Consider the following 60948-nt stretch of genomic DNA (forward strand, 5'->3'; position numbering starts at 1 on the left):
TTGCCATTTGAGTTAATCTGTTTTTTAAGGTGTTGTTTTCTTCAGTGTATTTTTCAGTATTTTTTTGGGTCTCCTTTAGCAAGTCATTGACTTGTTTTTCATGGTTTTCTTGCATCCTTCTCATTTCTCTTCCCAATTTTTCCTCTACTTCTCTAACTTGCTTTTCCAACTCCTTTTTGAGCTCTTCCATGGCCTGGGACCAGTTCATGTTTTTCTTGGAGGTATCTGTTGTAGGCTCTTTGACTTTATTAATTTCTTCTGTCTGTATGTTTTGGTCTTCTTTGTCAGCAAAGAAAGAATGCAGAGTCTGAGACTGAATCTCGGTGCGTTTTCGCTGCCTGGCCATAATCCCAGCCCATTAACTTGACCTTTGAGTTTTTCAGTGGGGTATGACTGCTTGTAGACTACAGAGTTGTATGTTCCACGTTTGGGGGGGAGGTGCCAGCTCTGCCGCACCAGCACTGCTCCTTCCCCAAAGACCCCCAACCCGAACTGGGCTCAGATCTTCGGCAGGCTGTGCACCCCTGCCCTGATCCGCCACTTAATTCCTCCCACCAGGTGGGCCTGGAGCCGGAAGCAGCAGCAGCTGTAGCTGCCCCACCTCCGCTGCCCCCGGGGCTGGAAGCCGAACCGCGAACTCCTTCCACTCCTGCAGCTTTTCCCACTAACCTTCTCAGCAGTCTTTGGTGTTTGTGGGTTGAGAAGTCTCGTAACTGCCGCAGCTCACTGAATCAGGGCGCTAGGGCCCCCTCCCCCCGGCTTCTGGTCTGGATGGTCCACGCCGCTCAGGCTGGGTTCTGCTCCACTCCGTTCCCAGCTCCCAGCTCCCAGCTCCGTGTGGATAGAGCTCACCCAGAGACCATCCGGGCTGTCCTGGGCTGGAGCCCTGCTTCCCTCTGCTGTTCTGTGGGTTCTGCCATTCTAGAATTGGTTCAGAGCCATTTTTTATAAGTTTCTGGAGGGGCTCGGCAGGGAGCTCAGGCTGGTCCCTGCTTTCCAGCCGCCATCTTGGCTCCACCCCTTGCCCACAATACTCTTAACTCTTAACTATTACCAGAACCAGAAATATTTAACAACATAAGTAAAACAAAAAACAATAGAACATAGAAAATGTTACATTTAAGTGTATGTATATGTGCATGAAGATACATGAAAGTAGGTGAATATAAACATATAGACCTATAGACATGCAGACATGTATTTGCATCATCTGTAACCTATAATAATCATAATTATTATGATTCTAATAATGATAATAATTGTGTGTTAAAAGGACATTAAGATTGCTAAGTGCTTTCCAAGAATTATTATATCCACACATCAAACCTGGCAGGTGTTATTAACCAGATTTTATAGATGAAGAAATTAAAGTAATTAAAGGTTAAATAATGTACAGTCATATCATTAGTTAGTATCTGATTAGAACTCATTTTCTTCACTCTAGGTACAGTGTTCACACAGGCATTGTTGCAAATCATGCAAATGGACAATAGAGCGAACCTAAAATTTTATCAGAGAAGGAAAGCATCAACAATTACAGATACACTGAATTATCGTAGTGTAGTTATAGATTAATAATTCAACTTTGAATATATGTCATATCCAAGGCCTAGGTTTTAAAGTGAATCAATTGATAAACATTTATTAAGTTCCTACTTAATTTACCTATTTACCAGGCATTATGCTAGGTACCAGGGATACAAAAAAAGATAAAAGCCATTCCCTGCCCTCAAGAAGCTTACAATCTAATTGTGGAGAAAACTTGCAAGGAAACATACACACACACACACACACGCACACACATACACACATACATACATATACATATATATATATATATATACAGATATATACAAACATACACATATACATATCTCTATCTATATATATATATACATATAAACACATACATACATATAAGTGTGTGTGTGTGTGTGTGTGTGTGTGCATGTGTGTATGTCAGATTGGAGATCAGTAGAAACTGGGGCAGGATAAGTAAATCTAAGAATGATCAACAAAGAGATGGTAGTTAAATCTGTAGGAGCTGATAAAAACACCAAATGATGAAGCATGTCAAAGATAACTGCCCCAGTTTGGCCATGAAGGAGATCCAATTGAGAATCCAAGTTAAAATGGATGATGAGGTCCTAGAGATGGTTTTTTTTTGTTGATGTCACCAAACTTTGGAATACTGAAAAATATTCTAGCTGAGACACTTGGCCACCCCTATCTTAGAGCATTAAAATGATATTTTACTTTCAACTCTGGATTAAATGATCAACTTATTTACTTAAACCAGTCATTTAGATACACATATTAATGATGACCTTGAAGTATTCTAGTTTTCTTCCCTGAAATGTCTACTTATTTCTAACAAAAGGCAAAAAAAAGGTGTCCAGTAAGGGATGGAAAACAGGAAATGACTTCCAAGGAAGAACAGTGAAGTGACGATGTTACAGAGACAAGGGAACAAAAGGATCTTCAATATCTTCATCTGACTGTCCCCAAATGAAGGTGGTCCCAGAATAGTCTCCATATTATTATGAAGATAAGACCTTTTTAATTAACAAAATGAAAGGTTCGTTTTTTACTTTCTTGGGAATGAGCAATCCCTTATCATGTTGTTTTCATTCAGTAACAGTTAAATAAGGACTCCTTTGTCACATAATTTGTCCATGATTCTAGGATATATATCCAGAATACGTGTTAGGTGATCCAAAGATCTACATGGATGAGAGGTTAAAATTATTTTTATATGGTACACATTTTTTAAAGTTAAAAGATGACATTTGTTATATCAATAAAGCTGAATAAGTCATGCATTCTTAAATAATTTCACCTACTCCATACTTTATCCCTGAGTTCTATTTACCCAACTAACTACAGTACAATGAAATTGAAATATTTTATGGACACAATTACATGAAATGAAAATGTACTTGAGATATTAATTGTTGAAGCCACTAAAATAACTGTTGTGATTCTCTTACTTACCAGGCCATAGCATTATATAACTAACCAATAAAAATCAGGTCTCCTTTCCATTTTGCAACCAAATACCAATACCCTTCAGGAAACAGTTAGTGAGCTTCAAATTAAGGGATTTATATTCTAGTAATAAAAAGTAATAATTTTATATAGCATATTCTAGTAATAAAATCAAATATTAGAATTGCTTGCAAATTGTTGAACCATTATAAAACAAAAGCATAGGTTTTCCTCTCTGTTTTCTATCAAACTATTATATCCTTTAATCTCTTTATGCAGGTCAGAATTGGATTATTGACCACATTTTTTTCTTTTGCAGCTTATTTTTATTATGTTCGAGTAGAAACTAAATTCAGTAAGTGCTTCCACATGCAAAACACCACAGCTGTCCCGGCAGCCAGTCTTGTTATGGCTCTGAGAACCTCAACCTCAGAAATAGAGGTCATAGCCAGGCTCTGGGAAACCTTGAATTTAAGAACTAGCCAGATTTTTAGAAATAACGTTTAAAATGCTCTAATTTTGCAGATGAGCAAACTAAGCGCCAGTTAGTGAAATGATTCTTCTCAAGGTAAATTTCAGAACAAGGAAGAGAAATAACATCTCGGTATTCCCTATTGAGCGCCTTTCATCATGACACACTGACATCCAGTAAAACCATGTCTAAGATTCATTGAGGAACTTTATGAATTCATTTCAGGTGCTGAATTTAAACTTACACAATTGCTGGGTATATAAGATGAAATGGTAGATTAAGGCAATTATTCAGATGATTCAAGAAAGCAATCCCCTATTTCATCTCCACTTTCATCTTTCAATACTTTTATGTATAAAATCACAGACAACAAACACAAGGCCATAGGATTACATGAGACTACTAATACTCCAGAAAGCCTATGAACCAGATTAAAATATAATTAGAAAAGATTTTGGAAAATATATACAGAAAATATAATTATATATATATATATATATATGTGTGTATATATATATATGTATATACACGCATATATATGAGGCTACTTAAAAGAGGATAGGAATTATGAGAGTAAAAGATAAGAAAGGAATCCATTCTGGGAATGAGGAAAAGCCTGTGCAAAGTCATGGAGAAGGGATATGGAATATTTTTTAAGGGGAACAATAAATTGCTAAATTTGACAGTAACTCAGAGTCCAAGAGGGGAAGTAATGTGGGAAAATTCCTGTAAAGGTTGAATGGAGTAAGATTGTGAAAGTTTCAAATGAAAAACAGGAATTTGTATTTAATCTTAGAAGTTACAGGGGTGCATTGAAGCTTCTCAAGATGTACAATTACATGGTAAGTCAGTCAACAAGCAGAAGTATGCATTCAGGTAATGTTTGAACATTACATTGGAAACACATTGGAAATTGGAAATACAATTACAAAGAGAAAGGTTCACCCTGCCCTCATGTAGCTTACATTCCAATTGGGGAAACAACACGTTCAATAAGTTTGAAAAGGAGTGGTTCAGAGTCAAGGTAGATAAAGTCTTGAATACAATCTAGAAATCTAGGTGACCTGGACACACTCCTTAAAAAGAGACTCTGGGAAGAGCCACCCAAATCCATATGCACAGGACACTTCTAACACATAAACTATAGGGCATAAATAAAAGCTTCCATGATTAAGAAGTTTCTGGGGCATGGTAGAGAAAGTCTACAATGCACCCTAGAGATGACTGAAAATGGTCAGATGAGTACATTTGGTAATCAGTTTGCAAACTGTTTGGAGGACAGATCAGAGAGGGTGAAATAACAGAGAAGGCCAACAGAGAGGGTATGGCAACAGTCAATGCAAGAGATGGCAAAGCCTGAGTTAAGGGGTTTGTGGTACCAGTGGAGAGAAAGGAGATAGGTGAAAACAATATCATCTTAGAATCTCATAAACTTAACAGGAATTTGAATTGAGAGGAAAGAGGAAAAGTCAAGAGCCAAGAATGACTCAAAGTGTGTGAATGTGAATGATTGAAAGGATAGCAATATTAAATGAAAAAGCTTTTAATGAAATACAGAAGTTAGGAAAGGATCTGATTTTTGCATAAAAGATATTAAGTTCTATTTGGACAACATTAGTTTGAAATGCCTGATCAAAATCCAGTTGGCAATGTCCAATAGGCAATTTGATATATGGGGATGGGACATAGGTTTTTATATCCAGGATTCATCCTCATAAGATGATAACTGAATTCATAGAAGCTGAAATGCTCAGATATTGAAGATGCCAAGGTCATCCAATGCATCTTGGGCCATCTCCAGTCATCCTAACTATTTTCTTGTCACTGGATTTTTATGACTTTGGAAGAGAGTGAGGCTACAACTTTGTGCCACTCTGGTTCACTTAAATCCATTTCATGTACAAGTCAAGACCCTGTGATGTCATTGATCCTCTTTGGAAACAAAGGACCAATAATAACAGCAACTAAGCTGACCAGATAATTGAGAGAAATTATCTAGATACCAAATAAGAAGGCCTCATTCAAAGCCTTGAGCAATACCTAAAGATAAGAGGGAGGAGGAAAGAGATGATGGTCCAGCAGAGGAGACCGCAAGGTCAGAACCAGACATGTAGGAGGAGAACTGAGAAAGTGACCCAGAAATCTAGGAAGGAGAGCAGATTACAAAGAGATGATTAACAAGGGCCATAAAAATGAGAACTGAGAAATCATCGATTTTGACAATTAAAAGCCTTTAAGAGAGGACAATTTCAGTTGTGTGATGAATTGAGAAGTCAGTCTGTGAGGGAAGGTAATGAGAGAATAGTAAAGGGAATGAGTAGAGACTACTTTTATGGCAGTTTGGCTAAGAAAGGGAAAAACAAGCATATGAGGCTTGGTTGTAAAATGTAGCATCAACTTCCCATTCCTGCACCTTTGACAGCGGATTGTTTGAATCTCACAGGTTCATAGTTTAGTCTAGTCCATCTTCCTTTAAGTCAGAAGAGAATAGATAAAACAGACAGAAGCAAAAGCAATCTCATATCCTTCTGCCTTCATTTCCACCTGGGTAGGGAGAGTAGGCTAATGGCACAGCAACTGTAGGCCCATTCACTGAGGGCTTCATGCTTACTCCAGGTGAGAAAGAGTATCGGGCCCTCTACCATCCATAGCCCCAGAGTATCTTGTCCTTTTCAATGGACACCAGGTACAGAAATAGAGCCTAGTGGCTCCAAGAGAATCTTTCAAGTTCACTCCTATCCACACAGCAACCAATAAAAAGTCTGATTTTTAGCTTCTGGCCAGTGGGCGAGAAAGAATCTTATCTGCTTATAGTCTGAAGTGGAGAGCAGGGCTTTCTATCATACATTATCTTGCAATTCCAGATAGATGCAGGGTCAATAAGCTTCCTCATATTCTTTGGCGGCAGGCAGAGTACATGAGTCTGAGCATCAGACTCCCATTTCCCATTGAACAATCTCTATATTACACACTCAAATCTCACGCCAAAGAAATCACAGGTCATTGATATAGTGAGTTTATTAAGGGACATCTCACCATGTTTTTAGTATTTATATAACTAAGGACTATGATAATCAGTATTATTTGTATAAATGAATTTGTTTTCCCCTGTGGAATTGTTTTACAAACATAAATTCAAGGAGAGAACTTTTAAGAGGGACAGGTTTTCAATAAGTTTTCATTTTTCATCTGCTTTAGCCTGAAAGCATAAAAAAAAAACCATTCTAGCCGCTTTCCACAAAGATCACTATCTAAAATTCAACTGCATTACATTTCATAAATGTGGAACACCATCATTTCATGTCTAGGTGTTATCAGTCTAATTAAGAAGCATCATCTCAATTGAATCTTTGGTTGATAGCATTCCCATAAATGTATTTTGTACCATATCACTCAGACACAAGAGATGGTTAAAATATGAATTTTATAAAATTAAAATCCAGGCCTTTGCCTTGCTTTCTATAGCCTGACCTTTATCCCGTTGTTGGTAGAAACAGTATTACATTGTATCTGCTTCCTATAATGTGTTTGGAAATTGATTACTACATATTCTTTGACCTTTTATTTTCCAGCTTGTATAAAAGATCTGTTGGCCCTGTTTCCTTCCTTATTTTTTTTCCTGATGACAAAGACACAAGTTCTTCTTCTTGTCTCAGTGCTGATGTTCCCCTGTCCAGAATGGCCCTGCTGGGCTCAATTAGACTGCCTATGACTCATAGAGAATTCTGTCACCTGCTCAATCTGGAGGTGAGGAAATACAGGTTTTAAGCACCTGGGCTGATAAAAAAAATGACCCCCCCTTCTCCCTACAGGAAGCATGCTCACCAAAGACAGAACCAGCTACAAACTGTTGTAGGTGGCAGACAGCAAAGAGGTTTTGTAAAATTAATTTTTAAAAGTTGAGAGAAAAGAGGGCATTTTGCCACTTTTAATTAACATTCCCATGTACCTAAAAGTAGATCACCAAAGTTCAAACTAAATTCATGGCAGGAGACTAAATTTATAGTGACTTAAAGGGAGACTGACAAGCAGCTGAGCTTTTAGCTGAGAACCAGCAGGCATATGGAGCACTTTGGGGCAAGGAGCCAGCTTATACACTGCTTGAGTCAAAGCCAAAAGACACTTTATACTTGACTAGAAGTCATAGAATTTTAGAGCAAAAAGGACCTTTGGGATCACCTACTCCAAACACATTTATTTTGCAGTTGAGAAAAGTGAGATACAAAGGTGAATATACGTACCTAAGAATAGTTAGAATCAGAACCCAGGTCACTTGGCTCCTAGACAATTGTTTTATCCACTATGCACAGGACTCATTTTCAGAGCATATATATTATATTATACTTGCTCCTTCCTTAGATTAAAAAGAAGTTACATAAAGAATGAAATCTCCAGCTGAGACCATAAGTAAGAAGTTACTGAAGGGACACATAGCAGACATATGAAAAGTCATCATTTATGCCATAAGTGACTTGCTTTGACCTCAGAAATCATTCCACTTTCAGATTCAGTTCTGAGAAAACTTATTATCTTCAACTGACTTTTCCAACTGAACTGAATTCCAAGAAGCCTGACTGGGCAGAAGAAAGCAAAAAAAAAAATAGATTTCTTATGTGTGTACATGCAGAATTAGAAAAGAACTAAGAAGCTATTCTGTTCGACCCCCTCCTTCTAAAGATGGGGGAATTGAGAGTAAAGTATTTGTGCAAATTTGTGTAGGGAACAAGTGTTCACGGTATGTAAGGAGGATTTTGTTTTCCTTTTTAGAGTTCAGTTTCTCAGGACCCATGACCATGGCAATGTCTAGTTTCTAAGGGCTAGATAATAACTGCCAGAATAGCCCCAAGGATCCTAGAGAGCAATTCTTAGACTCACAGTGACAGACGGTCCTATTGTAACTGTACCATGAGATATGGGAGTGCATAATCGATATTCACTTTGCTTGCACAGCATGATGATATTGCTGAAGTTAACCTGTGAGCTTAATGTTGGCAGGATGCCTTCTTCGTCTGTTGCCCTATAAAGCAAGTGGGCACTGGTCAGTGAGTGGGGAATCCATAGGGAACCCATGACGGAAGCCATGGGGAACCCATAGTGGAATCTATGTGTGCCTTGACCAGCACCCATCAAGGCTTGAGGGGATTTAGAGGAGTGCACAAGCTGTGCCTGTCTCGACTGACCCCAATGAAGAGCAGGGGTAGTTTCTCCCGTTTCTTGCTTGTCCCTGTGAGAAGGCTGATTAAGGAATGCTATAGGAGCTGGTTCTCCCATTATCATCAAACTTCTGAGAGACTAGACTAGAGTAGAGCTGATGATTAACTCCTCCGAAGGTGTCCACTTGTCTGACCAGATCAAGAGTGAACCTGTTAGAGGCTGTAGTCTGAAAACTCCAGTGCCTCCTTGTGTTATCCGGGAAACAGTCACTTATAGCTATAATCTACATTGCTAACATTTTTTCCTCTAGACAATAAACAAAACAATCAATCAGGCCCTGATTTGGAGCATTTACCAATTTCCAAGGTGTAATATTCAAACTGAAAAATTAACAGTGAACTCTTCCAAGTCTGTATGGGCACATCATTGATTTGAACACAGGGCCTCTAATGGCAGTGAATGCTTTTTTTTCCACATGATAATGCCACTTAAGTTTCAATAAAACAAACACAAAACTATATCCTCATCACCAGCAAGCCTTTCATCTTCTTTCTCCTGAAAGCATTCCATCTTCAAGGAAGTTCTTTTTAATCTTTTTGTTTCTTTCTCCAGTATCCAGCATTGGTTTTTATTTTTTATCTATTTCTTCATAGCTTGGGGCCTCTTCAGCCTCCTCTACCACCTCATGGAACTGAATATCCCACTATTATTTCTGTTTTTCTTAAATATACCTTTCCTGCTCCAATCTCTCTGCTGATTTTTTTTAGAGTTGAAAGCAGCCTTGGGTATCATTTATTACAATCTGTTTTGCAGGTGAGAACACTGAGGCCCATAGCAGTGAAGAAGGTTGTCCAGGGTCATAGAGTCAGCAGAAGGGAGATACGGGTGCTGAGCTGGATATTTGGACACCAAGCCTGGTAGTTATGTTTCAGCTGTTCTTCCCATCAAACTCACTGGCTTGCAGTTTGAGATATTTAGAACTAGATAATTATTAAAGGTATAATTGGTGAACACTATCCTGTCACCTCCAGGATCAAATCTAGAATCCCCTATTTGGTGTCCTAGTCTTCTTAGACCTTCTACATACCCTCTCCTCTCCCATTGGCCTCTGGGCTGTTTCTCAGATAAGAGACTCAACCTCTTAGCTCTGGGTGTTTTCACGATCTGGCCTTCATGCCTGGAATCCCCTTCTTTATCTCACCTTCTTAGATTCGCTGAATTCCTCCATGTCCCAGATAACATCTCACCTTCTACAGGAAACTTTTCCAATCTCTCTCAGTTCTGGTATCTACCTTCTATTAATTATTTCCTGTTTCTTACTGTGGGGTCCCAATTGGTGAAAGCCATACAAGGCTACAGTGAACACTACACGACCTTGCGTGTCTGGAAGTCTACCCAACAGCACTGGCCTTGATGCCTGGGTTCTGGACTCAAGACCAGTACTAAGCAGTAAGTGAAAACATTAGCTAAGCCTCACTGACATGTGTAATGATGATCCGTAGCTGCTCTCCCCTTCGCCTTAATTCTATAATTACCACGGGGCTTTTTCAGGGTCTTTGCAAGGATCCAGTGAATCATCTGGCTACTGCCCCAGACTCCTTGTTAAATTCTTGGCAGGGATTCATCATTCTGCTCCAGTGTAAGGAACCCATTATGGTTACTAAACTACTCTTTTTAAGGGGGTTCCCAGTGACTGTACCCCATCAGGTTCAAGGGGGTTCTCAGAGATTGTAACCCATCAAAATCTGAGCATGTTCTACTTTTTCTTGATTATTTATTTACTTAGTTAATATTTTTAGATTTCAAAGTTGATTTTCACAAGAGTTTGAATTACAAATTTTCTCCCCATTTCTACCCTCCCCCCCACTCCAAGATGGCATATATTCTGGTTGCCCTGTTCCCCAGTCAGCCCTCCCTTCTATCATCCCACTCCGCCCCCCATGCCCTTTCTCCTTACTTTCTTTGTAGGGCAAGACAGATTTTTATGCCCCATTGCCTGTATATCTTATTTCCTAGTTACAAAGAAAAACATTTTTTTTTATTGAACATCTGTTTTTAAAACTTGGATTTCTAAATTCTCTACCCTCTTCCCTCCCAACCCACCCTCCATAAGAAGGCAAGCAATTCCACATAGGCCACATGCATATCATTGTGTAAAACCCTTCCACAATACTCATGTTGTGAAAGACTAACTATATTTTGCTCCTTCCTATCCTATCCACCTTTATTCAGTTTTCTCCCTTGACCCTGTCCCTTTTAGAAAGTTTTTGTTTTTGATTACCTACTCCCCCATCTGCCCTCCCATCTATCATCCCCCCTTTTTATCTTCTTCATCTTTCTCTCCTGTGGGGTAAGATACCCCAATTGAATGTGTATGTTATTCCCTCCTCAGGTCAATTCCAATGAGAGCAAGATTCACTCATTCCCCCTCACCTGCCCCTTCTTCCCTTCCTGCAGAACTGCTTTTCCTTGCCACTTTTACACAAGATAATTTACCCCATTCTATCCCTTTCTCCCTCTCTCAATATAGTCCTCTCTCATCCCTTAATTTGATTTTATTTTTTTAGATATAATCCCTTCATATTCAACTTACCCTGTTCCCTCTGTCTACATATATATATATATATTTATAATGTATTATACATATCATCTTTCCAGGTAGGAATGTAAACAAAACAGTTCAACTTTAATAAGCCCGTTATGATTTCTCTTTCTTGTTTGCCTTTTCATGCTTCTCTTGATTCATGTGTTTGAAAGTCAAATTTTCTATTCAGTTCTGGTCTTTTCACTAAGAAAGCTTGAAAGTCCTCTATTTTATGGAAAGTCCATATTTTGCCTTGGAGCATGATAATAAGTTTTTCTGGGTAGATGATTCTTGGTTTTAATCCTAGTTCCATTGACCTCCAGAATATCATATTCCAAGCCCTTTGCTCCCTTAATAGAGAAGCTGCTAGATCTTGTGTTATCCTGATTGTGTTTGCACAATACTCAAATTGTTTCTTTTTGGCTGCTTATAGTATTTTCTCCTTGATCTGGGAGCTCTGAAATTTGGCGACAATATTCCTAGGAGTTTTTTTTTCAGGATCTTTTTCAAGAGGTGATCAGTGGATTCTTTCAATTTCTATTTTACCTCCTGCCTCTAGAATATCAAGGCAATTCTCCTTGATAATTTCTTGAAAGATGATATCTAGGCTCTTTTCTTCCTCATGGCTTTCAGGTAGTCCAATAATTTTTAAATTATCTCTCCTGTTTTCCAGGTCAGTGGTTTTTTTTCCAATGAGATGTTTCAAATTATCTTCCATTTTTTCATTCCTTTGGTTTTATTTTATAATATCTTTATTTCTCATAAAGCCACTAGCTTCTACTTGCTGCAATCTAATTTTTAAATTAGTATTTTCTTCAGTGGTCTTTTGGACCTCCTTTCAAATTTGGCTAATTCTGCCTTTCAAGGCATTCTTCTCCTCATTGGCTTTTTGGAGCTCTTTTCCCATTTGAGTTAGTCTATTTTTAAGGTGCTATTTTCTTCAGTATTTTTTGGGTCTCCTTTAGCCAGTCATTGACTTGTTTTTCCTAGTTTTCTTGCATCACTCTCCCTTGTCTTCCCAATTTTTCCTCTACTTCTTTAGCTTACTTTTCCAAATCCTTTTTGAGCCCTTCCATGGCCTGAGAGGAGTTCATGATTTTCTTGGAGGCTTTTGTTGTAGGCTCTTTGACTTTGGTGACTTCTTCTGGCTGTTTGTTTTGATCTGCTTTGTCACCAAAGAAAGATTTCAATGTCTGAGTCTGAATTTGAGTCCGTTTTCGCTGCCTGTCCATGTTCACAGACAACTTGCTTGACCCTTGAGTTTTTCATTGGGGTATGACTGCTTGTAGATTATAGAGTACTTTGTCCGAAACTTGAGAGGCTGAGCTGTTGTTTTGAAAGCTACACAGCAAGCTCTGCCACAGCATTACTCCTCCTCCCCTGAGAACAGCCAACCTGGACTGGACTCAGATCTAAGCTGGCTCTGCACTCCCACTCAGATCTGCCACTTAATTCCTCTTGCCAGCCATGCCTGTTGCCGAAAGCAACTGCAGCTGTAGTTCTGTAGCTACACCACCTCCACTGCCCCCAGGGTGGTGGCTGAACTGCGAACTCCTTTCACTCTGTCCTGGCAGCTTTTCCCACTAACTCTCTCTGTTGTCTTTGGTGTTTGTGGGTTGAGAAGTCTGGTAATTGCAACAGCTCACTGATTCAGGGCACTATGGCCTGTTCCACCCAGCTCCTGGTCTGGTTGGTCTGTGTGGCCCATTCTGGGTTCTGCTCCACTCCGCTCCCAGCTCCATGGGTGATAAACCTTACCCTGCAACCATCCAGGCTGTCCTGGGCTGGAGCCCTGCTTCCCTCTGCTATTTTGTGGGTTCTGCAGTTCTAGAATTTGTTCAGAGCCATTTTTTACAGGTGTTTGGAGGCACCTGTGTCTGAGATCATGCAAGTTCCTGCTTTCCAGGTGCCATCTTGGCTCTGCCCCCTTCTCTGCTGATTTTTAACCTTGCGTCTCCAACTTCCTTTCAAATATATCAAACTGGATGTCAAGTAGACATCTTAAACTCAATATATCCAAAACATAACTCATTATCTTTTCCCCTAAATGCTTCCTGTCTCCTACTTTCCCTATTATTTTTGAGGGCAACACCATCCTCCCAATCCTTCAATTTTGCAAAGTAGGAGTGATCCTAGATTCCTGAATATTTCTCGCATCCATATACAAACTATTTCCAAGCTCAGCTGATTTCACCTTCACAATATCTGTGGAATACACCCCTTTTTATCTTCTTGACACTACCTCCACACTAGTAACATAGGACCTCATCACCTCACACCTTGATTATTGCAACAGCCCAGATGGGTACACCTGCCTCTAGTCTCTTTCCACTCTAATCCATTCTCCATTCATCTGTTATAGAAATTCTCCTACAAGGGAAGTCTGGTCATCACACAGACACACAGAGACACACAGACACGGACACACACACACACACACACACACACACACACACACACACACTAAACTCCAATGCCTTGCAATTGTCTCCAACATCAAGTACAAAATGTTCTGTTTCGTGATCTAGCTACCTCTTACCTTTCCACTCTTCTAACACCTTATTCTTGAACACATACCTTTCCATCCAGTGACTTGCCTCTCTTAGCCTGAAGCATCTCTCTTCCTTTCTCTTGTCACTGTAATGTTCTTTCCCATCCACTGTGACCACAGATCTTACTGGCTTCCTTTAAATCCCAACTAAAATCCTACTTCCCAACTAAAATCCTACTTCCTACAGGAATCTTAGCCAATTTCTCTTAATTTCAGTGATACACACACCCAACCAAATACACACTCACACATGTCTGTGTATGTATGCGCATATTTGTGTATATGTGTATATATGTGTGCATACATATCTATATGTCTATCTCTATCTAATTATCTATCTATCTATCCATCTATCATGTCTTCTTCCCCCATTACTGAACCATTAGTTTATAAGCTCCATGATGGCAAGGACTATGTTTTGCCTCTTTTGTATCTCAACAATTTAACACAGTGTCTGACACATAGTAGACACTTAAATGTTTATTGAATTCAATTGATTCAATTGACCAGAATTTTACCTTATCTTTCCTAATGTCAGACCTAGCCCCACCCCCATCCATTTCCATATCCTAGCAATATCTTTACCATCCTGCTGAGTCTGTTCCCCCTCCTCACATCTCCTCCCTAAATTCAACTTTATCTCTCAAAACTGTAGTAAAATAAACACTATGACTCTTAGTAAAAACCAATTGTACTATTAATTCAATTGTCATACTATTCCAATCAGCGGTATCTCTGACCTGAACTTTGCATGCAGACACTCTTTCTAGGGTAATATTTCCTTATACTATACATATATGCATATACATAAATGTATATACACATGTACTTTTGTTTTCCCATATATATACATATATTTTCCCCTATTAGAAGATAAGGTTCTTGAGGAAAGGGCTTATCTGACTTGTTAATATTTACAGGGGACAGGAGGGAAGGGAATAAACATTTATGTAGTACCATTTTGTCAGGCACTGTACAAAGTGTTTTACAAATCTTGTCTCATTTAGCACAGTATCTGGCATGGTAAATGACTAATAAATCCTTTTTTCAATTCATTCATTCTTGGGAAAGTTCCTTTGAATGCTTACATTTTACCTTGTATCTCACCTTTTTGTATATGCTTGATTTCTTTCAGGAGATGTTTATGTAATACCAGACCATCTGCACGATTTGATAAATTCATTGGAAAATTCATCAGAATGAATTGCTTAGAATTATTTAATCAGATAATTGGCAGGATTTTCACTGTTTAAATACATTTGAACGCAAGGGTGAGCCAGCCTATGGCCCTTTACCTTTAACAAATGCCACCGTCTATGTGAAGTTTTTCCTGATTCCCCTCATCTGCGGGCACACTTCTTCCAAAATAAATGTGTTAATTGCATGTATTTTCTTCATAGACTTCTATGCATAAATGAGGTGTCCTCTGTTAGAATGTAACTTCCTGAGGTAAAGGATTGTTTGACTTTAGTGGTTTTAGTCCCAGAATTTGCCTCATTTCCAAACACATAGTAAGCACTTTAACAAATGCTTGTTAACTGACTGGTTAATGTATCTCTCATACAACTATCACTGAAATTTCTAGGTATAAGTGTATGCTTACAAAACTCATCAAAGAAAGATGAATTAGTAGAAGATATTATGTCTGTTTTAATCAAACAGAAAAGTCTTAACAAGAATTCATAACTTATATATTTATGTCTTATGTTTTACTGAAAGTCAATATATCTCTAGCTCAGCTTATTTTCTCCAAGTATCCTTTCTTTTTTGAACCAGAACCATGACCACAAAGGTTTAGAGAATTCCTAGTGAAGGACCCTCAACTAATGAAAGCCAGCAGTCCCTCCACAATTTACAGTTTCATAGAGCTACCAAAGGACATCAAAAAGTTAAGTGACCTACCCAGGTTCATGCAGTCAGTGTGTGTTTTAGGGGGATTTGCACCCAGTACTTTGACTGTGAGATTAGCCATCTATCCATTATGCCACAATACTATTTTCTTAGATATTTAAAGGACCTATAATTTTTTATTTAGTTTTCAATTCCTTGGTTGTGAATGATTAAGAATTCATCTTTCTCAATTTGTCCTACAATTACCAATTGATCCGTGTGTCTTCAAACACTTTATTACTGTGTCCTCCATTCTTCAGGATACACATATGATGTGAGGCATGGGTACAAGAGAAAGACTACTGGCTTTAGAGATTGATGACTTTTGTTTAAATCCTGTCTTTGATGCTTTTTATGTGACCTTACTCCCAACAAGTCACTTAACATTTCCGATTTTAATCTCCTCATCTATAAAATGAGAAGGTTGGTCCAGATGGCTACTGAGGTCCCTTCCATCAATGACCCCACATGTTTATATAACACTTTTAAGCTTTGTCAAGCAATACACAAATATTATATCACCTTGACCTACCCTTGAGGAAGATACTATTATTATCCCCATTTTACAGATGAGAAAACTGAGGCACCAGAGATTAAATGGACTATGATCTGGAGTTATGTGTAGACAATGCAACAGAATACTAAACCTAGTCCCAGCAAAGAGACCTCTGTAATTGTGGTAACAAAAAAGGCTTTGTTATTGAAATGAACACATCAAAAGTTATCTGTTTTAGAAGTAATTTATTTTTAAAGAAATATCCTAATGTATTATGTTCTTTCTGTACAAGAACACATGATAAAATTACCTCACTTGCATCTTTTAAGGAGGGATCATTGGGACAGTACAGAACATCATTAGATGTGTACAAAAATCACGAATATGTGTACAAAAATATGTGTACAAAATATTTGTACAAAAACCACAAAAAAGGTCAAATTCAAGAGAATGGGTTCTCAAAATTAGCAAGAATGAACAAAGTGCCTTAATACATTGGTTATCCAGACTGTGCTAGTAATGTATTTGTATCCATATGCGCATACACACACACATATGTATGATCATATTGTGCTGCCAGAGTAATTCAAAGTGATACAAGTAAAGGAGTCAAGGGACCTCTTCTTGAGCTGCTGAAGTGCTAATATAATGTTCCATGTCTGATTATAGCAGTGTAATCTCTTGCCTTCCTTCTGCCACATCCCCTGAGATTTGCTGTGCTTTTACATTATTAAATGTCAGCTCTCTATACCCACTGTCCAAGACATTGAAGAAGAGAAAAGGCATAGTCATACTTTTTTATTCTCAAATATTTATATTTTGTTACCAAAGCAAACAAAAAAGTACATACTCACATATACACATACCCTTTAATGGCCTACACTTTTTGGATATAGTTTGATATAATGAAGAATGAATATGTAATGATTGCCAAGTTGCTAAGAAGGTTCAATAGCCATCGTTAATTTCTTCTGACATATTGAAATTTAAATAAACATTTACCAACTTTCTTTGTAAATGTGTTATTGGCTAGAAATCCTCAATACTACCACTTACATTATTATAAGAACATTTAAATCTAAGTGTGTCAAGTTTTCTTCTGTTCTGATTCCTATAACTGCTAAGCAACTTTCTTTAATATCTTCCAATGGATATTTTTTCAGCCAATTTATATTAAAAACATATTTTCAAGGTAAAAGCTTTGCTAATCTTTCTTTTTAACTCTATACCTTATATTTATTGTCTGTTTTATCAGCTCCTTCCTACTGTGTATTTGTAGGAAATAAGCAATTCACATACATAACACATGTGTGTGTATGCATGTGTGCATGTGTGTGCAAGTAGAGTGGAAAGAGTACTGGATCTGGAGTTGGAGGACCTAGGGTCAGATGACTCAACTCCCATTAAATCTCTGGAATGGAGAAAAAATATTTAATTTTCTTGGACTTTATTGTCCTTGTTCCTAAAATGAAAAAGAGGAGGGGAAGGGGATGAGAATAAGCATTAATGTATGGCCTATTTGTCAGGAATTGTGCTAAATAAGTTTTATGAATTTTTAAATAAATTTTTATATCATTTGATCCCCACAATGACCCTGTGAGGGAGGTGCTATTACAATTTCCATTTTACAAGCTATCTTACTGATTAATGTTAAAGTCATTTTTAAGCTCTAAAAATGGTGGGCACTTATTTTATAGCAACTTTTCAGCATTCTTGATGATATTGATTTCACATTTATACATATTTCCTTTGATATTACATAAATGCCTAGATCAAAGGTTCCCAAATTTATTTGGCCTACCTACCCCTTTTTCAAAAAATTACTCAGTGCTCCCTGGAAATCTACTTTCTTTAACCCTTTAACTTTTTAAAATTTGTGTCATTTCAAAAATATTTTTTTAATTGGTACATCTTAAGTTTAGTAATTTATTGTAAATTTTTGATGTTTTTTTCCTGTATTGAAATTTTGATGATTCAATATTGGGTCATGTAACCATATAGTATCATATTGTAAACAAGTCATTACATGCACATATTCCTGCTGCTGCATGCTGGAGTTCCTGACAATGCATGACAGGCTTACCTGCAAACACTTGCTTCTTAAGACCTGTGGACAAACTTGGTCACTAATCAGTTACAACTTTCATTTTGTGTATTTATTTGGAAAACAGTGTAATCACTATAATGTTAACTATGTTACACAATAGATTAAATGTGTATGAACAGGTTTTCACAGTTTTATTTTCTCTTCTTTCTTTATGCTCTTACCCTCCCTTATTTTTTATAGTGTTTTGAGATTTGAGATTTGTCAAAGCACTTTACAAAGTATTTTATTCCATGCTAACAACAACCCTAAAAAGTAGGCACTATTTTTGTCCCTATTTTAAAGACAAGGGAAACTGAGACAGGCAGAGGTCAAATGATTAGCCCAGAGTCATATAACCAGTAAATACCTGAAGCACTATTTGAACTCAGGCCTTCAAGACTCCAATTGCAGCCCTCTATCTACTGTACCGCTTACTAGCTTCCAGTTTTTATTTCCTTTTGTTTTGTTTCATTACCAAAAAATGTTTATTCCATTTTAAAAAAAAATTCTCAATATGTTATAGCAGTCTCTGGAAGATGATTCCACTATGAGAACCATGTTCTTTCTATTTGATTAAATCCATTATGCAAAGAGAAAGTATAGTATCATGGTTAGAGGGCTAGCTGTGGAGCCAGAAAGGCCTGGTTCAAGACCAGCTTCTGATGCATGCTGGCTCTGTGACCTGGGCAGGTTTCAACCTTTTAATAGCCTAGACAACTCTCTAAAACTATGTTTCAGTGAAAGCACAGATATAAATTTGGAAAGGGAAGTTCCTCATCCAGAAATTGCCCCTATCAAAGAAATCAGGTCCATCTCCTCTCCCCACACTGAAATGGAAGCCTAGCCCTTGTTATGTATTCAGAGAAGTCAATAGATGTTCATTGCTCTGCCTTCAGTCTAGCATGCCAATTACTCTTGTCTGTTTGACATGCTATCCCTCTCAAATAAGTGGTTTAACTGGCTAATGAGCAGCTAGACAGTGCAGTGGATAGAGTGCCCACACGCAGTTAGGAAGACTTGGCTTCATGAGTTCAAATCTGGCCCCAGGTACTTACTAAGCCTATGACCCTGCACAAGCCACTAGACCCTGTTTGCTGCCTCAATTTCTTTATCTATAAAATCAGCTGGATAAGGTTAAAGACAAAGCACCTTTATGTCTTTGCCAAGAAAATCCCACATTGGAAGCCCATGACTCACTGCAATGAAGACAGGTGGAGACATTCAGAGTATGAGAACTAGAGTTTTTGGATTAGATCTAGTAAAATCTTCCATTCTATAGATGAGGTTTAGTTTTGTTGCAATATATGCAGTACTTTTGTTTAGTGAGCCTATCTTCTCTTTTGATTTGCTTTGGGTTCCTAAAGTCAAAGGGGTTACTTTTAGCATCTTTCTAAAATGATCTCTTATATATGTGTCAACCTAGCCAAGTTTTCTAAGTAAACCACCTATTTTCCTCTATAAGGAATGATAGAGGTTCTATTTTACGCAATAGATTTCTGCTGGGAATATTATCTTAGTATACGTTCGTTCAGATAGTCCCTTGTTTGGTAGATGAATGTGTAATGACTGAATATTCACTACTTTTATGCACATAAAAATGACAAATTCATCTTTTAATGCTTTTGATCTATTCTTTTTCAGCCACCCAAATGCACCCTTATCACAACATTTCTCCTAAGACAACATTTAAAACTACTGGTGCCTTAGTGCTTAAATGGTAAATAAACCTTTGGGTGACAGAATTTATAGAGAAGAGTTACTAGGGATGAGGAATAAGACAGTTTAAACCTGAAAAAGGAATGAGAGACTTGGGGCAAGTGTCACTTTTCAAGTGGGTTTGTGGATAAATAGGAGTAATCTTGAATTATGATAAGACAGAGTTTAAAATGAAGCTTGATAAAGGTAGGCTGTTACTATCTGCTAAATATTTTGAGGCCCTGCTTCTCAGGAGAAAAATCCAGAAAGAGTTTGTACCTCAAATCCTCACTTCATTTTTAAATTTTAACCTTATGTCAAAGTAAAGACATCAGAATATTTGGTTGGAGGATGGAGGTGGAGGATATAGGGTATGACTTCCAAAACCTATTATCTTTTTATTACAACTTCTGATAAAAGGCCTCAAAGCTCATGACCAAAATTTGACTAATGTGTTTTTTTTCCTTTTTGCAGTCATAACAACTTTCAGTCACAAAAGAGTTGCTGATCTGTTTTAGCAAAGATAAAACACACCATTGAAATTAGTCTTGAACTATAGTGCAAATTGGATAGAGAAATTTTGAGTTTCTATTGACTAGTGAAATCATCATTGTTTGTGAGAGAAAAATATTTCATAGAGGAGCTGAGTTGTGATATGGATTCCAAAGGAGATGATGAAAATATTAAACAAAGAAAGCAGCACAGGATATCCCACAAAGGGGGAACAGCAAATCAAGAGCCAAAAGTAAATCAGGGAGTAGCACATAGCAAAGAGATTTAAGTTGAAATGGAGATAATAAAGTATAACAAAATGAAATTGGAAAGATGAATAGTGGAAAGAAAATGAAACAGGAGGCTGTGGAGGCTGCATGCTACAATGGAAAGAATACTAGATAGGGACTAAAAGGGCAAGGTTCAAATTCTGATTCTTTCAACTTATGGACTAGGTGACTGGGTGACTGGGTGACTTGGCTTATCATTTCTCTGACCCAAGTTTTTCTCATTTCTAAAAGGAGAAAAGATTAAAGTAGATGATCTATAAGGTCTCTTCCATCTCTAAATTTGTAATTCTTTGACTCATGGTGGATGTCTTGCGTTTGAAGTCATAACAATGAAGATGTGAATTCAGATTTGATACCATCATTTGTTTTCCTTTAAGCTAAAAGAAGTAAATGTTTAACTGCATGTCTATTTGAAAGAAAGAGGAAAGGAAAAGGTCTGTATAGAACTTAATAAGTGCCAAGCACAGTAGCACTCCTTTGTTTCTCACAACACTCCTGTGAAAAAGGTGATATCATCCCCATTTTAGAGTTGATGAAACTGAGACAGAGGTTAAGTGACTTGCTCTGGGTCACAATTAGTAAATGTCTGAGACTATATTTGAATTCAGATTTTTGAGCTCCTGGTACAATAACTGTTATCTGACATTTTTATTTCTTAATTATTTACTTATTTTTATTTTGAATAGGATTTCTTTATTGTTTCCTCCTGTGTTTTGTTATTGCTGTAAAGCAAAGGTAACACTTTTTGTAGATTTTTTAAAAATATGCTATTTTGCCTATATTATTAATTTTCTCTATTTCTTTGATAATTTTAATGGATTTTCTAAGTAATTCATAGAGATAATTTTGTTTCTTATTTGCTGATTTTTAAAAAATCTTTGAGAATATTTTGTTTAGCAGAGGTTTTAATTGTTCTTTTCATATTAGATAATGTTTACTTGTACATTTTTCCTGGGCTGACTCTCACCCCATCCAAATTTTTGTAGTTCACTTATCAATTTTTCAATTTCTTTTTTCTGTTCTTGTGTTACTTGAGATATCTATTTCAAATTCTATTAATCCAAATGAATTATCTATAAGTAATCATTATTCCTTTTATTTTCTCAGTTTGTTTGGGGGGTAGTTGCACAGAGTAAATAATTTATCTTTTTTTCCCCTTTAATTCAATAATATAAGCCTTCAAACATAAATATGTAGATACAGAAATAGTTGTAGACTTCGATAATTTCTCCCCTTCCCCAAGGACTGCTTTAGCTGCATCCCAAAAATTTTGGTATGTTGCTTCATCATTATCACTCTTTTTAAAAATTATTTTGAATTTGATTTTTTATTTTTCGTTTACAACACTTAGTGCTACATGTTCTTGAATTTCAAATTTTCTTCCCTTACCCCCCCCTTCCCCCCAAAATGGCATGCAGTCTGATACAAATTCTACATAAATCTTTGCATTAAACTTATTTACACAATAGTCAAGTTGCAAAGAAGAATTATGGCCAATGGAATGAATCATGAGAGAGAAGAAACAAAACCAAAAAAGAAGAGGAAAAAAAGAGAGCAAATAGTTTGCCCCAGTCTGCATTCAGACTCCCTAGTTCTTTCTCTGGATGTAGTTAACTCTCTCCATCATGAGTCCTTTGGAGCTGTCTTTGAGCCTTGTATTGCTGAGGCAAGCCATGTCTATCAAAGTTAGTCATCACAGAATCAATATGTCTGTGGTTGTGGACAATGTTCTCCTGGTTCTGCTCTTCTCACTCAGCATCATATCATGTAGGTCTTTCCAGGTTGTTATGAAGTCTGTATATTCCCCATTTCTTATAGCACAATAGTATTCTATCACTCCCTTTTACATAGGTATTTTTCCTATGATTCTTTCTTTGTTCATCCCTTTAGTTAAGATGCTTTTACTGAGTCTAAAGTCCACCTGTTAGGTGCACTATAGAGAAGACACAACACGAGCTAATGAATACAGAGTTGGCACTGGAGTCAGAAGGACTTGGGTTCATTTCATGCCTCCCACAAATAGCAGCTTTTTGACCATGGCCAAGTCATTTAACCAATATGTCCTATACTTAACATTTAGTTTATCAATTGGTTCTGGAAGGCTCAAGTTACAGTTGACTTTTAGATCTTCACAAATAGAGACAATTTTTACAGGGATCCAAGCAGTTTTATTTCTCATCATTCCGTGGTGGTGTACAAAAATGCCAGCAGAGCAAGGAAATAAGTGGGTTAGGGAACATAATTTATGTCTGACAGTATTTTACCACAGTTTCTCCATGATAACTTCTGGATAACTTTCACTTCTAAAGAAGGGCTCTGGATCCACAGGAGGGAATTGCAGCCTCAGGTCTCCCTACTGACACTTGACCAACACTTTCAGATCTTCCAAAAAGTTGAAATACTCCTGGTTTCTAAGGCCATGGAGAGCTTGATCAGTTCATCTGCAAATGTATTATCCATTCCTACATCAGCCAGGAAGTCCATCAAGTGGTCGTATAGGAATTAATCCAGGGAATCCATGTTGAATGTGTAGTTTGTTGTCTTCCAGTCTGATTCACTGGTGGGCTGAAAGCTAACTTCCCAGATGGAGAAAATGTCACTCTCATCCTCTATCTCCTGTCCAACATCATTTCCTGTACAGTGGCAGTCCAACACAGGGACCTTCTTGGTATTGTTCCTTACAACTTCCACCATGAAGTTTGGGGTTGACATAAGTTCAGACTCTTGCTGTTCTTGAGCTTTCTGTCCCTCTTGTGGGTCATAGTCAAATGTTGGTGTGATACTATTGTTAATATTGAAGGTGACTGTGATCCTCTCACCAACTGGACTAACTTGGTTTCTGTCCCTTGCACACCCAGTCCCCAATCCTTGGACATCCCGAGGTGGGATTTGTGTTTCTGGATTTTCTTCTCTTTAATTTCATCTGTCAGGAATTTGGCAAAGGCTTTGCCCCAACTCTGTGGGAAGCACCCCACAGGTGCAGGAACACAGGCCACTTGAGCCGGAGAAGCTGCAGTTGGGGTTGGGGAGGGAGCACACTGGCCCAGGCCCTCTGGGATTCCTCCTCTCTGGAGGTTTCCTAAGGCCTTTGTGGTGACAGCCACTGCAGGGCCACAGGGCCAAAGCCAAGCCCCAGGGAGCTGCATCAGGGGCAGCAGCAGCTAAGCCATGACAGAAACACTCAGAGGCAGAGGGGGAACCACAATGGAGATCTTAAGGACAATGAGGTAATTCTAATATAAAGAAACCAAGAAAATAATAGGAAAACAATCCTACAGAAAGCAGAGCCACAGATTTTTAGACTATTAGATATATAATCATGCCCACAGTTCCCTATTCAGTAATTTACAGCATACATAAGTGACAAAGCTCTCAAATATTGAGAACGACTATTTTGAAGGACTGTATAGAGTAGTAGTGATTTTACCAGTGTCAATGAACATATAACATAATGGAAACATTGTTTGCTTGAGAAGTCATGACATAGCTATCACTTTCAAAAGGTACTCTTTTTCTTCTTAAATTAATTTATTTTTAGTTTTCAACATTCATTTCTACAAGATTTTGAGTTACAAATATTTTCCTCATCTCTACCAGACCCTCACTCCAAGATTGCCCCTTTCCCCAGACTGCTCTCCCTTTATCACCCCACTCCACCCCCTTTTATCCCCTTCCCCCTTACTTTCCTGTATGGCTGGGTAGATTTTGATACCCCACTGCCTGTTTATCTTATTTCCCAGTTGCACTGAAAAACAATTTTCAACATTTGATTTTAGGACTTTGAGTTCCAAAATCTCTCCCTTCTTCCCTCCCCACCCAACCTCCTTGAGAAGGCAAACAATTCAATATAGGTTATACACATATCATTATGCAAAACATAATAGTCATGTTGTCAAAGACTAATTATATTCCCCTTCTTTGTATCCCATTCCCCATTTATTCAATTTTCTCCTTTGACCCTGTCCCTTTTCAAAAGTGTTTGCTTTCAACTACCCTTTCCACCAATTTACCCTCCTTTTTTTGAAGGGGAGAAGGCAGGGCAATTGGGGTTAAGTGACTTGCCCAAGGTCACACAGCTAGTACATGTATCAAGTGTGTGATCCTGGTTTTGAACTCAGGTTCTCCTGACTCCAGGGCTGGTGCTCTACTCTCTGCACCACCTAGCTTTCCCTCCCTTCTATCCTCCCCTTCTCCTTTATACCCTTTCCCCCTACTTTCTTATAGGGTAAGATACCCAACTGAATGTGTGTATTATTCCCTGAAAATCCATTTTTTTGCCCTGAAATATTATAATCAAGTTTGCTGGGTAGATGATTCTTGGTTTTAATGCTATCTCCTTTGACCTCTGGAATATCATATTCCAAGCCTTTTGATCCCTTAATGTAGAAGCTGCTAGATTTTGTATTATCCTGATTTTGTTTCCACAATATTCAAATAGTTTCTTTCTGGATACTTGCAATATTTTCTCCTTCACCTGGGAATTCTGGAGTTTGGCTACAATATTCTTGGGAGTTTTGCTTTTGGGATCTTTTTTCAAGAGGTGATCAGTGTGGGTGGAGCCAAGATAGCAGAATGAAAACAGTGACTGATGAGCTTGCTCATAAACTCTGTCAGATACCTCTAAAAAAAGTGAATCTGAGCAGATTTGAGAGAAGTAGAAGACACTAGGAGACTGAGTGAGGCAGACTTCAAGCCCAGGAGAGTCCCCAGGGAATACTGGATGGATGTGTGGGACAAGAGAGCACCAGCCATGGGGAAGTGTACCCAACCACACCAGAAAAGGAGCAGCAGCTGAACTCAGCCATGAAACTAGGCAAGGAGAGGGCAGAATGAAACCATACCAGAGCAAGAGCCAGAGCAGGCCCAGGGCTGAACTGCCAGCTGTGGTGGGGATCCCCAGGCCTCTCATTCCAGGACAGGAGTCTGTCAGAACTGCATGAGGCAACAGAACAGACCCTGTGGCTACAGCAGAAGCTACTCCTAGGGCATTCAGCCCACAGTATAAAGGTATGAAAATTGCCTTCTTGAACTTCCGGGACCCATGATGGCCAGGTAAAACAACTCTCATCCTTCCCTTGAATAAACCCAGTGTATACTGCCAAAGGGGAAACCCTAGAATAGAGGAGACAGAACTGGAGGTTCAGTAATCTTATACTTCACAAGGCTGGGGAAACAGCATCTCTTGTGCTGGCAGAAGGAGACCAGTACAGGAAGGGAGGAATCCTAGCAGAACCCATCTTGGCAGGCCAGTGGGTGTTTCTGAGCCCCAGGGGAAGGAAATGGCAAGCACCAACACCAGGAGCCCAAGTGTGCCTTTGAACAGCCAGGGGAATTGGCAGACACCGGCACAGACAATGGCTGAGACCACCCACACTATAGTGCAGCCCTAGGGGGCAAAGAGACTTCCAGCAGCCAGAGCACTGGTCCCCCACACCTCACACACTTACCCCCCAGGAAAACTCAGAAAGAACTCACTGGGCCCCTGTCATTAGCACACACCAGCCAACTCTAGCTCAGCACTGGGTGAGCAGCAGCACTACATAGCCTCTCACCTGACAAAATCAGAGACCACAGCACACAAAGCCAGTAAACAAGCCCCCAGTCCCTAGCACAAGAAGATTGGGCCAGAGCCCCCTGTTTCAACAATCTGCCTAGCAGCTTCTGTGGGGGTATAAGATCCACCAACAACCAGCACCCAGAAAGCTGCCAACACACTGCAAAAGCACAGGTTCTTTTGATCTGCTTTAGTAAGGAAAGCAATGTTAAGGGGTTGACAAGCTTACTTTAATTCAGCATACAAATAACATTCACTTAGTTCCAGGGAAAAAACCACCACCCTGAACTTCAGAGCAAAATACGAACAAAGTACAAACACGGACAGACAGACCTTGTCTGATTCAAATCCCAATACATAGTTACCAGAGTTTAACAAAGTCTCAGCATCCGGGTTAATAAGCTGGAGGGCCCTTAGCTGCACCTGCCTGGAGTCTCTGCATCAGCACACCAGCACGAGTGAGAGCCCTAAACAAATTACAAACATCGGCAGACAGACCAAATACAAATTCATAGTTACCAACATCTAGGTTCAGCCCGGGAGCTCAGAACAAGGGCTGGCCCAGAGTCACTTGTGCCACCACTGCTGTGGGTAAGAGCTCCAAAGAAGAGAAAGCCAACCCCTGGTTTTATATCTTTTTCAGAGTCAGGGGTCACACATGTGACTCACCCACGTGGTCTAAGAGCCTCTGATGTCCCAAACCTATCACTCAAACTCATATGTAAACCAGGCCCTGCCTTACTTAGCCCCACCTGGGATCTCACCTTGGTTACCAAGTCACACCCACATAGGTTTAGCACCTAATTGGGGTTTGGGCCTAGGGCTTAGCACCTAGTAAGACTCAAAGGCACCTAATCATTTTGAAACAGCAAGAAAATCCCTAATCAATTGATTTTACACCCACTGAGCCCCAGAAGCAGAGATTCACTTTAAAGGCCAGGAAAAAGGCAATGAAGAAGGAATCTAGAAAAGTTTAAAAAAAGATGATTGAATCTTATTATGGGGACAGATAAGATCAAAATACAAATACGGAAGAGGACAGCATGGACACTATACCCACATCTGAAAAATTCAAAAGAAAATGTGAACTGGTCTCAAGCCCAAAAAGCATTCTTGGATGAGCTTGAGGAAGATTTTTTAAATCAAATTAGAGAGGTAAAAGAAAAAATGGAAAAAAAAAATCACTGGTGAGAACAAATTTTTAAAAAGTAAAACTAGTGAAATGGTTAAGGAGGTTCAGAATCTAATTGGAGAAAATGACTTCTTAAAAAGTAAAATTAGCCAGATGGAAAAGGATGTACAGAAGCTAAATTAAGAAAACAATTTGTTAAAAATTAGAATTGGGCAAGTAGAAGCTAATGACTCTATGAGCTATCAAGAATCAGTCAAACAAAATCTAAAGAATGAAAAAATGGAATAAAATATAAAATATCTCATTGGAAAAAAAAACTGATCTAGAAAAATAGATCCAGGAGAGACAGTCTAAGAATTATTTGTCTACCAGAAAGCCATGATGAAAAAGAGCCTGGACGTTATCTTCCAAGAAATCATTAAGGATAACTTCTCTGAGGTCCTAGAATTAGAGGGCAAAATAGTCATCAAAAGACTCCACAGATCACCACCTGAAAGAGATCCCAAACTGAAAATTCCAAGGAATATTGTAACGAAATTCCAGAATTAACAGGTCAAGGAGAAAATACTGAAAGCAGCCAGAAAAAAAAAAAAAAAACAATTTAAATGTGGTGGAACTACAGTCAGGTTCACATAGGACCTGGCAGCTTCTACATTAAAGACAGGAAGGACTGGATTGTGATATTCCATAAGGCAAAGGAGCTTGGACTACAACTAAGGATCAATTACCCAGCAAAACTGAGCATAATTTCTCAGGCAAGGAGATGGACATTCAATGAAATGATGGAATTCCAGACCTTCCTGATGAAAAGGCCAGAGTTCAAAGGAAAATTTGATCTTCAAATACAAATACAAAGCAATTGGGCATGTAATGGAAAAAAGCTAAAAAAAGAACAAATTGAAAATCCCCAACTAAATATCAAATTAGAAATATTGAAAACAAAAGGAGAGATTAATAAAATTGAAATCAAGAAAACTATTGAACTAATAAATAAAAATAAGAGCTGGTTTTATGAAAAAACCCCCAAAAATATTGATAAAACTTTGGTCAATTTGATTAAAAGAAAGAAAGGTGAAAACCAAATTAGCAGTATTAAAAATGAAAAGGTGAATTCACCTCCAATGAAGAGGAAATTACAACACTAATTAGGAATTATTTTGCCCAATTATATGCCAATAAATATGACAACCTTAGGGAAAGAGATGAATATTTACAAAAACATAAATTGCCCAGGTTAACAGAAGAGGAAGCAAAATGCCCAAATAACCACATCTCAGAAAAAGAAATTGAGCAAGCCATCAATGAACTCCACAGGAAAAAAAATTTCCTGGGCCAGATGGTTTTACATGTGAATTCTATCAAACATTTAAAGAACAATTAATTCCTGTACTTTATGGACTATTTGGGAAAATAGGCAGAGAGGGAGCCCTACCAAATTCTTTTTATGACACAAATATGGTACTAATACCTAAACTAGGAAGAGTCAAAACAGAGAATGAAAATTAGAGACCAATTTCCCTAATGAATATTGAGGCAAAAATTTTAAATAAAATATTAGCAAAAGGACTGCAGCAACTTATCACTAGAATAGTACACTATAACCAGATAGGATTTATTACAGGAATGCAAGGCTGTTTCAATATTAGGAAAAGTATCAGCATAATTGATCATATCAACAACAAAACTAGCAGAAATCTCATGATTATCTCAATAGATGCAGAAAAAGCTTTTGACAAAATACAACTCCCATTCCCATTAAAAGAAACACTACAAAGCATAGAAATAAGTGGAGTCTTCCTTAAAATTATAAGTAGCATCTATCTAAAGCCATTTGCAAGCATCATATGTAATAGGCATAAGCTAGATGAATTCCCAATAGGATTAGTTTCAACAATAATAGAAGAAAAAAGAAATTGAAGGAATTAGAATAGGCAAAGAAGAAACCAAGTTATCACTCTTTGCCGATGATATGATGATTTACTTAGAGAATCTAGAGAATCAAGTAGAAAAGTACTTGAAATAATAAATAACTTTAGCAAAATTACAGGATATATAATAAACCCACTTAAATCCTTGGCATTCCTATATATTACAAATAAAGCCCAACAGCAAGAGATAGAAAGAGAAATTCCATTTAAAGTTACTGTAGACACTTTAAAATGTTTGGAAGTCTATGTGCCAAGAAAAACCCAGGACCTATATGAGCACAACTACAAAATAATTGGCATAGAAATAAAATCAGATCTAAATAAATGGAAAAATATCAATTGCTTGTGGTTAGGCTGAGCTAATATTAAAAAAAAAATCACAATTTTACCTAAATCAATTTACTTATTCAATGCCATACCAATCAAACTACCAAAAAATTATTTTACAGAGCTGGATAAAATGATAACAAAATTCACTTGAAAAATGAAAAGGTCCAGAATACCAAAGGAATTAATGAAAAGAAATGCTAGAGAAGGTGACCTAGCTATACCAGATATTAAACTGTATTATAAAGTAGCAGTCATCAAAACTACTAAAAAACTGGGAAAGAAACAGAATGGTCCTAGGGAGCATAGTGAGTAGAGAACCAGCCCTTAAGTCAGGAGGACCTGAGTTGAAATCCAGACTCAGACACTTGACACACTTATTAGCTGTGTGACTTTGGGCAAGTCACTTAACCCCAATTGCCCTGCATTCCCCCCCTGAAAAAAAAAATACAAACAAACAAAAACAAGAAACAGAATGGTAGATCAGTGGAATCAGTTAGGTACATAAGACACAGTAGTGAATGACTATAGCAATCTACACTTTGATAAACACAAATAATTTAACCTCTGTGTTCAGAATTCACTATTTCACAAAAACTGCTGGGAACAATGGAAAAAATATGGTAGAAACTGGGCAAGAATCAATATCTTACACCATATATCAAAATAAAGTCAAACCTTGTTCATGATTTAGGAATAAAGGCTGATACTATAAGCGATTTGGGAGAGCAAGGAATAGTTTGCCAGTCAGATTTATGGAGAAGGCAAGAATTCATGACTGAATAAGAGATTGAGAGTGTTACAAAATGCAAAATGGACAATTTTGACTATGCTAAATTGAAGTTTCTGTACAAACAAAGACAATGCAACAAAGATTAGGAGGGAAGCAGAAAATTGGGAAAGAATCTTTACAAACACTGTCTCTGATAAAGGCCTCATATCTAAAATATACAGGGAACTGAGCCAAATTTATAAGAATACCATTCATTGCTCAATTGATAAATGGTCAAAGGATATGAACAGGCAGTTTTCAGAGGAAGCAATTAAAGATATTTATAGTCATATGAAAAAATGCTCTAAATCCCTATTGATCAGAGAAATGCAAATCAAAACAACTCTTAGGAACCACATCTCTTCTGTCAGATTGGATAACATGACAAAGCAGGAAAATGATAAATGCAGGAGAGGATGTGGGATAATTGGAACATGGCTACATTTTTGGTGGGGTTGTGCACTGATCCAGTCATTGTGGAGAGCAATTTGGAACTATGCCCAAAACACTATAAAAATGTGCATGCCCTTTGACCCAGCAATACCACTTCTAAGCCTGTATGCCAAAGAGATAACACAAGTGGGAAATGGACCAGTATGTACACAAATATTTATACAATTCTTTTTGTGGTGGCAAAGATTTGGAAATCAAGGTGATGTCCATCAATTGGGGAATGGCTAAATAAGTTGTAGTATATAAATATAATGGAATACTATCGTGCTACAAGAAATTTGGAACAGACAGACTTCATTATAACCTGCAAAGACCTACATGATCTGGTACTGAGTGAGGGGAGCAGAACCAGGAGATCATTATACACAATGGCCAACACATGGTATCAGTAAGGACTAACTTTGTTAGTCTTGGCTCTTCTAGTCAATGTGAAGTTCAAAGACAAATCCAAAAGACTCATGATGGAAAAACCTAGGCACATCCACAGAAAGAATTATGGAATCTGAATGCAGATTGAGGCATAATATTTGATCTCTTTTTTTCCTTCTTTTTTGGTTTCATTTCTTTTCTCAAGATTCATTCCATTGGTTATAATTCTTCTTTACAACTGGATTATTATGTAAATAAGCTCAATGTGAAGGTATATGTAGAACCTGCATTGGATAACATGTCATCTTGTGGGGAAAGGAGGCAGAGAGAGGGGAGGAAAATTTGGAACCCAAAAACTTGAACTGAGTCTTGTACACTAAAAACAAAAAATTAATTTAATTTTAAAAAACAGGCAGTCAGTGGATCCCTTCAATTTCTTTTTTAACCTCTTGTTCTAGAATATCAGGGCAGTTTTCCTTGATAATTTCTTGAAAGATGATGTCTATGCTCTTTTTTTGATCATGGCTTTCAGGTGGTCCAAGAATTTTTAAATTATCTCTCCTGGATCTATTTTCTAGGTCAATAGTTTTCCAAATCAGATATTTAATATTGTCTTCCATTTTTTCCTTCTTTTGGTTCCATTTTATAATTTCTTCATTCCTCATAAAGTCATTAACTTCCATTTGCTCCATTCCAATTTTTAAGGAATTATTTTCTTCAGTGAGCTTTTGGACCTCCTTTTCTATTTGGCCAATTCTGCTTTTTAAGGCATTCTTCTCCTCATTGGCTTTTTGGACCTCTTTTGCCATTTGGGTTAGTCTATTTTTAAGGTGTCATTTTTTTCAGTGTTTTTTTTGGGAGTGGTGTTCTTTAGCAAGCTGTTGACTTGTTTTTCATGATTTTCTTGCATCACTCTCATGTCTCTTCCCAAGTTTTTCCTCTATTTCTCTTACTTGATTTTCCAATTCCCTTTTGAGCTCTTGCGCAGCCTGAGACCAATACATATTTTTCTTGGAGTCTTTTGAAGTAGGATTTTTGACTTTTTTTTCTTCTTCTGGCTCTATGTTTTGGTCTTCTTTTTCACCAAAGTAAGATTCTATACTCTGAGGTTTTTTATGCTCCCTGCTCATTTTCACAGCTAAATTACTTGGCTTTTTAGCTCTTTGCCAAGGTAGAACTCTGCTTCCAGAGTGGACAGTGCTCTGTCCCAAGCTTCTGGAGTTTTGTGCTACTGTTTTCAGAGCTACTTATGGGCACCTATAAAATTTCACTTCTTCTGAAGTGGTGTAATCCAATGAGAGGTGTTTAGTAATCTACTGACCTGTGCTCTGGTCTGTGAGTGATCTTAAGCATTCTTTTCTGTCATATAACTACCAGGAGGATTCCCTCTCCACAGCCATGACAACTCTGCCACACCAGAGCTCTTCCTCACCTCTAGTCCACCAACCAGGACTACAACCCAGATCCAAGCAAAGCAAAGCAAGAGAATCCTGCCTCAGTGCCAGCAAAGAGATACTTACACTCCTGCTCTGATAAGCCACTTGATTCACCACCAAAGTAAGATTCTATAGTCTGAGGTTTTTTATTCTCTCTGCTCATTTTTCCAGCCTATTACTTGGCTTTTTAGCTCTTTGCCAAGGTAGAACTCTGCTTCCAGAGTGAACAGTGCTCTGTAGCAAGCTTCAGGAGTTTTGTGCTGCTATTTTCAGAGCTACGTCTAGGTACCTGTAAATGTTCAGTTCTGAGGTGGTATGATCCAGTGAGAGATGTTTAGTCCTCTCCTGGACAGTTCTCTGGTCTATGAGTGATCTTAGGCTCTATTTTCTGCGTTGTAACTACCAGGAGGACTCCCTCTCCACCACCACCCCAAACTCTGCCACACCAGTGCTCTTCCTCACCCCAGGACAACCAACCATGACTGTGACCCAGATCCAATCAGGGCAAAGCTAGAGAATCCTGCCCCAGCACCAGCAAAGTGATTCCTGCACTCCTGCTCTGATCAGTTGCTTGATTCCCCTCTCTTTCTGTGGGTCCGGAGGTCAGGGTAGCAGCTGCCACTGCTGTTGCTGCCCACTTGACTGCAGCCACCTCCACCAGCACCCTGCTGCAGTTACCTCTGCCATCCCAGTGGCTATGGCTGGACTGTGCCCTTCTCTCACCCAGGTACAACAAAGTTTTCCCACTGACCTGCTAAGTTGTCTTTGACATTTCTGGGTTGAGAAGTCTGGAAACTGCCACAGCTCAATGATTCAGGGCTCTGAGGTCCTGTCTGCTCCGGCCTGGTCTGTCCTGGTATAGCCCACGCTGGGCTGCACTCCACTCTGAGCATGGTGAGATAGACCCTTCCCAGTGACCTTCCAGGCTGTATTGGCCTGGAGACTTTTTTCACTCTGTTATTTCATGGGTTCTGTAGCTCTAGAATTTGTTTAGGGTAATTTTTTATAAGTGGTTAGAGGGATTTGGGGGAGAAATCAAGCAAGTCCCTGTTTTCTGTTGACCATCTTGGCTCAGCCTCATGGTACTTTTTTGTTATAAGACTGAAAATTTCATCTGACCTGTATGAGATGAGCATTCTACCACAGATTCCAACATCTATAAGTAAAAATCACTATTAATTTTAATTGCATTAAAAACTTTATCAATTTTAAAATAAATTGCTTCATAAGAATATCATTAACATGTCTTTAGCTTTTCAGCAAGAATTCATCTGTTTTCTTTAGTTCAAAACGTTGGCTTATTTGCAACTCTTAGGTATTTCAACCATTTTTCTACAATTCAGAATTTTCTTACTCATTCAATTAACCATATTTGTAGAGAGATTTTCAATGGTTCAATTCAAGAATTCAACAAACATTCATTAACTATGCCTGGCCTACTATAATAAGGTATTCCACTGAACTCCGGGTGTGAAAAAAATGAAGCAAGGTATGGTTTCTGGCCGCAAGCTTATAAATGAATAATGTTAGAAAATGATATGGTAGAATTTCATTACCCCAAAGAAAGCACGTAGATTATTAGCTATTAACGCAATAAATTTTTATTATGACAGGTACATTAGCAATTGTCTAAGGTAAAGTCTATACTGGGGATTCTCAAGCAGTTTTGTATCTTGGACTCTATTCACATTGTAGTGAAGAATATGGATCCCTTGTCAGAATACTATTTTAAGTGCCTAAAATAAAATACATGAGTTACAAAGGAAACCAATGAGACTGAAATAGTAATAAAGAATTTAAAATATATCTATATCTATCTATACACATCTATACACACATATATATGCATACATATACATGCACATATGCACACATACATATATACACATATACATATATACATATACATGCATATACATATATACACATACATACATACATACATACATACATACATACATGATATATGTGTGTGTGTATGTATGGATGCCTGGTTAAGAACCCTGGACAAACATACAAAACTTAAATTGAAACAACAGAAAAGTCAGTCAGTCATCAGCATTTCAAACATCTATATTTTGGTATTATTTGTGAAAACTACCTATGTCTGTGGTTCCCTGTTCACAAACATTAGGAATGAGAGGAACATGGAGTTTCAGTCTGATTGGCAAGCCTTGTTAACCTCTAAAATAGCGCCAGGCATCCCATTAAATGTATCATTGCAATGACTAAGTAATACACCCCCAGTAGACTGAATAAATAATGTCTCACACCTGTGCCCTCTGACCTTCTTCGAACTGTCCTAATAATGATAAATTACTTCAGATTTAAAAGTATCATCTCTCCATGTAGAAATGTACAGAATTTAATCTTATTTAATCCCTCATGACTTTTTTTCCCGTTTACCTTTTTGTGCTTCTCTTCAGTCTTGTATTTGAAGATCATTTTTTTTTTTTTTGCTCGGCTTTGGTCTTTCCATTAGGAATGCTTGAAAGTATGCAATTACATTAAATACCCATTTCCCCCTTGTAGGATGATATTTAGTTTTGCTGGGTGCATGATTCTTGATTGTAATCCTAGTTCCTTTGCCCACTGTACTATTCCAAGCCCTCCAATTCTTTTATATAGAAGCTGATAAATTATGCATTATGACTATGGCTCATGATATTTGATGTTTTTGTTGACTCTGCTACTATGGAATTTGTTTTGTGGCATTTTTCTTTGAGGGCAAGAAGTATTTTATTTTCATTTTTGCACCTGTTCACCTGGTACATAAAGATATGGACTGCTCTGTGATTTCATTGATATATGTAACTCCTGGGTGAGGAAACCCTCTTGACCAATGGAGGTCAGCACTTTCTCGGCAATATATAATTTATGTTTTTATTTTTAGTTTTATTTTTTTAGTTTTCAGCATTGATTTTCACAAGAATTTGAATTACAAATTTTCTCAGATCTACCCTCCCCCCTACTCCAAGATGGCGTATATTCTGCTTGCCCTGTTCCCCACTCAGCCCTCCCTTCTGTCACCCCACTCCCCTCCCATCCCTTTTCCTTCATTTCTTGTAGGGCAAAATAAATTTCTACTCTCCATTGCCTGTGTATCTGTGTATGTTTTTGTTGGAGGCTTTTGTTGTAGGCTCTTTGACTTTGTTGACTTCTTCTGGCTGTATGTTTTGGTCTTCTTTGTCACCAAAGAAAGATTCCAGAGTCTGAGACTGAATCTGGGTGCGTTTTTGCTACGTGGCCATATTCCCAGCCAACTAACTTGACCTTTGAGTTTTTCATTGGGGTATGACTGCTTGTAGAGTTAAGAGAACTATGTTCCACGCCTGGGGGGATGTGCCATCTCTGCCACACCAGCACTGCTCCTTCCCCAAGAACCCCCAACCCAGACTGGACTTAGATCTTCAGCAGGCTCTTCACTCCTGCTCTGATCTGCCACTTAATTCCTCCCACCAGGTGGGCCTGGAGCCGGAAGCAACTGCAGCTGTAGTTCTGTAACTGCCCCACCTCCTCTGCCCCTGGGGTGGTGGTCCAACCGTGAACTCCTTCTTATACTCTGTCCCCAGCAGCTTTTCCCACTAACCTTCTCTGTTGTCTTTGGTGTTTGTAGGTTGAGAAGTCTGGTAACTGCTGCAGCTCACTGATTCAGGGCTCTAGGGCCAGCTCCACCTGGTTCCTGGTCTGGATGGTCTGCGCTGCCCATGCTGGGCTCTGCTCCACTCTGCTCTGCTCTGCTCCCAGGCCTATACAGGATTGACCTCACTCAGAGACCATTCAGGCTGTCCTAGGCTGGAAACCTGCTTCCCTCTGCTATTTTCTGGGTTCTGCAGTTCTAGAATTGGTTCAGAGCCATTTTTATAGGTTTTTGGAGGGGCTCAGTGGGGAGCTCATGCTAGTGCCTGCTTTCCAGACTCCATCTTTAGCAACACATCTTGTGGCATTATTATAACGTTGTTTTGAGGATTATTTTGGGAGAGCTCATGTGAGTTCCTGCCTTTAGTCTGCCGTTCTACCTTTGCCTCTAGTCCAGGGATTCTTAAAATCCTTAGTCCATTTTATGTGACAGTTTGTTTTAGTGTGGTATGTTTTACATTATCTTTATTTTTTTTCAATTTCTTGACTTTCTTTTAATATTCTTTATTGTCTCATGGTGTCATTTACTTCTGTTTAATCCATTTTTTAAATTTAAATTTATTTATTTGACATATTTAGTTTTCAGCATTGATTTTCACAATGGTTTGAATTACAAATTTTCTCCCCATTTCTACCCTCCCCCCCCTCCAAGATGGCTTATATTCTGGTTGCCCTGTTCCCCAGTCAGCCCTCCCCTCTATCACCCCCCTCCCCTCTCATCTCGTTTTCCCTTCCTTTCTTGTAGGGCAAGATAAATTTCTACGCCCCATTGCCTGTGTATCTTACTTTCTAGTTGCATGCAAAAACTATTTTTTGTTTGTGTTTGAACATATGATTTTAAAACTTTGAGTTCCAAATTCTCTCCCCTCTTCTCTTTCCACCCACCCTCCCTAAGAAGTCGAGCACTTCAACCTAGGCCACATGTGTATCATTATGTATAACCCTTCCATAATACTCATGTTGTGAAAGACTAACTACATTTTGCTCCTTCCCAACCCATCCCGCTTTATTGAATTTTCTCCCTTGACCCTGTCCCCTTTCCAAAGTGTTTGTTTTTGATTACTTTCACCCCCATCTGCCCTCCCCTCCATTATCCCCCCCCTTTTATTTTTTTTTCTTCCTCCCTCTTCTTTCCTGTGGGGTAAGATACACAACTGAGTATGTATGGTATTCCCTCCTCAGGCCAAATCTGATGAGCGCAAGGTTCACTCATTCCCCCCTCACCTGCCCTCTCCCCTCCTCCCACAGAACTGCTTCCTCTTGCCACCTTTATGTGAGATAATCCACCCCATTCTATCTCTCCCTATCTCCCTCTCTCAGTATGATGCTCTCTCATCCGTTAATTTCATTTTATTTCTTTTAGATATCTTCCCTTCATCTTCAACTCACCCTGTGTCACACATATATACACACATAGATATATACATACATACACGTTCACTTATATATATACATAAACATATATATATATATATATATATATATATATATATATATATATATGCATATTCCCTTCAGCTACCCTAATACTGAGGTCTCATGAATCATCCATGTCCTCTTTCCATGTAGGAATGTAAACAAAACAGTTCAAATTTAGTAAGTCCCTTGCAATTTCTGTTTCTTGATTACCTTTTCATGCTTCTCTTGATTCTTGTGTTTGAAAGTCAAATTTTCTATTCAGTTCTGGTCTTTTCACTGAGAAAGCTTGAAAGTCCTCTATTTTATTGAAAATCCATATTTTGCCTTGGAGCATGATACTCAGTTTTGCTGGGTAGGTGATTCTAGGTTTTAATCCTAGCTCCATTGACCTCCAGAATATCGCATTCCAAGCCCTTCGATCTCTTAATGTAGAAGCTGCCAGATCCTGGGTTATTCTGATTGGGTTTCCACAATACTCAAATTGTTTCTTTCTGGCTGCTTGCAGTATTTTCTCCTTGATCTGGGAGCTCTGGAATTTGGCGACAATATTCCTAGGAGATTTCTTTTTGGGATCTATTTGAGGAGGCGATCGATGGATTCTTTCAATTTCTATTTTGCCCTGTGGCTCTAGAATATCAGGGCAGTTCTCCTTCATAATTTCTTGAAAGATGATATCTAGGCTCTTTTTTTGATCATGGCTTTCAGGTAGTCCAATAATTTTTAAATTATCTCTCCTGGATCTATTTTCCAGGTCAGTGGTTTTTTCCAATGAGATATTTCACATTGTCTTCCATTTTTTCATTCCTTTGGTTCTGTTTTATAATATCCTGGTTTCTCATAAAGTCACTAGCTTCCACTTGCTCCAATCTAATTTTTAAAGTAGTATTTTCTTCAGTGGTCTTTTGGACCTCCTTTTCCATTTGGCTAATTCTGCCTTTCAAGGCATTCTTCTCCTCATTGGCTTTTTGGAGCTCTTTTGCCATTTGAGTTAATCTGTTTTTTAAGGTGTTGTTTTCTTCAGTGTATTTTTCTGTATTTTTTTGGGTCTCCTTTAGCAAGTCATTGACCTGTTTTTCATGGTTTTCTAGCATCCTTCTCATTTCTCTTCCCAATTTTTCCTCTACTTCTCTAACTTGCTTTTCCAAATCCTTTTTGAGCTCTTCCATGGCCTGGGACCAGTTCATGTTTTTCTTGGAGGTTTCTGTTGTAGGCTCTTTGACTTTATTAATTTCTTCTGTCTGTATGTTTTGGTCTTCTTTGTCAGCAAAGAAAGAATGCAGAGTCTGAGACTGAATCTCGGTGCGTTTTCGATGCCTGGCCATAATCCCAGCCAACTAACTTGACCTTTGAGTTTTTCAGTGGGGTATGACTGCTTGTAGACTACAGAGTTCTATGTTCCACGTTTGGGGGGGAGGTGCCAGCTCTGCCGCACCAGCACTGCTCCTTCCCCAAGGATCCCCAACCCGAACTGGGCTCAGATCTTCGGCAGGCTGTGCACCCCTGCTCTGATCCGCCACTTAATTCCTCCCACCAGGTGGGCCTGGAGCCGGAAGCAGCAGCAGCTGTAGCTGCCCCACCTCCGCTGCCCCCAGGGCTGGAAGCCGAACCGGGAACTCCTTCCACTCCGGCAGCTTTTCCCACTAACCTTCTCAGCAGTCTTTGGTGTTTGTGGGTTGAGAAGTCTCATAACTGCCGCAGCTCACTGAATCAGGGCTCTAGGGCCCCCTCCGCCCGACTTCTGGTCTGGATGGTCCAAGTCGCTCAGGCTAGGCTCTGCTCCACTCCGTTCCCAGCTCCCAGCTCCGTGCAGGATAGATCTCACCCAGAGACCATCCAGGCTGTCCTGGGCTGGAGCCCTGCTTCCCTCTGTTGTTCTGTGGGTTCTGCCGTTCTAGAATTGGTTCAGAGCCATTTTTTATAGGTTTTTGGAGGGGCTCGGCAGGGAGCTCAGGCTGGTCCCTGCTTTCCAGCCGCCATCTTGGCCTGTTTAATCCATTTTAATTTTTCTTCTTTTTGTTGTTTGTTGTCTCTTTCTCAGAAGATAAGTAGTATCCAACATCTTCATTCATTTGTAATCATGGTTTATCAAGCTGAACTGCCAAGCATTCAAATTCTACAGCAGCAAGGACAATTCTTATAGGCTGGGTTTTTCAAATGCCAAACTTATGCTTGCCTAAAAGATTATATTACAGAGAACTCATACAATTAAAGTGCTTACATGGAAGACAGAAGAAAAAAATAGAAAGACATTCTCAAGGTCTCTCTGAAGAACTTTGGTTTTGATTGTGAGATATTAGAGGCAGTCATAGGACTGTCTAGCTTTACATGCCCACATGAAAGAAGGAGCTGTGCTGTATTAGCAAAGTAGAATTGGAGCAGTTCAAAACAACATGAGATACACAACTTTAGAGACACATCCACTCTGAATGCTCATATGGACTATTTCTGCCCAACTTCTTGTAGAACCTTCCAAGCTCATAATGGTCTGATGAAACATAGTTGTACACTTAGTACATTGACTCCAACATAGTGATGTCATTTTGGTTATCTTTGAACACAAATGACAGCAACAACAATCATGGTTTATCATTTCGTAGAACAGAGTTCTAAAATAAATTTGTTTTTATCTATAATATTGTCATCATATAAGTTCTCCTAGTTTTGTTCATTTTGCTCCGTATCATTTCAGAAATGTTTTCCCAGTTACCTCTGAAGTTTCTATTTCACTTTTTTATACTGCAATAATATTACATTCCATGTATATATTAAAATTTCCTTAGCGATTCTCCAATAGGATACAATTCCTTTAGATTCTAATTTTCAACTATCATGAAAAGTATTACTATAAACATATTTGTACATATTGGGGGTATACGTCTAGCAGTGGTATATCTGGGTTGAAGAGAAACACTATTAGTAACAGTCTGGAACCATAATTCTAAATTGCTTTCCAGAATGGTAGGATCAATTCATACAACACACCAGATCTCTTGTAAGAAAGATAACCTATTAAACAAAACTAACTATGTATCAACTTCAAATAAAAGTGCATGCAACATTCAACATCTCCATTTTTAAAGAGTTATTTTAATGAAAAATCCTTTTACTCTTTCCCATTATTGCCACATTAGGGGGAAAAAAAAAAAAACAAAGAAAAACAAAATCTTGGGGGGTGGAGCCAAGATGGTGGCTGGAAAGCAGGGACTAGTGTGACCTCCCTGCCGAGTCCCTCCAAAAACCTATAAAAAATGGCTCTGAACCAATTCCAGAAGGGCAGAACCTACAAAAGAGCAGATGGAAGCAGGGCTCCAGCCCAGGACAGCCTGGGTGGTCTCTGGGTGAGGTCTATCCCACATGGAGCTGGGAGCTGGGAGCTGGGAGCTGGGAGCGGAGCGGAGCAGAGCCCAGCCTGAGTGGCTCGGACCAACCAGACCAGAAGCCGGGAGGAGTGGGCCCTAGCCCCCTGAATCAGTGAGCCGCAGCAGTTACCAGACTTCTCAACCCACAAACACCAAAGACAACAGAGAAGGTTAGTGAGAAAAGCTGCGGGAGTGGAAGGAGTTCGCGGTTGGGCTACCAGCCCCAGGGGCAGTGGAGGTGGGGCAGCTACAGCTGTTGTTGCTTCCGGCCCCAGACCCACCTAGTGGGAGGAATTAAGTGGCTGATCAGAGCAGGAGTGCACAGCCTGCTGAAGATCTAAGCCCAGTCTGGGTTGGGGGTTCTTGGGGAAGGAGCAGTGCTGGTGTGGCAGAGCTGGCACATCCCCCACCAAACGTGGAACATAGAACTCTGTAGTCTACAAGCAGTCATACCCCACTGAAAAATTCAAGGGTCAAGTTAGTTGGTTGGGAATATGGCCAAGCAGCGAAAACGCACCGAGATTCAGTCTCAGACTTTGCATTCTTTTCTTGGTGACAAAGAAGACTAAAACATACAGCCTAAAGAAGTCAACAAAGTGCAAGAGCCTACACCAAAAGCCTGCAAGAAAAACATGAACTGGTCCCAGGCCATGGGAGAGCTCAGAAAGAATTTGGAAAAGCAAGTTAGAGAAGTAGAGGAAAAATTGGGAAGAGAAATGAGAAGGATGCGAGAAAACCACAAAAAAAAAGTCAATGACTTGCTAAAGGAGACCCAAAAAAATACAGAAAAATACACTGAAGAAAACAACACCTTAAAAAACAGACTAACTCAAATGGCAAAAAAGCTCCAAAAAGCCAATGAGGAGAAGAATGCCTTGAAAGGCAGAATTAGCCAAATGGAAAAGGAGATCCAAAAGACCACTGAAGAAAATACTAACTTAAAAATTAGATTGGAGCAAGTGGGAGCTAGTGACTTTATAAGAAATCAAGATATTATAAAACAGAACCAAAGGAATGAAAAAATGGAAGACAATGTGAAATATGTCCTTGGAAAAACCACTGACCTGGAAAATAGATCCAGGAGAGATAACTTAAAAATCCTTGGAGTACCTGAAAGCCATGATCAAAAAAAGAGCCTAGATATCATCTTTCAAGAAATTATGAAGGAGAACTGCCCTGATATTCTAGAGCCACAGGGCAAAATAGAAATTGAAAGAATCCATCGATCGCCTCCTCAAAGAGATCCCTAAAGAAAATCTCCTAGGAATATTGTTGCCAAATTCCAGAGCTCCCAGATCAAGGAGAAAATACTGCAAGCAGCCAGAAACAAGTTGAGTATTGTGGAAACCCAATCAGAATAACCCAAGATCTGGCAGCTTCTACATTAAGAGATCGAAGTGCTTGGAATACGATATTCCGGAGGTCAATGGAGCTAGGATCAAAACCAAGAATTACCTATCCAGTAAAACTGAGTATCATGCTCCAAGGCAAAATATGGATTTTCAATAAAATAGAGGACTTTCAAGCTTTCTCAGTGAAAAGACCAGAACTGAATAGAAAATTTGACTTTCAAACACAAGAATCAAGAGAAGCATGAAAAGGTAATCAATAAAAAGATCAAGAAAAGGAAATTTCAAGGGACTTACTAAAGTTGAACTGTTTTGTTTACATTCCTACATGGAAAGATAACATGTATGATTCATGAGACCTCAGTATTAGGGTAGCTGAAGGGAATATGCATATATGTATACATGTTTATGTGTATATATATATATATATATATATATATATATATATATATATATATATATATATAAGTGAATGTGTATGTATGTATATATCTATGTATATAGATATACATATATATATATATATATATATATATATATATATATATATATACAAAGAGAGAGAGAGAGAGAGAGAGAGAGAGAGGGGACACAGGGGGAGTTGAAGATGAAGGGAAGATATCTAAAAGAAATAAAATCAAATTAAGGGATAAGAGAGGAACATATTGAGAGAGGGAGATAGGGAGAGATAGAATGAGGTCGATTTTCTCGCATAAAGGTGATAAGAGAAAGCAGTTCTGTGGAAGGAGGGGAGAGGGCAGGTGAGCGGGGAATGAGTGAATCTTGCTCTCATGAGATTTGTCCTGAGGAGGGAATACCATACATACTCAATTGGGTATCTTACCCCACAGGAAAGAAGAGGGAAGAAGATAAAAAGGGGTGGGATGATGGAGGGGAGGGCAGATGGGGTTGGAGGTAATCAAAAACAAACACTTTCAAAAGGGGACAGGGTCAAGGGAGAAAATTCAATAAAGGGCGATGGGGTGGGAAGGAGCAAAATATAGTTAGTCTTTCACAACATGAGTATTGTGGAGGGGTTATACATAATGATACACATGTGGCCTATGTTGAATTGCTTGACTTCTTGGGGAGAATGGGTGGGAAGGGAGGAAGGGGGGAATTTGGAACTCAAAGTTTTTAAAAACAGACATTCAAAAACAAAAAAAAAGCTTTTTGCATGCAACTAGAAAGTAAGATACACAGGCAATGGGGAGTAGAAATTTAGCTTGCCCTACAAAAAAGGAAGGGAAAAGGGCATGGGAGGGGAGTGGGATGACAGAAGGAAGGGCTGACTGGGAAACAAGGCAACCAGAATATATGCCATCTTGGAGTGGGTGGGGGGAGGGTAGAAATGGGGAGAAAATTTGTAATTCAAGCTCTTGCGAAAACCAATGCTGAAAACTAAATATGTTAAATAAATAAATTAAATTAAAAAAAAAAAGAAAAACAAAATCTTTGTAACAAGTATGCATAGTCAAGCAAAACAAATCCCCTCATTGGAGTATGAGCATATTTTTCCCCTTACATTATAACTGTAGAAGCCTGAGTTGTTTTGTCTTCCCCCACCTTGAGAGCTGCCTATTCATATGCTTATGCCATTTAACTGTTGAGAGAAAGTCTATTATTCTTATATATTTGAATCAGTTCCTTATAAAACTAGAATTTAGAACATTATCATAGAAACTTGCATCAAAGTCTTTCCCAGTTGTTTTCCTTTTCTGCTTGGTGTTATTGGATTTGTTTGCAGAAATATATTAATTTAAATAAATTAATCTTTCTCTTAATTAACATATGCTAAAAATATCCATTTATTCCTCATCATCCATTCTTTCCATTGTTTGGTCATGGACTTTTCTTCTCTCTGTAGATCTAATGGGACAAACAGCTGTGCGGTGGATAGAATGCCAGGTCTGGAGTCAGTACTCCTCTTCATGGACTCAAACCTGGCCTCTGACACTTACTAGCTATGTTAGCCTAGACAAGTCACTTAATCCTGTTTTCTTCATCTGTAAAATTAGCTGTAGAAATAAATGGCAAGTCACACCCTTATCTTTGCCAACAAAAGCCCAAATAGGGTCATGAAGAGTAAAAATTACCTGAAAATATGGATAATATTTTTCTATGGTTTTCTAATCAGTTTATGATGTTACTTTTGTATTTCAGTCACAGAGCCATTTGGATCTTATTTTGGTATAGATTGTGAAATGCTGGCTTAAAACTAAATTCTTCTAGAATTCAGTCTAGTTTTCTCAACAATTTAGTTAAATAGTAAGTTCTTATCCCAGTAGCTGAGATCTTCATGTTTATTAAATATTAGGTACCTAAATATGCATATTTAACTGTAGGTGGTATAGGCTATATTTCAATGTATATTTTAATGAGTATAAGATTGTTTTGAGATTTACTACTCCTATATTTTAATAACTGGCATTGTTATGCACCCTTTGTTATTGCTTCTTTTAATTATTTCCCTTCAACTTCTTTTTCTTTTTTGCTTTATTATTAATGTCATTAATATTTTCTAATTCTGTAAAGGTAAAATCATTTGGATTTTTGATTGGTATTACAATGTATAAGTAAATTAATAGATTTTGACTCATCCTATCCCTAAACAATTATTTTTTTTCAAATTATTTAGCATTATATTCCTTCAAATAATAGTTTAGTTTTGTTTTTATATAGTTCTGATGTGAATCTAGGGAGGCAGAATCATAAATGTTTTTTTATATTTTCTAGTCACTTTAAATGGAATTCCTCTTTCTTTTTTTTTTCTGGGTTTCATTGGCATTACATGGGAATGCTAAGGATTTGTATGGATTTAGCATGTATACTACAAGTTTGGTGAAGTCATCAATTTTTTCATTTAATTTTATTTGACTAGAGTTTTTTTAAGTGAAACCTCTTATCATCTTCAAAAATTGATAATTTTGTATATGTGGCACTTTGTATAGTGTCTGGTGTGTAGTAAGCCTTAATGAATACTTATTGACTTGACTTAAGTAACTCCCACCTATTTAAACATAGACCCCCAATCACTTGCTTAACAATAAAAACTCTGTGTGATCATGATTTCACAAACAAATGTAAGACATTTGAATAGTTATAACAAATTTAGCCTCATTCTAAAATTGTGGGATAAGTCTCTACCCAGCATTAATGAAGAGAAACCAGGGATAGGATAACTATAAAAGTTTTTTACACTTTTCAGTTCCAGGTCTAATAGAGTGTAGGCAAGTTGTCCCTCTCAGTCACCCACATTTTAACTCTGTCCTCAAACCATTGATAATTTTTTCTGTAGACATAAGAATAAAAACTCAACAGAGATTCTGAAATGTACCACATTGTCACTGCAAGAATTACATGGAATGGGCACTGTAATTGAAGGAAGTATGAGTACCATTGATATGTATGTATACTGAAATTTGGAAAAGGAATATAAAACTGATAAGCAATGAAAGTATTGGTTTGTTTAAAGGAAACGATATTGTTCCTTAAGCATAGCTTGCACATGGGATTGAACTGGGTTCTCTTTTTAAGTTTGTCTCAGAGCTCCTTTCTGTCTTAGAAGGAATTATTTCTTATGGCTGGAACACTCAAATACATATTCATTTTGTCTCTCTAACTAGAAATATCTATATCCCTGCTGCAAAGAACAGAAATGTATGACCTAAGAGAAGGTATTGCTTTATTCAGTTTTAACCTAGGTATTTCCCTACAGGTTAAATCCTTTGATTTTATGCCCATGTATATGTATCCTTCCATATGAGCTTCTTGAAATCATGTTCTTTCATTAATCTATTTGCATGCCTACTGCTTGGAACAATGTTTGCACATAGCAAGGGCTTAATAGATACTTTATTCATGTACATCTTTTCATGATGCTTAACCTCATTTATTGTTCATTATGTGTGTATCTCTCCCTGACTTGGATTTGTGAGGCACTCTTACATGATTATTAAACTAAGTTATATATGCAAAATTGCTATCTAATTGAGTTAATTATACATAATTGGTAAATTATGATTCATGTGGTTGTCTTTAAAGAGAAGTTTCCCCTAAGTAATCAATGTAAGAAGAGCATATGCACACAAGAATAGAGCTTGTTACATTATTAAAAATGAGAATATCCCTGAAGGGGTTAACCTAAAGGCATTTTCAACTAATACATCAAGATTATGTATATATGTATCTTTATGTGGGGGGGGGGGAGATAGGAGAAATTCTAGCATCTAAGAAGGAGTAGGAATCAGTGGAAATGGAGTCCCAAGCAGGCACCTGGTGGTGATAGTGGAGTCAAAGGGTGTGTGGAAGTGAGAGAATGGGATTAAGAAGATGTGAAAGATTGTTTTACCAGCTTCATAATTTGTCTTGGGATTGACTCTGACCTGTTTCCCATGGAAATATCAGAACATTGCTGATACATATTATAAATCCCAGTTAGTATAGCAAGTCACACATTCTCTAGAAAATCAATTTAGAAGCTAGGCATTACGCTTAATAGCTGTGTGACCTTGGGCAAGTCACTTAACCCCAATTGTCCTGCCCTCCTCCTTCCAAAAAAAAAGAAGCTATGTATTAAAGACCTTGTTATCAGATGTCATCTTGTATCTGTATTTCTGATGGTCAACATTTTAGGTAAATTTAAACTTAGTCACCTAAAAATAAAGTTACCTCCCAATAGAGTTTTAGATTATTATTATTTTTAAAGCTAGATCTTCATAAAGAGTTTTGGATGTCAAATATATTCTTAAAAAAATGAAGCACAACATATTTGTTTCATTGTAACCTCTGGTGTTTTTCAAAGGTGGTTCAGTTTTGACTAAACTTCTTTTTTTCTCTCAAAGTGCAAGGCTGTGACTTGAACATATTATCTTCTCCCTGGACTTTTGTTTTCTTATTTGTCTCTTAGATTGTCACCATGTTGAGCCACTGTGATATTTTTCCCCTTAGATTATGAATAGCCCCCACCAAATCTACTGAGTGGTTCTTACTAATTATTTCTCAATAATAAATAACAATAAATGTTTACTACTTGCTGTTCCTATATAGAAAATATCTTATTGGTGCACTGAGGACTTACAACTATATGTGACTCCTTCAAAAGAACATAAAACAAAAGGATATTTTTATACTTACCACTCAAATTTCAGGCAAGAGGTTGCACACAGCTTTTATCCTCTGAATTTCTTAAAAATTGAATATTTAATCTCTGCTAATGCTTTCACCAAGACCACCATCCTACCATGAAGTTCATAGGAGAGTTTCATTGACTTTTTAAAGAATAATGCTTTAGATTTTTAAAAGTAGTCTTGGAAGCCAAATTTGAAATCCATTTTGTTTGATTTTTCAACTAGTTTCCCAGATACCTGAAGAAGTTAAAAAAGTTAAAAGTTCAATTCTAAATTTGGAGATCATGTTTCTCAAGCAGTTTCTAAATCTAGAAAAGAAACATTCTCCCTCAATAACTTGTCTTAATAAGAATAATATAAAAGCTTCTTAATGCTTAAAGACAATTAAAGCAGGCTTCAAACTTTCACTTCTTCAAACTAACTGCCACAATTCGCTATTTTTAGTCTTTCTCTGCAGATTTTTTTTAAAATTTCAACTGTTTATTCATTCTACTAATCTAGTTTTCCATTGTTCTAAATAACTTTGTTTTTGTCTTAAGAAAACAGTTCTAAGCAAGTTCTTAGCTAAAAGTGAAATAGGGATTCCTTCCAACCTTCCCCTATAATCACCTTTCTCCTATGTTCTTTTCCTCTGATGTACTTCTACATTCCACCCCTGAAAAAGAAATTCTCATACATATTTGAGTCTTTTGTCTAAAATCTTATGGTTATTTGTATTTTAATAGAAAACTGAAATGCCTCTGAGATCATGTTATAAACAATAAGATTTGGGTGGAAGATGATATTTTTGAGTTATTGTCTATGTGTATGATGCTTATAATTCCCTCTTCTAAGTAGAAAACCAACTCATTAATCCATTTATAACTTTAATGCTTCAAGAACTTAGCAGATATACTAGCATGACTCTGTGAAGAATTTAGGGCCATTTCAAGCTTTCTCAGATTAAGATAATGATGCACCTTATCTTGCAAGCTACATTTTCTCCCTACATTTCCAAATTATATTTTCAAAGATCCCTGTCCTGATCAGGAAAGTTACACATAGGTTTTTAGTTACCTTGAGTGCTTAAACTTACTCAAATAACACCAATACTTAATGAAAACCCTGGGCCAAGATTCAGTCTTCAAGTCTTCACATTTGTTTCAATCACCTTAATATCTCTCTCTCTCTCTCTCTCTCTCTCTCTCTCTCTCTCTCTCTCTCTCTCCCTCTCTCACTCTCTCACTCTCTCTCTCTCTTTCTATCATTGGCTTCAATACATATCTCGTAGTACCAGTGGATGTCCTATTGAATTTCCTGAATGAGCTACTACTAAAATGCCGGGGTTACAACATGTAATTTTTTGAAGGTCAGTAAGTGTGGATTATTCTACTTTATTATCTCAGACAATGCTCCACTATCCATTAGATCTTTTGAGGCAAAGATGTGAGGGTTGAGGTTAGATTCAATTAATCTTGTCCTTTTGTCTAAGACAACTCTATCTGGGTATAAATATCCTGTAATTACTCATGTACAGTCAGATGTAGCAAATTCAACTGAATGGCCATGGAGTTTAGTGATTGTTGGATTTTGTGATGAGTTTGTTAATCTACCAGGTCAATAGTCATCAAACATGTTAGAGAGATATAATTGAAGGGCACAGTTTTACCCCTTTATCCTCCTTTATGGGATTAGGTAAATTATCAAATGTTTTGTAAATACTAGTTGCTAGGCATTGTGGATTCAAAGACAAAAAATAAAGCAGTCCTTGATCTCAAGAAGCTTACATTCTTTTAGAGAAAATAGCATACATAGGAATAAAACAAAGAAATTTAAGTAAGGAGGGAGGGAGCTAGAATAAAATGATCAGATTAGTTTACTATTATTATTTTTAATTGCAGAGACTCTGGCCTTGAGACCATGTGTGAAAAATAAGAAGGAAACAGGAGAGAGGGAAGGAGAGAAAACACAGAAGTTCTAGTCCTGAATTCTACTAGTTTCTGAGCCTGGCTATCTTAGAACCTAAGAAAATGAATCAACATACAGGGAAACTCCTTTTTGCTAAAGAAATTTATGTATGGGACAGCTGCAGGTACTGATTCACCACCCATAGAATCCCCTCTTCCCCCCCAACTTCCATTCCACATTCATAGTTCTTTAAGGCTTAATATAACTTTGACCAAAAAGTTCCTTCCCATAACTCTTGATTCAAGGTGGAAAGGAGCATAAGGCAGAGGAATTCATGCCCAGAAGCAAAGTTTGTAACAAACTCTGGGTAATTGAAGTCATTTTGAGTAAATGAGATCCTACCACTTTGTCTACTTAAGGGTAAATAACCTTCCTGGAAGGGCATACTAAGAACAAAGTATGAATACTCATTTTCTTTGTGAAGAAGCAGCCAGCAGATAATTCCATATCTGGGCCCAGAAAATATGTATCTCAGAACCATTTGGAAGATGTTTTTCTTCAGCCTCAGGCTCACAGTAGAGTCTGGTAATTACTGGTGTTGGAAAGGTTAGAATAAAGAGGGTGATAGGGTGGTGGCAGTCACCCCCTCCACACACAGATACACGTACGTATATTTTTATACATATGTGTGTATCCATATCTGCTTTTATCCTTAACCCTCCCTACCCTGTACTCCATCTCCAATTCCCTAACCATATGGAGACAAAGCAAAATAGAACAAAAATAGAAGATACTATATAATACATAATCCAAGACTCACTTGTTGATAATCACTTATTGACATGGATATTTTAAATAGAATAAGAACCTTGAAATTGAATGACAGCTCTCTAGTTCTGGACATTATAAGAGAAAGTCACAGCATGTTAAAAAGCAGTTGGTTAAATGCAAGTCATGGAAAACTAAAATAGAAACTGTGGTTATATTAAGTGTTGTGTCAGACATGTTATACTATGAATAATTACTAGAGAAAGAATAAAAAGGACAGAATAAGCATGGACCAAAAAGAAAAAAAAAAGATATTTGAAAAAGGTCAGCTATCAATTTCCTGGGATTTTACTTATAAAAGGTAACTACTAGGGCAGCTAGGTGGTGCAGTGAGTAGAACATGGGCCCTGGAGTCAGAAGGACCTGAGTTCAAATCTGGCCTCAGATACTTGACACACTTACTAGCTGTGTGGCCTTGGGCAAGTCACTTAAGTCCAATTGCCCTGTCTTTACCCCTCCAAAAAAAAAGTAATTACTAGAAAAAATAATTTTTCATACTACGCCCACTGAAAGGATATTCCTGGGGTAATACCACTAGTGACTAAATTGGTGGCACACTAAAAGCAGTCACTATGACAATCAAGAGTTTGCTTTAAAAAAAATCACTTTTGACCACCTCTGTTCCAGGTTTTGTTAAGTTGTAGACTGTGCCTAGAAATTAGTTAAAAGGCCTTTAGTCCAGGGAGTCATTTGGGGTCAAAACTACTCTACCTGTGGTGAATCTGGTTAGAAGTTTTTCCCTAAAGTGGAAATATAAAACCTTTTCTACCTGGGGAATCTACTGTAAAAGACACTTCTGTTCTATTTAGGCCAGAATTGAAGCAAAATCCAATATTCTACCTATGCTGCAGACGATACACCAATAAGAGATCTCTATCGTATTGACTGACTCTTAACTTTCTTTCTGGAGATCTATTACCTGACCCCTTGAAATAGTTTTCCTCTCTTGGATATTTTCAGCTTTTGCCCCAAAGCAAATAAAGGGTCAGGATATGGAAATGAGTATTTAAAAATGTATTTCATGCCATCTATGCAATGTTTTTTTTTAATTTTGAAAGTGGATTGAACTCAAAAAAAATCTTGCCCAGAATTCAAAATCAACTGAAGTTAGTAATATGTTGCTTTTATTTGAGTGTGGTCCACAATTGAATTTTTCCATGGGTCAGAGATATTTGAAAGAAAAGTCATTTCTCACTCATCTCTTAGATGTTCGTTCTACCACTATTGTTCATTTTAAATTAAGAGCATCTCAGGTCAGGAAGCATGTATTGTGATAACTCATCTTGTGCTATGCATTAAACCTTGTTCATAACACTGAGCACATTCAATAAATACTATATGATGACAGTGAACTAAGGGAATAGTTCCTATGTTCTGGGGAAATGAAAATATTGAAACTTTGAATTAGGTCTTGTTCAGGGCAATAACATCTAGTAATCTAAAGGGAGGATTCGAAAAGTCTATTCAGAACTTTTTCTTCCATGGACTTCATTGCCTCAAGTTTATATTACCTTGGAGCTTATGCATGTATATATTCTTTATTAAACTTCATTGTTTCTATTAGCAACCATTTACTTTTTCTCCCATCCCATGCAATAAAAATGCAACAAATAAAGGTAGTCAAGATAACAAATTCTTCCTTTGGTCGTGTTCAAAAATGTGTATCTTATTCTGCATATCAAGTCCCTCAATTCTACATTGGGCAGTGGATGGAGTTATACATCATCAGCTCCATGGAATCTTGGTTGGTTATCACATTGATCTAACCTAGATGGTACAGTGAAGAAAGCATAAGACTTAGAGTCAGGAAGAGCTGAGTTCAAATTTGGATGCAGCTATTTACTAGTTATATAACTCTGATCAAGTCATTTAACATCTGTCTGTCCTAGTTTCTTCATCCATAATACAAGGATAATGATAGCTCCTATATCCCAGGGTGGTTGTGAAAATAAAATGAGGTAACATTTTTAAAGTATTTTGCCAACTTTAAAGCACTGTATAAATTTGGTTATTTTTTTTTTGTTAGCACTACAAAAAATTTACTTGGTGAAACAAAGAAGGTACAAATTTAAAGTACTAATATCACTTTAAAATTTTAAGCAGCAATATTTTACTATGAGTATTCACTCAGTAAGAAGAAAATGTGATAAAAATATCTGTACTCATTACAGATTGTTATAAATTGTCATGTGAAAATGTCATATTTTTATTGGCTCTTCATCACTATATGCTCTATATTTCTTAATGTCAAGCAGCAAATCAGAAAATTATTTCCAAATAATCTAAAACTTTAAAAATATAATTTTGTCAACATTTACTTTTAAATTTGAAAATGCACAATTTTCATGTCAAGATAAGATATTTCAACAAAAGTGACTAGCAAAAAACTATAAACTTGTGTCTAAAATAAGATGTTAGAATCCAAGAAATACAGGAGAAAATTGACTTCATAATGCAAATTGTAAAATTGTTCATGCTTTCAATGCAGCAAGAATATGCCTTACTTTTTAATTTTCCACACTAGGGCTAGGCACTGTGTTTTGTTCTGAGTTAGACAACTTATGCAAAATGTGAAAAAGGATGAGTACAAATTCAAGAAGGAAGATTTCTATGATTAAGCATTATGCAGCTGTGCCTAATAAAAGTCAATTTGCAAATATAATCAAATTAATTTAAAGTTAGAAAATATGAAATAAAGTATAAGCATAAGGTAATGTCATTTACTCTGCATGATTAAACAATTCTGAGCTTAACAGCAGTAACAGTATAGGAGTTATGGCACGGACCTTCAAAGATTGTTGAAAACTAATACAGTGATAACTTTTACTGTAAAAGTTTTCACTAGTTGACTACTTAATATAGTTCTGTGTAAGAAGTCAATGTCAACATCATACTAAGTACTGGCAGCATTGAGTTAGGTCAGAATTGTGGTAAGGAATAAAGCCAGGCCTCTTGTACTATAGTTTCTGAGATGTTAAAGGGAAGAATAGTTTTAATTATATGTCAAGTTCTCTGCAAAAAGAGATACTTTTATTACCTCATTCCCTATTTTGAATCCTATTTCTTTTTTTCTTCTCATATTGCTATTGCTAGATTTCCAATACAATAGTGAAAAATACTGGTGACAGTAAACATATTGCTAGAAATTATTAAGCTAGCCTCTATAGTGAAGTCTTGGGGCCAATGTACAGAGAGCAACTCAAACCATGGTAAACTTCCAGTGCTTAGGAAAGGTATCACTGCATTGTTAAAGTCCTCTCAGGAACATTCTTCTTGTGGACATTTCTCTCTGTTGTCTTTCTGAGTATTCTGATACAACATCAAAATCTTTATTCCCAAAGGATTTATTTCTCTCTATTTTTCTGTCTTTAATACCTTTTGGCATTATGATTATTTGGCGACCCTGCTGGTATAGGTAACCGAGATTTTGAGGTCTTCCTAAAACAGCGGACTGGGCATTCTTATTCTGGGGTCTGAGGATCAATTTCAAAAGGCCCAGCAATTTGAATAGTAAAGAATTTACATCTTCATTTTCTCTAACCTCTAATTCAAATTTATCACATACTTTAACTATGAATTAAAAAAAACCACACTATTCTGAAAAGGAGTGAGTGGATTTCACCAGACTGCCAAAGGGAACCATGACACACAAAAGTTTAATGATCACTATCTTAGATTGTTTCTGTGATAGTTTGCAAATCTTGGATGAATTTATTTGTTTCTTAGAACTTCAGACCTAAAAAAACAGTTAGAAAGAATTAGAATCAGTGTGTAGGGGTATGTGTGTGTGTGTGTGTGTGTGTGTGTAGGAGGAGGAGGATATGAGTATGTTGAATCCTTTGAATTTTTCTTTCTCAATTACTTTCACATCAATTCCCTCCCTGCCATTCACCGTCACATTCTTAGTCTAGGTTTTTATCACATCATGAGCAATATAAACAAAAAATCTCTGATATGATCTCCATACCTTCATTTTTCCATCCCCAAAATTCATTCTACCTACCAAATAAATGTGGTTAAAATGTTTTAACATCTCCTATTCAAAATTACACAATTACAAACAAAATTGATTCCAAGCTCCAATTTTTTTCAATGTACTGCTTATTTTCTAATTCTACTTTCATGATTATATTTGTAAGAGATCTTTCAATTTTATGTGATTGATATTGTCTATTTTATGATCTCGAGTGACCTCTACTTATTTAATCAAAAACTCTCTCCCTCTTTATCCTTTATGCACATTATCTCTTCACAATCTCCTGTAAATTTTAGTTATTTTGTTTTTATATTAAGTCAAGTATCCATTCCTAGCCTTTTGTATTATATAATATATGATGTTGGTCTAAGATAAATTTCTGCTAGATTGCTTTCTAGTTTTCCCGGATGTTTTTCTTTTCAAATAGGGAGTCCTTATCCAAGAATTTGCTGTCCTTGGGTTTATGAAACACTAAAGTTGATATTCAATTGCTTTTGTGTCTTGTTAAGCTAATTTGATTCATTGATCAGCTTTTCAAATTTTTTTTAACCAGCCATAAATAATTTTGATGATTACAGTTTCAAAGGGAAGTTTAAGATCTAGCCTCCCCTTCATTCCTACTTTTTCATCATTTCCCTTGAAATTCTTGGCCATTTATATCTTTAGATTAATATTATTATTTTTCTTTCTTTCTACAAAGTAACTCCACAGCTGTTTGATTTGTATTAAGTTAAAGTTATGAAATCATGTTGGTAATATCACCAGTTTTACCAGCACAGGCCCAAAATAAACAACTTATACCTGCAACTATATAATGTTTCCATTATTTCTGTATAGAACATTTTGTAGCTATGTTTATATAAGTTGTGAGTATACCATGGTAGATTTCACTTCCAGATATTTTGAACATTTTGTAGTGGCTTTTAATCATTTTTTTCTGTTTCTTCTTGCAAAATTCTGTTAATAATACATAGAAATGATGATAGTGCTTTGGGTTTCATTTTTTGTTCTACTTTAGTGAAATTATTAATTATTTCAATAACTGAAATTGAAACTCTAGGAAATAAACCAATTGTTTACAAGGATTCATCACTGATTACTATGTACCAAATCCTAGGGAAACACAGACTAAGAATCATTCTTATTCAGGCCAGTTCAGATGTTAATATCTATATGAAACCTTAACTAATTCCTTCAGTTGGAAGTGATTTTCTTTTCCTCTTTGAGTCTCTCCAACAACTCAGTTTGATCATTCCTCTGTATATAATCATTTTCACATTTGAATTTTGGTTACTTGTTTTTATGTCTCGTTGTCCTACAAAAGTCTAAGCTTCTTGAGGTGAAGAGCTCTTGTCTTTTTTTCATCTTTGTATCCCTAGTGCCTAACACAATGCCTTTCACATAGTGAGTACTGAATTCAATTTAATAAACACTTATTAAGTGCTGACTACATGCCCAACATCTTCTAGGAAATAAATTTAAAAATAATGAAAAAGTCCCTGAATTAAAAGAGCTTGATTCTACTGAAGAGTTGCAATATATTTCTTGAATTCAAATTATCAAATTACCATTTGGGGATGGGTAAGTTACAGGGAGACAGATTTCAAGTCAATATATGGAAAACTTCCTAACAATCAGAGCTGTCTTAAAATGGAAGGAGTTGCTTGGGAAGTAGTGAGTTTCTTATTGTTATAGGCCTTATTATAGAAATTAGTCTCATTTTAGGGCTTTTGCCTGGTGTATTATGAGACTTGCAAGACAATGTATGTAAAGCTCTTTGCAAACCATAAAGCCCTATGTAAGTGCCAGTTGTTGTTGTAAATATTGTTAGCCTATGGCCATCAGCCTTCTTATTCGGTGATGAATTTATTCCCTGAGCATTCTGTTGTACCCTTGCTTAGCTCAAACAGTACAGGAATGTGCTGGTAAATATTTAACAACCATAATATCTGGGGAAAACATAAATTTTTAAATTTAATCTACATTAAAGATACTTTCTGAAGTCGAGATAATCAACAAAATAATAAATTAAACATTGATTTATAGAGACTACTGATTTCTGAGAGGCAAATGCTCACACTGAAAATTTAACACCTGGCTCTTGCAGGCTGGTTAGAATCAGTTCCAGCTGTGTGTTGTCTCAATTGGTGTCATATGAGTGGGCAAGATTCAAGGCCTGCTAAATTTTCTCCTAGCTTTTCAATTCTATGAATCCATACTTCTATAAGTTACAATTATATAATATATAGCTATTTTAACAACATTTAAACAAACTAAATTGTACTTCATTAATATTACTATTAGTAACAACAATAAAAATACATTAATAATATCATGGATGCCCAAATCTGAGTAATGCTATGGATTTGCAAAACATGATGTTTTCTTTTTGATTTGATCCTAATACTACCTTTTTCATTATGTAGGGTAAGGATAATTATGCTCACTTTACAGATAACGAAGTGATTTGCCCCAAATCATAAAACTAGTAAATGGTAGAGTCCATTCTTCTGAATTCAAATGTGAAACACTCTTTCCTTTATATAACTTTTCACTGGGATTTCCTATCTCTGCAACCTTGGACAAGTCACTTGTACCCTCCATGCATCACTGCCCTTACCTGTTCAAGAAGGGGCTTGTTCACAACCTGAGTATTGTGGAAAGGTTTTACATGATGATACGTGTATGGCCTATGTTGAATTGCTTGCCTTCTTAGGGAGGGTGGGTGGGGAGGGAAGAGGGGAGAGAATTTGGAACTCAAAGTTTTAAAAGCAGATGTTCAGAAAAAAGGGTTTTTTGCATGCAACTGGGAAATAAGATATACAGGAAATGGGGCATAAAAATCTACCTTGACCTACAAGAAAGTAAGGGAAAAGGGGATGGGGGGCAGCAGGGTGATAGAAGGGAGGGCTGACTGGGGAATGGGGCAATCAGAATATATGCCATCTTGGAAAGGTGGGGGGAGGATAGAAATGGGGAGAATGTTTGTCATTCAAAATCTTGTGGAAATAAATGCTGAAAACTAAGAATATTAAATAAATAATAATAATAAAAAGAAGGGGTTTGAACTAGATGACTTCTAAGATCTCTTCCTATTCTAAGTTTATGATCCCATGGTTCTGTAGATATCTGTCAGTCAAATAAATGTGAGTTATGGGAGAGGAGGGATGCAGTATGATGAACATATGGCATAATTACATCACTGTAACCTGAAATTTGACCTTAACTAGGGATCCTGAAAGTGTAAAATTCTTTGCCAGCAATGGAGGCCATCCATGCCTTGCCATCTACAAATATATTGCTTTATCAGTCCAAGGCTTCATGGCCTATTTCCAGAAGCTCAACTAAATCTGCTCACTTCAATTATTTATAATTTATTCTTTAATTGCATTACGTTTCACTCTACCAAGATTGTAAAAGAAGCAGATTTTGTACAAGGTCCATATCATACCTAAATTATTTATTTTCTTTAATTCTTATTTCGTAATGATAAGGTGGCCTATGTTAGGAAATCCAAGAGACATGCTCAAATAGATAAGAAGGTCACTATCCTTATTTTCTAATAATTTAGCAAATAAAAGAACAACTCAAATTGCTGGGAATGGGTAAATAAGGCAACATTGCTGGAGGCACGTAATTTTCCATTTAGTATTTGCCAGCAGGAAGATCTAGAATAATTGCTCACAATTCCAATCATGTAATCATTACTCTTGAATACAAAGTGAAGGTGAAGATAGTGATAGAGTATTCTTTATGAAAAAAAAATCTTTGCCAAGAAAACTCTTGACTTCATTACAAATTACCTCAAAAAAGCTAAATTTCTTATAGTTTATAAGTGTACTTTAAATAGCACATATCCTAAATGTAAATGATTTTAAGTTGAGATTGCTATTCATTTTGCATTTGAATTTTTTTTCCTTAAAGTGGTAGATTTTTAAACCCTAAAATATCATCAGCAAATTATCCACAGAAAATAATTAAGCCACAGGCTTAATATAATAGTGACATCCAGTGGCCATTTAAACTAATGACAGAGATATGTTCCTATGTAATAGAGTACTCTTTTAAAATATTCAATAAAGGGTTGTTTTGAGGTTTTCCATGATTGCCCACTGAGGCTGTGCATGTGACAAATAGGTTTCATGTTGATCAAAACCTACCCACCAACACTTTACACTACCTAAGTTACTTATGTATCACAATTTAATTTTCAACTTAACTTCCATGTTTTGTATAAAGATGAATTGGTAACACTTAAAAAAAAATGATTTACATGTCCTAGCCTTCACTTTAAAATCCTACACACCAGAGAAAATTCAATTTTAATCAAGAATAGATAATTCATATTAAAAATTAATTGCTATGTCAGTGGACCTGAGATCATACCAGAGTGTGTATTCCCTCCATTGATACAGATTGCAGCTTTTTCATGTCCTTTCCTCCTCTGTTGGTCTTGTCCATGTCCTCTGAGAAATCCTTCACAGGATTTACACAAGACATATTCAGGATATTTTTGTTTTCAAATTCACCTGACATTGTATGGTTAACAATGGAACATGTTGGGGGTGGAGCCAAGATGACTGCTGGAAAGCAGGGACTTGGTTAAGCTCTCCCCCAAATCAATCCAAACACCTGTAAAAAATGGCTCTAAACAAATTCTAGAGCTGTTGAACCCACAAAATACCAGAGGGAAAAAGGTCTCCAGCCCAGGAGAGCCTGGATGGTTACTTGGAAAGGTGTACCGCATGGTGCTGGGAGCAGAGCACAGCCCAGCATGGGCCATGCCAGGACAGATGAGACCAGGAGCCAGCAGGCTGGAGCAGGCCTAAGGGCCATGAATCATTGAGCTGTGGCAGTTACCAGACTTCTCAACCCACAAAGGCCAAAGAGCAGGTTAGTGCGAAACTGTGGGATTGAGTTTAGAGCAGTCCGGCCCCATCCCTGGGGGTGGTGAAGGTAGTCAAGCAGTGGCAGTGGCAGCAGCAGGAAGCTCTTGAGGCTGCTTCCAGAGTTCCAGTGTCAACTTCTTCCTGAGTCCCTGGCTTACACGTTGGGAGGAATCTAGCAGTGGATCAGAGTTCATATGTATATATATCTAGATATATCTATATCTATATCTATATCTATATCTATATCTATATCTATATCTATATCTATATCTATATCTATATCTATATCTATATCTTTAGCTTTATCTATACTTATCTATATCTATCTATATCTATATACATATCTATATCTATCCATCCATCCATCTCTCTCTCTCTCTCTCTCTGTATATATATATATATATATATATATATATATATATAGAATGAAAAACTATGGTTTATCTTAAAGTCTAGTAATTATGAACCTGAGTTACAAATTGTATTGTGGATTGCATGAGATTTGCAAATCTCTTGAAGTTGGCTTTCCAGCTTTTCTTTTTGTTTATTCCCTAATATTTGACACTCTAGTTATTACTGAATGAATCTACATGATACAGTAAATGTCTGTTGGAATAGAGATAGATCCATCCAAATGATTGCTTACTTCTTCCCTCACTGCACCTCCAATACACACACACACACACACACACACACACACACACACACACTACATGTATGCACACCCTAATATTTTCCCATTGACAAATGACTTATTTATATGGTTCCTTTGTTAAGAAGTAATGGAAATGATTAGTTGTTTTTGTGTCATGTAGATGTGTGCAATATGACACACTCCCAATGGAATAATGCTTTTGTTAAAAGACAGAGGGAATATTACATAGGATTTACAACAGCAATAACTAACAGTTCCTAATAACACAGCTAATCACAGCAAAAGTGACAAAGACACAGAAAGCTATACATTACGACATCACCAATTTGGGGAGTGGGGGCACCAGCACCTGATCTTTCAAAGCACTGGGAATCCAAGGGTACAGCTAAATCAGGGTCCCACACGGGAAAGTCCCAGGCAGAGTGTCCTCTCCATGGGTAAGATTCCAACACAACTCAACCATGTGGAGACTTAAATACGGCCTTGAACAAAGAAAACTTACTTCCAGTTACTCCAGATGTTCCCATTGGCAGGTGAGCCAACCCGTACAATGGCGTCTCATGAGATATCTTTCTGAGTATCTGGCTAGGCTCCCAGAATGGCAGTTTCCCCAAATGTTTAACCTCAAGAATGTTTACTATCATTTGTTCAAGGCTCATCACATCTCCAAGTGGAAGAGTCCAAAGATTGATCATTTTTTGCATATCTCCAAGTAGGAGAGTCCGGAGGTTTATTCAGAGGACAACCTGATGCATATGTGCTGGGCCTGCACTATAATATGGAGGACCTTTTATATATAATGATTTATCATTCAAGATGTAGCCATAGACTAATTGTAAAAGGGCACCAGAAGACAACATATTATTCTGAAACCTGTGAGAATTCACTGTTTACCTGGCTTATAACCCTGATTCTCATCCTCTTGTTCTTATTTATAGAAGCCAAATTAAATAATAAATAAATAAAAATTAACAGCACACAGCTCCATTCTCTAAGATTAATTATTTAATACTGGTTTGTGAATATTTTAGATATTCTTATTTTGTGGGGTTTAGCATAGTGTAGTGGAATGGCCACAAAACTCAAAGGCATTAGAAAACAGAGCTTTGCGACTAATATTTCCTGGCTGTGAAGCCTTGAGCAAGTTAC

At 37.3% G+C, this 60948-nt stretch overlaps 1 pseudogene; it reads right to left on the reverse strand.

Moving 5' to 3' along the window:
- Window positions 1–23051: 23051 nt before the first annotated feature.
- LOC118834678 lies at window positions 23052–60494 on the reverse strand (annotated as a pseudogene).
- Window positions 60495–60948: the final 454 nt, after the last annotated feature.

This window comes from Trichosurus vulpecula, chromosome 1 (assembly GCF_011100635.1).
Source record: "Trichosurus vulpecula isolate mTriVul1 chromosome 1, mTriVul1.pri, whole genome shotgun sequence".
Classification (NCBI taxonomy): Eukaryota; Metazoa; Chordata; class Mammalia; order Diprotodontia; family Phalangeridae; genus Trichosurus; species Trichosurus vulpecula.